At 43.7% G+C, this 72,089-nt stretch overlaps 1 protein-coding gene and 1 long non-coding RNA gene across 3 annotated transcripts; one reads left to right on the top strand and one right to left on the bottom strand.

The window, feature by feature from the left end:
• The first annotated feature begins 40,149 nt into the window (after positions 1 to 40,149).
• On the top strand, positions 40,150 to 71,864 carry NFE2L3 (NFE2 like bZIP transcription factor 3). The gene is made up of 4 exons (XM_061165485.1): positions 40,150 to 41,015; positions 60,963 to 61,130; positions 69,468 to 69,551; positions 70,171 to 71,864. The coding sequence occupies exons 1-4, from the start codon at positions 40,428 to 40,430 to the stop codon at positions 71,395 to 71,397; spliced, it is 2,067 nt and encodes a 688-aa protein (XP_061021468.1). The 5' UTR covers positions 40,150 to 40,427; the 3' UTR covers positions 71,398 to 71,864.
• LOC133072349 (uncharacterized) lies at positions 46,401 to 52,117 on the bottom strand. 2 transcript variants are annotated; one of them, XR_009696695.1, is made up of 3 exons: positions 48,730 to 52,117; positions 48,271 to 48,527; positions 46,401 to 47,503 (listed from the first exon to the last, which is right to left on the bottom strand). It is a non-coding gene; the product is annotated as an uncharacterized LOC133072349 (long non-coding RNA). The 2 variants fall into 2 exon arrangements; XR_009696694.1 differs by having other exon boundaries at positions 46,401 to 47,491.
• Positions 71,865 to 72,089: the final 225 nt, after the last annotated feature.

Here is a 72,089-nt window from a genome sequence, read left to right as displayed (position 1 = left end):
TTCTATTTGCCTTGGGAGACTGACCTAAGAAAACATTGGCTTGTGTCAGAAAATGTTTTACTATGATCTCTTCTGGGAGTTTTATGGTACAAACAGGATTTTTAATTAATGAAATAAAATAGATCAAAACAAGCAGAAAATATTAGAGGACATTGCACACGGCAAGGAAGTATGTGTAAAGCATGTTGCAATTACACATGTATGTCCTTGTGTCCGTGTGCGTGCGTACTGTCTCTGCAGTCGTGTCCACCTCTGTGCGACCCAATGGACTGCAACCCACCAGGCTTCTCTGTCCATGGGACTCTCCAGGCAAGATTACTGGAATGGGTTGCCATGCCATCCTCTAGGGGATCTTCCCAATCCAGGAATAGAACCCACGCCTCTTAAGTCTCCTGCATTGGCAGGCAGGTTCTTTACCACTAACACCACCTGGGAAGCCCATGCCCATGTGTACTGGGTCTCATTGTTAAATTTATTGTTTGGTGTGGGTTTAAGGCAAACATTTAAACCAACAGATTAGATCATCTCCTAGTTTCCTGCTGGCTCTAGAATTTTGCAGTCCTAAAGAAGTCATTTTTGTAAACCATTTTTCTCTTTTATTATTGTAAAAGATCCTAGAATAAAAGTTACTGTTGCCCTACTTATAGCCCCCAGCACAAGGCCTTACAGTTAGTTCAGTCCCATTAAGTGTTTCTTATATTCCAACACACCCTCAAGAACACACTCCAACATTGGCGCCATCATTGGTGCCATCTTTTAGCGCCAACAAAAGCGAAAGTCCCAGATCTGAGTGACGGTCCCAACCAGCAGGAAAACATCCTCTTGAATATCATTGCCTTTCAGCTTGAGGGAATTCCAAGAGCTCAGTAAGTGCCACAATCATGCTGACTGCAGCCTCTCAGATGTAAACATTGACAATGGGATACAGTCCTGGTTTTAGGAACAATCTGATTCGGTTTCTAGAGAGATGAGCACTCTAGTGCTAAAGAGAAAAGAATAGGAGAGGAAAAAGGGAACAGATATATTCCAGAATTAAAACAGGCACACACTAACTACATATCAGCAATGACTTCTAGGAGCGTGAAACATGACAGGTCCTGGGAAACCGCTAAGGAAAAACAGGTATAATGTTATGGATTGTTGCTTTGCAAAAGCAGGATATAGAAAGCATGAAAGTTAGCAATTTTTACGTCAGAAATCACAACCAGGGAACCCTTTTGCCACAATTGTGGAACTCTAATGCACCCCTCTACAAAAAAAAAAAAAAAAAGAAGAAGAAGAAAAAAGCTGTGCCAGAATTTTTATATAATCAAGGCTTCAAGTAAAAATTTTAGCATCCCACAAAATAAATGTCATTTCCTCATAAATCACACTTCTTTCCTCAGATAATTCTGATACTAGCTGATAAGATGGAAACAAAGAAGGTCCAATCTTTCAAAAATTAGGAAGTGATATTTCTTTTCCAAAACATAAGAGTGGATCAGAAATGAAAACAGCATTCACTCTGAAGTCTAAACGTGGGCTACGACTGGTCACAGGACAGGCTCGTCCCCAGATGAGGCACCCGAGACCCTGGGGCCACACCCCACACGGGGGTGAGCAGTAAGGGCAGTGAAGTAAGACTGCTGGGAGCGTGGGAGGGACGTGGAGAGACACGGGCTCAGGGCCGCAGGCAGATGGACTGTGCTAGTCAGGGCTTGCCCTGTCCACAGCAGGTCACACTGACAGGACTCACATGCCCAGGATGGGTTAGGCAGCCAGGTCTCTCAGGAAGGCTGGGATCGCCACAGCCAACTGGCCACTCTTCTTTCTACTGTCTGTTGTTTTTATTATGTTCCTCAACTCTACTTCCCTGGTGGCTCAGGTGGAAAAGCGCCTGCCTACAATGCGGGAGACCTGGATTCAATCCCAGGTCGATTCCCAGACCTGAGTCGGGAAGATCCCCTGGAGAAGGAAAGGGAAACCCACTCCAGTACTCTTGCCTGGAAAATCCCATGGACGGAGGAGTGTGGTAGGCTACTGTCCATGGGGCCACAAAGAGTCAGACATGACTGGACTGAGCGACTCCACTTTCTTTCTTTCAACTCTAGATATAAATTAAACAACTTCAAAATTAATCCCCCAAATTTACAAAACTGGCACCTAATTTCCTCATGGTCTGTGATGACACTAGACTCCAAATTCCCAAGGAAAGAACCAGCTTGTCTCCAAAATATACCTCCAGCCCAACCCGGATGGCTGTCCTTGATTCACTTACCCCATGGGCCGTGGCTGATGAGGGAGGAGCGCCCGGGGACTGGCGTGGCTGCTTAGCCAACAGGACTCAGGGCAGGTAAGCACCACAAACCTGGTGACTCCAGAAGCCTCGGGAAGTTGGATCCCAGGGGAACAAAGAGGCAAATGCCAGCATGGATTCTGACTCAGGGGAACAATACAGGTAGCCAGCGAGTAAAACCAGGGCACCAGAGGGAGGCTTAATTACAGGGAAAAGATAGCAGCTGCCCAGTGTGGGGCATACAGTGAGGGGAGGACAGGGGACACAGTTGTACAATCGCCTCTTGCAGAGAGACCCAGCCCCAGAGCCCTACGCAGTGTAGCAAATCGATAAAGACTGACTCAGCAGCGTATTTAGCTAAAACAGATCTGCCCTCCCACATCAGAATCACGTGGGAGCATGTTTAAAATGCAGATATCAGGCTCCGAAGAACCCAGAAGAAATCCTGAGCTCCAGGGCTGGACCCAGGAATCTGTACCCCGCTGTGGGCTGCAGTGCTGCAGATGTGGGCCATCTGGATCCGCTCAAGAAACTGCTGCATCCTGAATCCTGTTTACCAGGAACTTCAGGTTAAAAGTAATTCTTCTCTGGTTGAACAAAATAGAAGCACTGATGGGCTTCACATAAAGGCGTCTGATGTGACTGGTCCACTGTTCAGGGGGATGTGGTCCAGGGTGGAGGTTCTCTCACTCTACCTGCACCCTGGACCGGTTTTCCCAGACTCTGTCTTACACACAGGCCCCAGCTGCAGGGCGGGCAGTCCTAGTTTCTGCCCTAATCCCAAGAGCAGGATCTCAGCCCCACCCTCTACCCACGGCCACTGATAATTAGGTCATCCTTTCAAGACCTGATGTCGTGGGCCCAGTCAGCCCAGTTCCTAATTGTTCTCAACCCAGAGGGTCAGAAGTGACCCTCTTGGAGACAAGCTGGTTCTTTCCTTGGGAGTCCACAGACCTCTACGTCCCAGCATCTTACCCGCCTCACCATAACGACCCAGACCACAGAAATGGCTATTGCCTTCTGTTCCCTTACTAGTTTCTTTTTCTCATTGAGACCCAAATATTTATTGAGAACCCACTGTATACCAGGCACTGAGTAAGTAACCAAAGGGAAAGAGTTCTAAATTCCCTACAGTCTTCAATTCTCCAAAAGAGTATAGGTTATGATTTGTTCTTTTTTTTTTTTCCTCCAATTTTCTATCTTCATTTTGATGATAATCTTTTTTAAATTGATATTCTCCCATATAATTCAGAGCTCATATTTATATTTGAAAACATAATCTAATCAAGTGAATGCCCAATGATGCCATGTTATGATGAACAATGAAGGATCCAAAATAATTTAAATAATCTAAGTAGTTGGAATGCCAAGTGTTTTGGTGTCCAAACTGAAAGAAACCTTGGAGTAGGCAGAACTACATTCTCATTCTGTTTGCAGAGTCTGTGTTGCACCTGGCAGCTTGTAAAAGTTCATTTATTGTGAACATAGCAGTAAATGAACAATGAAGAACTTTTCTGTTCCTCACTTTTGCACTCATGTTACTAGACGCTCACTTAATGCAGACTTCCAGGATCTGTCAGGGCTAAGCTTACTTACAAATGAACAAGACAGTTCCACAGAGTTATCAAGTGGCATTTCATTAGAACTGGCATTTCAGAAATGCTCAAGGGTAGACTTTTAATTAACTATGAAGTCTAATTATTCTGCACTAGCAAACAAGACCAGGCTAACTGGTATTCTCTCCTTTAGCATTGAACCCCAGGGCCAAAATAAACACAGAACTGAACCTCAGACCACATCTTCCTACGGTTAAACCCAACATGACCAATTAGTTTCGGAACAATAGCATCATCTGTTACATTAAATGACTGTGACTTACTTGAATAATATTGGTTTTGCAGATGTGTTTGTGCTTTACTCATATATGGTTTGTGCTTCACTCTGTTTTAAAGATAATATAATAGCTTGTATGGAGAGCTTACTGCAGCCCAGGCACTGTGCTGCATACTTTACATGGTTTAGCTCATTTAATTCTTATAACAACTCTGAGATAGGTCCTATTACCCTCATGTTACTGGTGAGCTAACTAAGGCACAAAGAGATCAGCTTGCCTAATGTTACATACCAAGTAAATGGTGGCTCTAAAATTTGAATCCAAGTGGCTGTGGCTCCAGAGCCTGGGCTCTTAACCACAGCACTGTACTGTTTTATAATTGTATCACAGTGGGACTGGCATGGCATGGAATATACAACTGCCCCTTGAAGGCATCAACCCCCTACAGAGTCAAAAACCCACTTATAATTTTACAGTCAACCCTCTGCAGATTCAGCCAACCTCTGATTATGTACTGAGGAATACTAGAGTAGATAGTTATTGAAAAATATCTTCATAGTGGACTTGCACAGTTCAAACTCATGTTGTTCAAGGATCACCCACATATATTTCATACATAAATATAAATACGGAATTATGTAAACACTATGGACAAAAATTTACATAGCTTCATATTTTTACATACTTGAGTCAGTTCAGTTCAGTCGCTCAGTCGAGTCCGACCCTTTGCGACCCCATGAATCGCAACACATCAGGCCTCCCCGTCCATCACCAACTCCTGGAGTTTACTCAAACTCATGTGCATCGAGTCGGTGACTCCATCCAGCCATCTCATCCTGTCGTCCCCTCTCCTCCTGCCCCCAATCCCTCCCAGCATCAGGGTCTTTTCAAATGAGTCAGCTCTTCACATGAGGTGGCCAAAGTATTGGAGTTTCAGCTTCAGCATCAGTCCTTCCAATGAACACCCAGGACCGATCTCCTTTAGGATGGACTGGTTGGATCTCCTTGCAGTCCAAGGGACTCTCAAGAGTCTTCTCCAACACCACAGTTCAAAAGCATTGATTTTTTGGCGCTCAGCTTTCTTCACCGTCCAGCTCTCACATCCATCCATGACCCCTGGAAAGTTCCTCATACTTAAGTAGCTGCAGTAAAAGCCATTTGATCCAATACCCAACTGAGCAGTTCTTTTTTTCTTGAGGAATAATTGACATGTAACATTATACTGTTTTCAGGTGTACAACATAATAATTCCTTATTTATATATATTGTGACCACCACAATAAGTCTAGCTAACAGAATTTTTCTTGATTAAAAAAAAATATATATATATCTATAGTCTATCTAAGTGAAAGAAATTCTGGTCTCGTGGTTTCTGCTCAGGGTAACTAGCACCCAGCCTAAATCCCAGTGATGACTTTGCAAGAGGAAGGAGCTCTGATACCCAGCTTAGCTCTGCAAGCCCCCTGTTCCCCACCTCTCCCTCTCCTCACACTCCAGCCCTCGCTCCCCCACCCCCAGGGAGGTCCTGCTATGCAAAGACCCCTGAACTCAGCTACTTCACCAAGTTTCTGAACATTGCAGTGTCTAGACCCCTGTGAAGGAGTCTGCTGTTAGGTCAGACTTCCTGGTGTAGATGGATACTGGAATCACAGCTGAATTTGGAGCCTTTGAACCCAAGGTGTTGCTCAACCCAGCCCAACACCACCTCCACCCCCTTCTACAGGGCAGGTGGGTTCCCCCACTCTCCCCCACAGTTGACGCCTGATTGTGAGTTTTCTACCACAATCAGCTTCCCCACTCTCTTTCTCTCCTCCTTCCTGCCAGACTCACGATGCTGCAGTCCAGGTGCTTCTTCTCTGACTCGGTCAAAGCTCCAACCACTGCACTACTGAAGTCTCCAGTTCACCAGGCTGCTCTATAAAAAGTGAATTACACTATTAAAACTGCATTTCAAGGGAGTCAGAAAGATGCAAGCAATAAGTGCTTCCATTCTGCTGGAGAGTCTGTGAATTACTGTCCTCCTTCTTTGCAATACAGAAGATATGACACATAATTATAAGTTAATGAAACTGATTTTTACATGTGACCAGAGAATTATGAAATTATAGAGCTGAAAGGGTCCTCAAAGTTAGAGCATTCAGTTATAAGTTACTACTTGTTTACAAATGCAAACACTTTTACTGGCAGCCATTGCTTCAAACTTAAAAACGGAAACTCAATGATCTTGATGCCCTTGGATAGAGTCCTGTCCATTGTTTGATCCTCAGCTTCCTGAATGATGAGAAGTGGGCACAGTAATAGCCAAGTGGCTCCCTGGTCCCTGGGTCACAGCTGTGGCGCTGTGTTCCTGAAGTCAGGCGTTCCTGTCGCGGTCCAGTGCTCACCTTCCTGATGGTGGCACACAAGGCCGGTTTGGAACTGTTTTCCCTAAACCATTCCTCCAGCCAAGAGCCTGCTGCTCTAGCCTTTCATTGATTTCTATGTTCCTAATTTCATGCATCAAATTCCCTTTCTGATTCAAATACTCAGAGTGGTTCTTATTTCCTGACAAGAGCTCTGCCTGATACACTTGCACTGATTCATGTAACAACCTTATTGTTACAGGGGGCAGTATCATTATTCCCTGCTTCCAACCTGAGGAAACTGAGGCACAGGAAGCTCATTAGGTTTGAAAGTGGCAGAACTGGGTTTCCAACTCAACCTAGCTCCAAAAACCCTACTCTGAAGGGAACACTGCCTCCTCCATCTGCTACTTTAAGTAGCAGGAATTAATGGTGCATCACTGGGCTTGAATCAATTTCCTAATCTGATGCTATTTCACTTGTGATTCAAATTTGCAGAAGAGTCTAATTGGCCCACTTGGGTCTCAGATCCTGCCTCCCCTACCATCTTTGATTGACAGTTCCACCAAGACTGTGCTTTTCCCGCAAGAGGGAGTCTGGTGGTGAGACAGTTCACTTGTAAGTGATGAATGAGCAGCAGGACCAGTCACTCTGGGGTAAACTATAACCATGGGGGCAACCACTCATTAGGAAGCACCAAAGAGGAATCCGGCCTTTTCATGGCAGAAGCTCAATTTATTTGCTTGAAAGTACCAAAAGAAGGCCTGCCTGACTTGCTGTCTTAAATTTCTTAGCTATGTGTGACCTTGAGCCTGGGCACTTCCCTTCTCTGTATTGGGCCGTAAAGGGAAACAAGAAAATATATTTCCTCTTCTCATATCAAGATTTCAAGAACAATTTATTTTGTTACCTCTTTTTAATCTTTAAATAAAATATTCTAATGTAATGTGAATACTAAAAAGATATTTGGGAAAACCCATCACTATCCGGAGAAGGCAATGGCACCCCACTCCAGTACTCTTGCCTAGAAAATCCCATGGATGGAAGAGCCTGGTAGGCTTCAGTCCTTGGGGTCACTAAGAGTCAGACATGACTGAGAGACTTCACTTTCATGCATTGGAGAAGGAAATGGCAACCCACTCCAGTGTTCTTGCCTGGAGAATCCCAGGGATGGGGGAGCCTGGTGGGCTGCCGTCTATGGGGTCGCACAGAGTTGGACACGACTGAAGTGACTTAGCAGCAGCAGCAGCATCACTTTATCAAATTGCTCTGCCGAAGCTACCTTATCCCTCCTTCAGTTTTGCAAAGTTAAAATCATGGTGGCTGTGTGCACTGTTTGTCTGCTCTCTTTACTTATCACTTATTGCTGCTGTTTAGTCACTCAGTCATGTCCAACTCTTTTGCAACCCCATGGACTGTAGCCCACCAGGCTCCTCTGTTACCCAGGCAAAAATTCTGGAGTGGGTTGCCATTTCCTTCTCCAGGGGATCTTCCCAACCCAAGGGATTGAACCCATGTCTCCTGCTTGGCAGGCAGATTCTTTACCACTGAGCTACCTGGAAAGCCCTTATGTATCATTATGGCAGGGATTTTCCCCGTTTCAAGTGTCATAATCATAATTTTTACAAAAGCATACATCACCATATTGTTGACCCTAACTTAGTAATTCATTTTCCTTTTACTAATTCAGGTTGAAAGAGTCCCTATTAGCACAAAGCCAAAGAAGCTTCCATTTGCTGTTAAGAATGCAATTTGGAATTCTATTTGGAGAACATTAACTATATAAGCTCTACGTGACTCCTCGAAAGTGAGACCAACTCAACCAGAATAAGTACCCAATGCAGAGGGCTTAGGGGCTTGTGGAAAATTCCAGAAGCTGAGGCTCCATGCTAGAATTGGGACTAGGGTAACAGGAGAGAGGTGCCCACCTCATGTGCAAAAAGAACAACAAAAAAACAAAACCAAAAACCTCTACATGACAAATTTGACCCAGAATGAGTTATATTTAATATTGCTTATCTTTCACCTCTTAGTTACCAGCATTTAAACCTTTAACATGAATTAAAGGAAAAAAAAAATTTTTGTGGCCACACTACATGACTAGCTCCCCGACCAGGGATTGAACCCAAGCAACTGCAGTGAAAGCACCAATTCCTAACCACTAGAGTACCAAGGAACTCCCTTTTTTTCCTTTTGAAATAACTTTAATCATTACTTTTTTGTTAGTTTTTTATTTCATTGAAGAAGGAATAATGCATGTGGCTTTCTTTTCATTGAAGCACAGAGCAGATAATCTCTTACCCCCAGACAAGTATCCTTTATCAAGAAGCAGACATTTCTAATAGCGCCTCTGCATCCCTCCAGAAATTTCCTCTGTATATACATGCATACTGATATATGCATGTCCCTTTTTCTTGTTGACACAAATGAGGACACACATTGTACTGTGCTTGCTGTTTTTACTTGACTTCAGATGGCAGATTGATCCATCTTGGCATATCTAATCTACTTCATTATTTTTTAAAGAGCTGAATCGTTTTCCACTATATGAAAGTGTTATAATTTATTTAACCATTTCCCCATTGAGAGGCATTTTCACAGTTTCTAGATTTTTGTCTTTGTTTTGTAGACAAGTAATGTTGTCACCATAATGTTTTTTGATAGATTCAGGGCAACCAGAAGTCTTAGATCTCCTGGGCAATTTTAATTTAATATAAACAATTATTACTTATTTATTTATTTGTCTGCACCAGGTCTTAGTTTTGCATGTGGGATCTAGTTTCCTGATCAGGGATTGAACTCAAGCCCCCTGCATTGGGAGTGCAGAGTCCCAGCCACTGGACTACCAGGGAAGCCCCTAAAAAATTATTTTCAATAAAATTATATAGATTCCAGAAAGGCATTTGATAAAACCTAACATTTTATCTCCAATTTAAAAATTCTCAGTAAATAAAGTTTTTAAAATTTCACATTTAATAAGGAAATAATAGAAATTTTCCTATTAGAGTTACAAAACAAAGATACCCACTCTCCCCACTATGGTTTAGTATTGCTCTAGAATTAGTAGTTACTGCAAAAGTAAGAAATAAGAGGTTTTAAAACTGGAAATAAGGAGGTAAAATTATCCTTATCTATGATGATGAATTCCAGTAAAGTGTCTACCTAAAATGCAGGAGACCCAGGTTCGATCTCTGGGTGGGGAAGATCCTCTGGAGAAGGAAATGGCAACCCACTCCAGTACTCTTGCCTGGAAAATCCCATGGACAGAGGAGCCTGGTAGGCTACAGTCCATGGGGTCGCAAAGAGTCAGACATGACTGAGCAACTTCACACACACACACGTGATGATGAATTATATAACTGGAAAACACAGAAACAGAAAATTAACAGAAAAACTCTTAGAGCGTTCCATAAGAGGACTCTCGTATGTTCTCAGTGACTGGTAAACTGGCACAGCCCCTGGTGGGGACAGAGGGTGAAATCTGGATCATTTCTAATGGATACATTTCTTTTCACAAAATCCTTGATCAAATAGATGGACAGCCTTTGTTCAATAAAGAAAAACCTATTGATTGACAGGAGAGGGAAAGAAACAATACTTTAGGTTTTTTAGTGTTTTAGGTCACTGTTGTGCTTGCTCTTGTTGTGTTTTATTTCTTTAATTGAGACATAATTGAGTGTTTTAAGTCTTGAGAGTTTTGAAATGTTCTGACTGTGTCTCTACTCACCAAGTGACTTTACAGGTCAATATTCTTCAAGTGCTATGTCCAGGTACCAATCCATATCACTGAACATGGTGAATTCCCCTGGCAGATAATCCAAAACTGACATAGCTTTCCCAGGGATCTTTAGGGGTTCAGTCAAGTGGAGTGACACTGGCCCAAAGAGTCTAGTCCAGCAGGAGGGAGACAGAAAAGCCATCATGTGGCTGCTCCACTTGCTCAGGCTGCCTCCTCCACCCACAGTGACCATTCCCAGTGACAACATGGTTCTACTCTGAACCCATTCACCTCCTCTGAAGTTCACTGCTAATACATGAGGGGTGCTTGGGTAATTCGAGTGAATGGTATGTCACAAAGAAATCAGGACATATGCTGTTACCAGCAGAAAATTCTACATTTAACGTCAATAATATTATAGCCTTAAAATTACCCAAGACTAAACTATATTGATTACTTCCCAAACCCTAGACCATCAAGAGGGGACTGGCTACTGCCCCCAAATCACTGGGGAACATCTTTAAATGGAAGAATGTCCCAGCTGCACCTCCAGAGATTTTGCTTCATTGGGTCTAGGGTGAGATCTGGGAACCTGTATTTTTAAGATTTTCCCCAAGATAATTCTAATGAGCAGCCAGACTTAGCAAACACAGGCGTAAATTATTCAGTTACTCCCAGATTATTGTGAACCATGTAGCAGTCTAATAAATTTGGATGTGACCCTTTGGGGGAAAAAAGGCCCAGGAAAAATTGCTATCATAAAAGAATTAAATTAATCCTCAAGAGTGAGTAAATTAATCCCAGTAAACACATTATAGTCACTGCATTAAGTAAAAATTTTGTCTGCCTAATCAATAATGAAATAAGCAGAAAGAGGACATTTTAAAGCCTGCAGGAGACATTATAATTCAAATACTAGCCTAGATATGCTAAATATTTTATAGACAATCAATTTTATTTCACTCTACTTGAGAGATGAATAAGGGCCTATGTTGCTATTTGGCAGCATCAGGTTTTTGAATTGACTTGGAAGCATACAAGGTTGGCTAAACTAAAGCGAATTTCTCCCTCAAGGTGAGTATTAGCAACCTCTTAACTAAGAACACCTGGGCACCTTTTCTCCCCAGGGTAGGCCACTTCACGTGGTCTTCAGACGCTGGCTCCCAAGCGCAGTGCGGATGTGCAAGCCTCTTACAGAGTCATGGTCCGGTGAAATGTCCGGCTTCTCCAAGAAGGCCACTCCTGTAGACCTCAGATGCAGATAGGGCAGGATTCTGGTCCTTCTCAATGTCCTCCTGAAGAGGACCTTGCAAAACCTCTGGTTCTTTTTCATTCATCAGATTATCAAGACCACAACAACTAACCGCAGACTGTAGGTAAGTTTATGGGAACGTATCCACACAGGGTGGATGTTTTCCCATGGGTTTCCTCTCCCATCCTAAATTAAGCTGTTTCCTAAAGGGTAAAATTAAGTCGACCTCGATAAACCTGGGTTTGACAAACTCACGAAGAGACTCTCTCATACAAACAAGGAATCTAGACTGAAATTTAGGCATTTGGGGGTCTCAGATACCGCCAAAAAATTTGGGACAGAGCAGATCAGCTTCACGTAAAAATGTACTAAAGACACTGGAGTTGTTCAGAGAAAGTGACTGTCAGACTTAAGGCCAAGATTTTTTTTCTAAGAGAAACAGCGACTTTAAAACGTTTCCCCGGTTTCCCTGACGCACTTCACCACGGGCTGCTTACGTTATTGCATTTGATGTCAAGGCGGAAGAGAACCTCCGCGGGATTTAACGGGCGTGGCTCAGCCGGCCTCTAGATGGCGCATTGCGTTAATGACCTTGGGCTTCCCGGGAGAAAAGGGAAGGGAGTTGTAAATCAAAGATCAAGCCCCCAGGCCCCAAGTTCCGCTTTGAAAGCTGTTCTTTTGGACACAGTGACTCCAGAAGACAGAAAACTAAGATACAGGAAATCGGAAAGCTGTATGCTGTATTTCAAGACAAAAGAGAAAGACACATGCGCGGGGTGTGTCCTGCTGCTGCCCCCATCCCAGCCCCTTGGAACGGTGATCACCTTGTGCAAACTCTCCGCTGCTGTCTGAGAGAACTGTTGCTTGAAGAGAATGTCGTTCCGTTTTGGGGTGAAAAGAGGGGTCTCTGAGCAGGCTCTGTCTAGCAGAGGAGCCACAGGGCGGCAGTGATACGGAGATGCCACCTGACCTACCCAAGGAACTGTGCTTGAGACCCGAAGCTGCTGGGGGTGGGGGGACGGAGTTGGGGGGTGGGGCGGGAATGGAAAAGAAAGCAATGCTGGAGACTCTTCTAAAGAAGAATTTGCAGTCAGAGACGAAAAAAGATCGGGGGACAGTTGAAGATGCTAAATCTACAAGGTTCTTTCAAAGAGTGTCCTGGAACATCAGAGTCTTGTCTGGAAGTTGTTAAAACCACGGAGCCCAAGACCCTGAGAACACCTACCTCACCTTGGGAACAGCCAAGGTGTCTAAATTATTTTTTACAGCCCCCAAAAGTTTATTAGAAGTGTTTTTATTCCGTTGTGGTATATAGATTGTGTCACAAATGGAGCTAACACTGCTGATCCTCTCTCCTCACAATATCATTGTTGATTTATAATATTGTGTTAGCTTCAGTTGTACAGCAAAGTAATTAAGTAATAACCTATAGTGATGATATACCATGATAGGTTATTACACGATATTGAATATTTCCCTGTGCTATACTGTAAATGCTTGTTGCTTATCTATTTTATATATGGTAGTATATACTTCTAATTTATCTTTCTGCCCCTTCCCTCTCCAAAGGGGTGATCATGTTTGTTTTCTATACCTATGAGTATGTTTGTTTTGTATATAGATTCATTTGTATTTTTTTTTTAGATTCCATATACAAGTGATATATCGTTTGTCCTTCTCTTTCTGACCTACTTTATTAAGTACAATATTCTCTAGGTCCATCCATGTTGCTCAGTTCGGTTCAGTAGTGTCCAGCTCTTTGTGACTCCATGGACTGCAGCACATCAGGCCTCCCTGTCCATCACCAACTCCCGGAGCTTGCTCAAATTCATCTCCATCGAGTGGGTGATGCCATCCAACCATCTCATCCTTTGTCATCCCCTTCTCCTCCTGCCTTCACTCTTTCCCAGAGTCAGGGTCTTTTCAAATGGGTCAGTTCTTCACATCAGGTGGCCAAAGTATTGGAGTTTCAGCAACAGTCCTTCCAATGAATATTCAGGACTGATTTCCTTTAGGATGGACTGGTTGGATCTCTTTGCAGTTCAAGGGACTCTCAAGAGTCTTCTCCAACACCATAGTTCAAAAGCATCAATTCTTCGGTGCTCAGCTTTCCTTGTAGTCCAACTCTAACATCCATACATGACTACTGGAAAAACCATAGCCTTGACCAGACGGACCTTTGTTGGCAAAGTAATGTCTCTGCTTTTTAATATGCTGTCTAGGTTCGTCATAGCTTTTCTTCCAAGGAGTAAGCGTCTTTTAATTTCATGGCCACAGTCACCATCTGCAGTGATTTGAGAGCCCAGGAAAACAAAGTCTCACTGTTTCCATTGTTTCCTTATCTATTTGCCATGAAGTGATGGGACCAGATGCCATGATCTTTGTTTTTTGAATGCTGAGTTTTAAACCAGCTTTTTCCGCTCTCCTCTTTCACTTTCATCAGGAGGCTCTTTAGTTCCTCTTTGCTTTCCGCCATAAGGGTGGTGTCATCTGCATATCTGAGGTTATTTATATTTCTCCCAGCCATCTTGACTCCCTTCTCCAGGGGATCTTTCAGGGGATTGAACCCAGGTCTCCTGCATTGCAGGCAGATTCTTTACTGTCTGAGCCACCAGAGAAGCCCATATATATGTTTATATGTGGGCTTCTATATATATAACACATTTTCTTAAGGCAGTCATCTGTTGATAGATACTGGATTGTTTCCATGTCTTGTCTATTATAAATAGTGCTACTATGAACACTGGGGTGCATTATCTTTTCAAATTAGAGTTTTTACTTTTTCCAGATATATGCTTAGGAGTAGGATCATATATACTGGATCATATGGTAGCAGGTCTATTTTTAGGTTTCTTAAGGAACCTCAATACTGTTTTTCATAGTGGCTGCATCAATTTTTATTCCCACCAATGGTGTATGAGAATTCCCTTTTCTCCATATCCTCTCCAGCATTTATTTTTTGTAGACTTTTTGATGATAGCCTTTCCGACTGGTGTGAAGTAACACCTCATTGTAGTTTTGATTTATATTTCTCTGATGATTATCAGTGTTGATCATCTTTTCATGTGCCTATTGATCATCTGTATGTCTTCTTTGGAAAAATGTCTATTTAAGTTTTTTACCTATTTTTCAATTGTTTTTTTTTTTAATTGAGTTGTATGAGCTATTTGTATATTTTAGACATTAACCCCTTGTTGGTCATATCATTTGCAAATATTTTCTCTCATTCTGTAGGTTGTTGTTTTATTTGGAATTTATTTCCTTTGCTGTGCAAAAGTTTTTAACTTTGATAAGGGGTCATTTGTTTATTTTGCTTTTATTTCTTTTGCCTTGGGAGACTGATCTAAGAAAATTTTGCTATGGTTTATATCATAGAATGTCTTGCCTATGTTCTCTTATAGGAGTTTTATAGTGTCATGTCTTGTATTTAGGTCTTTAAGCCATTCTGAATTTAGTCTTGAGTTTAGTGTGAGGGAATATTCTAATTTTGTTGATTTACATGCAGCTTTCCCTACACCACTTGCTGAAGAGACCATCTTTCACACTGTATATTCTTGCCTCCTTCATTGTAGATTCATTGATCCTAGGTATATGGGTTTATTTTGGGGTCTCTGTTCTGTTCCATTGATGCATGTCTGTTTTTGTGCCAATACCATGCTGTTTTCAGTATTGTATTTTGTGGTATTGTCTGAAGTCTGGAAGAGTTGTACTTTCAGCTTTGTTCTTTTTCCTCAGGATTGCTTTGGCAGTTCTGGGTCTTTTGTGGTCTTCTGTGATTTTTCTTGTTTCCTGAGGAAGGTCTGTATCACGATGAACTTCCATCTTAGAATTCCTTTGCTGCAACTCATAGATTTTGTAAGGTGGTGTTTTCATTTTCATTTGTCTCAGGATATTTTCTCACTTCTTTGATTTCCTTGTTGACCCACTGGTTTCCTTAGTAGCGTGTTGTTTTATCTTCATATGGTCATTCATCTCCTATTTTTCTTTCTGTGGTTGACTTCTGGTTTCATTCCATTGTGGTCAGAAAAGATGTTTGAAATAATTTCTATCCTCTTAAAAGTGTTGAGGCTTATCTCGTGACCTAGCATGTGGTCTAACCTAGAGAATGTGTATTCTGGGTTTTTTGGATGTAGTGTCTCATAGATATCAATTAACTCCAGTTGGATTGTTATTTAGGACCTCTGTTGCCTTGTTGATTTTCTGTATGGATAGTCTGTCTATTGATGTCAGTGGGGTGTCATAGTCTCCTACTGTTATTGTATGATTGTCAATTTCTCCCTTTATGTCTGTAAGTATTTGTTTCATATATTTAGGTGTCCTTATATTGGGTGCATCCTCTTCTAATATTGATCCCTTTATCATTAAATAGTGCCTTCTTTGCCTTTCTCATGGCCTTTGTTTTAAAGTCTATTTTGTATGATGAGTTTTTCTACCCTTGCTTTCTTGCCATTTCTACTTGCATGAAATATATTTTTATCCCCTTATTTTCAGTCTGTTTGTATCTTTTGCCCTGAAGTGAGTCTCTTCTTGGCAACATATTGTAGGCTCTTGTTTGTTTTTTTTTTTTTTATCCAACCTGCCACTCTATGTCTTCTGATCAGATCATTTAGTCCATTGACATTTAAAATAATAATTGATAAGTATATACCTATTGCCACTTTAATCCTTGTTTTTCAATTGTTTTTTAGTTCTTCTTTGTTCTTTTTCCTTTGTTTTTGTTTTTTTGGTTAATTTTCCCAACAAACTTCTGAGGTATTATCTCTGTTGAATAGATAAGGTAGTTGAGGTTCAACCCCGAGAACTGTCAGGGTCACACAGCTAATAAGTGTGGGCACCTGGATTCAATATTAAATTTGTCTACCTCTAGACCTCAGCTCTCAGCTATGACGCCATACACTTGCTATTTGGAATGGTCACTCCTGTTACCCTCTTGGGTACCCCAATACTAGAATTAGTTGTTTCCTTCATTGTGATTCCTCATATCACTTCAGCTATTCCTGTATTACCACACTTACCACATTGCATCATCAAGATCTAAATATGTGTGTTCATATTTAAATATATGAGCTTTATGAGTGCATGCACTTTAATCAACCAGTAGGCCAATTCCAACCACCTCATCCATACCCAGGTGCAGTTACAATACTGGACAATAAAGTACCCAAGTATTCAGCATCAGTCTCCCTCAATACCTCATTGTTATCTCCTAATAAATAAAACAGATGCCAATAATGAAGGTGGACAAATTAACCAAGTGAACAAACAGCTCAGAGGCAGATCAACTATATATGAGAACTTGACATATGAGATAATGGTAATGGGAAGAGGATGGAGTCAGGACATTTGGTTATCATGTTAAATGAACAAAATTAGACCTCTATCATACACCATACAAAAATTAATTCTTAATGGATTAAAGACTTCCATGTGAAAACAAAACTTTCACATATATAAAATGAGTAACTGCAATGGTAATTATGGAAATAAAAATTAAGACCATGATAAAATGATGATTTTAAAACTACTAAATTGGCCAAAGTTAAGAAATCTGGTAATAGTGTTGGGAAGGTTTGGGTCACCAGAAACTCTAAATACATTTCAGATATAGAAATAGATATAGAGATATCTCTATAGCTATACATAGAGATACCTCTATACAAATGTAGATATAATACATGTAGATATATCTATATAGATATAATCTTAGGAAAAAGTTTGGCAATATCTAATAAGTAGTTATACTGTAATATATGCAGTTAAAAAAAAAAAAAGAGTGATCAGGTGTAGTTCCTATGAAAAATAGCATAACAATTCCTCAAAACATGGAATTGACTTTCAGCAATTTGACTTTCAGGTATATATGGCATGGAAATGAAAACAGGGACTTGAGCAAATATTTGTAGAGCCATGTTCATAGCAGCATTATTCACAGGAGCCAAAGCTGAGAGCAATCCAAGCATCTATCAATGGATGAATGGATAACAAAATGTGCTATGTATAAATATACAGTGGAATATTACTAAGCTTTAAAAAGGAGTAAACTTCCAATACATGATAATAACACAGATGAACTTTGAAAACATTATTCTAAGTAAAATAAATCAGTAACAAAAGACAAACACTGTACAATTCCACTTACATGAGGTACTTAGAACAGTCAAATTCATAGAGACAGGAAGCAGAATAGAGTTCGCCAGAGGCTGAGGGAAATGGGACATGGGGAGTTAATGTTTAATGGGTACTGAGTTTCAGTTTGGGAAGATGAAAAATTTCTGCTGACAGTGATGGTTGCATAACAATGTGAATGTACTTAATTCCACAAAACTGTACACTTTAACATAGTTAAAATGGTACATTATATGTTATGTATATTTTACCACAATAATAAAAAAAAATGCACAATGTATCTACTCATCCACCCATCAGTGGACATTTGACATAGTTCCAGTTTTGTTTGTTCATTTGTTTTTGTTGCTACTGTAGACAGTGTTACTATGTACATTCTTTTACATGTCCCCTGTGTATGTGCAAGAGATTCTACAGAGAATATACCTGAAAATGGAATTGTTGGGTCAACTTTACTATACCAAATTGTTTTCCAAAGTGGTTGTACTATTTTACATAATTTACATCATGAAGATGATAATTTGCAAAAGATGTTCAGAAAATGTTATAGTATAGTTAAAAGGAGATAGGTGAGTGTCTCGACATATCCAAACATCCAGTACACTGCCCAGAAAAGGGCACCCTACCAGACCATACCTGCCATATTCCTTTCTTTGCTAGGCATCCCTTTTAAGACCATTGGCTAATGCTGGACCTCAGGATGTTAAAACATCTGGAAACTCTGAGAGGGAGGAAAGGCTGAATGAGATGGATGCTGGTCTAGAAAATGTTCATGGGCTCTTTGGAGAGTCTAGTTTAGAAGCACAGCTAATGTTCTTTGCTTGGCTGCAGCACTGTTTTCTCTCTGGGAAGTTCATTCTCTTTGATTAACTAAGCCACCCCAGAAGGATCTGGATCTACAGAATGATCCCGGAAAAGGAAAAGGCAAGTTAGAAGACACATGAGACCTAACTTCAGCTGTTAGAAAATCTGTCTTATAGAAGTGCATTCATTCTGGGACAGTCAGAGAGCAGGCTGGGTGGTTAAAGGCCACGGGGAAACTATATAAGCTTAGATCTGAACAAGCACCCATGAAGTAGGCTGCCTGTGAAGTCCGGGGCAAGGTCAACCATCTAGCTTGTCAAAGATTCCAGGACTGGAGGCTGGGGAAGCTGGAGACAATAACGGGCAAGGTCCTCTCCCAACCGGTGATGATAGTTCAGATCCACCCAAATGGTTGACACCCCACCCGCCAGTAACAGTGCTCCAGTCCTAGAACCACTCAGTTGACATTTGAGTTGGGTTTTCTCTCATAACCCATTCTGATCTTACCATGAACCACATAAGCCCTTTGAACAAAATCTGTGCTCCCCCAGAGAGTTAAAACTGCTGCCAGGGCTTAGGTTTTACTATCTATTAAGCACGCCATGCACTCCACTAATAAAAAGCCACTTAAAGCAGATGCATACACTTTTTTATATGTTTCAGAAAAGTCATAGTTTGCTAGCTCTTCTATAAATGAGTCTACCATCTTTTCAAGATTTTTCTCCCACTTGCATTTTAAAACACTTCCATATTCTGCCAACAAAGGTTCTGGAAGCTCACAAGATACTGAACTTAAAGATTCAGTAAATGGCCCCAGACAGGGCTGTCCAAGGCACAGCCATGAAGAAGGGGCCACAAATAAGCCAACTAATTACATGTCACTTTAAAACCACTGGGTGGAAACTACAGGCCACTGAAAGGTTTTGATCAATACTGACTCTGACTCGAACACCAGGAAGAATGTGAGGCATGATGCCGATGTCTTTTCCATCTGGCAATTTCTTTTCTCAGAAGTAATTAAATCAGTGAAAACTGAATATAGTCATGGGTGTTGCTCACATTTATTTTAGCAGCACCCATGAAACCCAAACCCCATTGACACTCTAAAAATCTACAACTGGTAAAATTTTAAATGTCAGGTCCTGTGAATTTATTTTGTAAGCCACTCCAGGGAAGCCAAGCAGCAGCCCAAGTCCTCCCTGTGGGCGGGAGGAAGGCTTGTCCACACAGCTGAAGGCAGACTGCATGGGCTCTGTGTCCCTTCCCTGACACCAGGTGGGTGGGATCACTGTGAAATTTTCTGCAGCCACTGCCAGCACTAGCAACCTGTCAAAATCCTAGTTCAATACTTCCAAGTGGGTGCTAAGGCAGAACAGGTGTAGGAATTACCTTCATTGTACCTTCATTTGCATATTGCAGCTCAAGAGCAAGCTGGCTCAGACGCGCTTCCTTCTTTCTTTGGTCATTGGTTTCCGCAGCCCGGGACAGGTTGGCTGCTGGGCACGACCTGGAGGGTTGCTTCATGGCTGATGTTTGATGCATTTCTGACAGCATGTTTGAAGTTGTCCTTTCATTCTTGCGAGGCAACTTCTTTCTGTTGTGGAATCAGTTCTCCCCTCAGAACATACCCGGGGCTGGAGACCCTCGGGAAAGGGGAGCAGTCATGACTTTCGTCTCAGGAGCATCTCACTACTTTTCTCCTCACCCAGAGTGTGAATCTGGGAAAAGAAACACAGGCCACCTTAAGAGACAGGGCTTCCCTTGTGGCTCAGCTGGTAAAGAATCTGCCTGCAGTGTGGGAGACCTGGGTTTGATCCCTGGCTTGGGAAGATCCTCTGGAGAAGGGAAGAGCTACCCGCTCCAGTATTCTGGCCTGGAGAATCCTTGGGGTCACAAAGAGTCAGACGTGACTGAGCAACTTTCTCAGGGACAGGGAAAAGACTCTGATTCTGGGAAAGACTGAAGGCAAGAGGAGAAGAGGGTGGCAGAGGATGAGATGTTTGGATAGCATCACCGACTCAATGGACATGAACCTGAGCAAACTCAGAGAGAGTGAAGGACAGGGAAGTCTGGCGTGCTGCAGTCCATGGGGTTGCAAAGAGTCAGACACGACTGAGCGACTGGACAACAGCAACAGGTGAAGGAGAGGTACACAGCTCAAAACAGCCTGGAGTTAAAACGCCCCTCCAGGTCCTCCCCACCATTCTATGCAAAACAAAGAACGCTTTCACCGAAAGGGAAAAAAATGGACGTTAAGGTTGATTTGCCCAGCTCCCAGCCGCTCCAGCTTCTGGCCGATCTCCAGAATTCCTTGCCCCAGCCATTTAAGAGATAACTACTCCGAACAACCTTGGAGAAGAACAGGCCCCCTTAAGACAGTAGATTTCCACATGTATGCCTATATATACTCACTCTTTTCTTGGGTTGGTGCAGCAGCTCACTAATCTGACTGCTGCCCCCTTCTCGCCTCATTAAAGGTGTTACAGATGTTCCTGTAAAGTGCTGGTCCTGTTCTTTTTCCGAACCTCGCCTTCTCTGACTCCCTTACCCTGCAAGAGGGACAATAAGGAGCTGACTCAGATTCACAAAGAGCTTAGCCTTGAATAGTTCAGACTTAGCATCTCCTGCTTTCTGAATGAGCAGTGCCAATTACGGACCTAACTTTTTATTTAACATTTACTTGGCTGCTCTGGGTCATAGTTCTGGAGTGCAGGATCTTTAGTTGTAGCATGTGGGATCAGTCCCCTGATGGGATCTAGTTCCCTGGACTGGGAATCCAACCTGGGCCCCCTGCATTGACAGCAGCGAGTCTTAGCCACTGGACCACCAGGGAAGTCCCTTGACTTACTTTTTAAAGTTAATGGTGATTATGAATTGGGGGTTGGCTCTCGGTCTGATCCAGGGACTGAGGCTGCTGCTGGTGTGGGAACATGAAAGTAGTGGATGGGAAACCATCAAACAGTGAAGTTTGTCCTAAATATACCAAGCTGCTGTATGATCCCACAACAGAAAAGTGTGAATCCAGGGCTGGGATCCGCCAAATTGGTCCAGAGGTGGTGCTGATAGAGGGCAGAGGGACCCAGAACAGGCAAGAGGTGGGAAGACATAGATGCCCAATATCCAGGATGCTTTCCTACCCAAGCACAGGGCTGAGGACACAGCCTAGAGAGGACAGGGCAAAGGTGAGAAAAAGAGGCAGGAAGGTGCTGGCAGAGTGGAGAGGAAGGCAGTTAGTTGCATTGACATCCTTAAACAATTTTTAAACATAAACCAAATATATATTTTTGGAGCCCAAAGTGGAAAGGACTAAATTCTTCCAAAACAAAAATGGGAGTAGGTAGGCTTAGGAGGCAAAAGGCCTGGTAAAAGCAGTGACTTGGTCTCAGTTCAGTTTGGTTGCTCAGTCGTGTCCGACTCTGCGACCCCATGAATTGCAGCATGCCAGGCCTCCCTGTCCATCACCAACTCCTGGAGTGTACCCAAACCCATGTCCATCGAGTCGTTGATGCCATCCAGCCTTCTCATCCTCTGTCGTCCCCTTGTCCTCCTGCTCCCAATCCCTCCCAGCATCAGGGTCTTTTCCAATGAGTCAACTCTTCGCATGAGGTGGCCAAGGTACTGGTGTTTCAGCTTCAGCATCAGTCCTTCCAATGAACACCCAGGACTTATCTCCTTCAGGATGGACTGTTTGAATCTCCTTGCGGTCCAAGGGACTTTCAAGAGTCTTCTCCAACACCACAGTTCAAAAGCATCAATTCTTCAGTGCTCAGCTTTCTTCACCATCCAACTCTCACATCCATACATGACCACTGGAAAAACCATAGCCTTGACTAGATGGACCTTTCTAGTTTTAGCTAATTATGTAATGAGATGAAACAGGTCCCATGTCACCATGGAGGGATGGAGCTGGAGTCCCACGCTGGGCTGGCTGGTGAGGGGCTGGTTGTGAAAGCTGGGTGACTGAGCACATAGAGGCCCCAGGTGACAGGCCAGGCAGCAGGGGCAGGGGGACACAGAAGCCTCTGGACACTGTGGTGGGCAGACACTGGATTCTACTCACCTGGCCGTATCCAGGCAGTCCCCCACCCCAGCTTCACCGGGCTCTTGCCAAGAGAAAGGAAAGCTGTGGTTAGTAATCCCAGGGAAGGTTTCTCTCTCCTCCTGTGCGCTTAGTCACTCAGTCATGTACGACTCCTCGTGACCCCGTGAGCTGTAGCCCACCAGACTCCTCTGTCCATGGGTTTTTCCAGGTAAAAATACTGAAGTGGGTTGCCATTTCCTTCTCCATTTCTCATGTAGAAAATAAAGAGGAAAACAAGCTGAGTCATCAGGACAAACTTATAACCTGATACTAGAGAGGAGAGACGAGAGATACACAGGAAGCACTGGAGAGAAGGCCAGGAGGAGGCCCCAGGTAACCTAGGATGCGAGCGTGGCCATGACCCCCTCTTTCCTAGGGAAAAAGGGGCGAACTGTGGTCTGGGCCTACTGTAGTGGAAGGGGGCACTGAAGCCTCCCCTGTTCCAGCACCAGGGAAGTCTGCTGAGTCCAGGATCCAGCTCTCCCTTCACCAACTCGCCCGTGAGCAGAGTCTCTTCCCTCCCTCCTTTGCTCACCTGCCCTGGAGCGACCCTGCTCTGCCTCCTTACCCAGTACCCCAGCAGCTCTCAGAGCCAGCAGCCTGAAATCACTGACCTGTCCTCTAGGCCCACAATTTAATCATAATAGGTAACTCTCAGCACCTTCCTATGTGCCAGGCACATAGGTGCTTTTGCATATCTTAACTCCTTTAATCCTCATAAAAGACCCTATGAGATAGGTGTTGCTTTTATCCCCTCCATGGGGTGATCAAGGCACAGAGAGGTGGAGCAACTTGCCCAAGGTCACACAGCTGTTGAGCAGCAGAGATAGGATTTGAACCATGGAAATCTAGCACTGACATCTGTGCTCTCAACCACTCCATTATGCTGCCTCTCAATGCCACCTGTCTGAGGATGCTTGATGCTAGGTCACGTGAGTTAGTTTTTCAGCCCTACTGGTTTAACTAAACAGGATTTTTGACTACACAACTTCCCGGGGGCTTTAGCACATGAGTGGGCAGTGCAGTCTGTAGCAAGGGCATCCATCATATCAGCTTTTCCCACTTTGTGGTCACCAGCCCTTTTCTCCCCCTTGTCTTCCCCTTGGAGGAGTGCATGAGCTTTATTGCCCAGAACAGTGCTGCTTTAATGTTAACTGAGGCTTCCATGTAAAGTAAAGTGGTTAGACCACCTCGACCTCTATGAGAATTGTGCTGTTGGATCCCTACTGGAATAGGCAGTGGTTTTCAGTGGTGGCTGAAATCAATAGATGAAATCAATAGATGAAAGGCCCACAGGGAACATTACCTTATATGGATCAAGCTGAAGCCAACTGAACCCACTGATGAGTCCTAGCACCACAAAAAAAGAGGCATCTCTAGGGACTAAAATAGGCATGCCAGCAAAACGGTACACAAATGTTCACAGCATCATTATTCACAGTGTTATAGCCACGCTTTCCGGGAAACAGACTCACTCAGAAGGACAATGCAGATAGTGGAGTGCAGTTTTTTACACCGGCGGGCCCAAGGCAGAGTCTCCTCTTAGCCAAGGACCCTGTCCAGCATTTGTGAAAATCTTTTATACCCCATGCGTACATGTCCAAACCCACCACCTACCCCATGTGTACGTGTCTAAACCCACCACCTACCCCATGTGTACATGTCCAAACAGTCAATAGTCAATAAGCCCGCAGTTACAGTCCAACCAGTTAATAATCGATAAGCCTGTGATTACATCCTGATAGATACGAAAAAAAGTTTATGACCTGTCCGGAGACAGGGGTGATTACGGTATGCTTCCTCTTAGGCAATGAGTAGCCTGGATGTGATCTTCAAGATTCCCCTGTCTGGAGGGGGTCTTATCCTCTCATTGTCGTCCCCACAGGCACTAAGCAGAGAGCTCAGAGTCCGCTGGAGAGGCAGCCGAGCACGGCCAGCACGGACAGGCCTGAGATGGAGTCCAGGCCCTATGAATTCCTTCTTTAACAGAAGTCAAAAGGTGGGAACAACCTAAACGTCCATCAGTGGAGAAAGGCATAAATAAAATATCCACAAATGGAGCATTATCCAGCCATAAAAAGATACTTGCTATAACTTGCATGAACCTTGAAAACATTATACTAGGTGAAAGAAGCCAGATGCAGAAGGCCATGTGTCTTATGATTCCATTCATATGAAAAATCTAGAGAGACCAAATGCAGATTCATGACTGCCAGGGGCTGGTGGGTGGGAGATGGGACATGACTACTTAATGGGTACAGAATTTCTTTTTGAGGTGACCGAAGAGTTCTGAAATAAGATAGTGGTGATGGTTGTACAACACTGTGAATGTACTAAATACCACTGAATTGTATTCTTTACTGTGGCTAAAATGCTAACTTGATATTATGTATATTACAAATGAAAGAGAAAGAGAAGCAGGGCATATTTCCTGATGGGGTGTAACAGGAAGTTCAAAAACTTCTCATGAGGTCTAGGCAAAAAAAAAAAAAAAACAATTTGGTTACGCCTCTAGAACTAACTACCAGTTTAAAGGTGAAACAAGGGGAAAGAGGAACATATTCACAGTTCTATGGGGGAGGTACTCAGCAAAATCCCAAATGAGGGACATCTAAGGAACCGAAGACCAAGTTTCTTCACAAATAAATGAAGAAGGAAAAAACAACAACAACAACAGGGGGTGAATAGTCAGATCTTAAAAGATTTACAAGACCTAACACCCAAATGCAAAGTGCATGTTTGGATCCCAATTTAAACAAATCAGCTATTTTACATGTTGTTCTGTCCCATTCTATTCTATTCCAACCAGGGACGGAACCCTGCCCCCTGCGTTGGTAGTGCTGGGTCTTAACCACTGGACCACCAGGGAGGTCCCCAAATCAATGACTTTTTTAAAAAGCATTAAGGAGACAACCAGGAAAATTTGATGACTGACTGGATTTTTTTATGCTCTCAAGGAATTATCATTAAATTTGTAGGTGTGATAATGGTAATGTGGTAAAGTAAAAAAAGAAAGATTTTCTTTTCAGAGATATATACTGAGGCATTCACAGATGAAAAGATGTGTCTGAGATTTGTAAAGTAATTCAGTGTGAGGAGGGGAAGGAAAATGGACAATAATACAGGAGAAACAAGATTAGCCATGAATTGATAATTGCTTGAAGCTGGGTGGTTCTAGCTTAATTTTGTTTTAAGCTTGAAAATACCCATAATAAGAAGTTTTTTAGAAAATGAATTGTCGAACAGCAAATGTAAAGAACCCAGTCTTGGATATGGGATAATTTTCTAATCACCAATCCTCTTTGTAGATGGAGGATGTTAAAATTGGACCTAAAGTTGTACGATCAGGATTTTTTTCAATATTAATGAAGTTTTTTTTCTTCCAGTTTTATTGAGATATAATTGACATATAGCACTTACACAGGTAAGTTTACAATACATAGCATAATGATTTGACTTACATCGTGAAGTGATTATCACTTCATGTATTTAAGTATTTAACAAACATCCATTATCTCAGATGGGTACAAAACTGAAGAAATAGAAAAATTTTTTCTTCTTATGATTTTCTTCTTAGGATTTATTCTCTTAACAACTTTCATATATGATGAGCATGCATACTCACTCAGTTGTGTCTGACTCTACAACCCCATGGAATGTAGCCCACCAGGTTCCTCTGTCCATGGGATTTTTCGGGCAAGAGTCCTGGAGTAGGTTGCCATTTCCTCCTCCAGGAGATCTTCCTGACCCAGGGATCAAACCCGTATCTCCTGTGTCTTCTGCACTGGCAGGTGGATTCTTTACCACTGAGCCACCTGGGAAGCCCAGCGGTGTTAACTGTATTTATCATGTGGTACATTACATCCCTAGTGCCTAAGTTGTCTTATAACTGGAAGTTTGTGTCTTTTGACGCCCCCCTCCTCCAAACCCCCTCCCCTCACCCCTTGCCACTGGCAACCACAAATCTGATCTATAAGATCAGGATTTCTATCCTTTCTGCCATATTTTAGAATAAAAATGATCATTCTCATAAAGCAGAATGGAGGTTACCTTTAGAGTCAAGGAAGTAAAAATCTAGAATTTTGAGTACTTACTGTGCACAGTATTTTAAGTGTCTTGCGCACATGCTAAGTCACTTCAGTTGTGTCCGACTCTGCAACCCCATGGACTGTAGTCTGCCAGGCTCCCCTGTCCATGGGATTCTCCAGGCCAGAATACTGGAGTGGGTTGCCATGCCCTCCTCCAGGGGATCTTCCTGACCCAGGGATTGAACCCACATCTCTAGTGTCTCCTGCATTGGCAGGCGAGTCCTTTACCACTAACTCCACCTGGCAAACCTTAAGTGTCTTACATGTATTAATCTCTTGTTATAAGTTTCTATTGGCTTTCCATCCCACTCAGAGCAAAATACAAAACCTTCACGAGGTGTGATATCCAGCGTGAGTTGGTACCTGACACTGCTCTCCCTCATACCACACAGCCCCCCCTTATTCCTTGAACATAGTTGGTGCTCTTCTGCCTCAGAGCCTGGGAACTTACTACTCTGCCTTCCTGAAGTTCTCCTTCCCCCAACTGAACTCCCTCACCTCCTGCAGGTCAGACTTTCCATATCTCCCTCCTTATGTAATGTGTACCTGAACACCCAATTTGCTCCCCGCAGGCCTTCTCCCCGGTTTTACCTATTTATCTTTAGCATATATCAACCCCTGACAAACTATTTGTTTATTGTCTGTCTGCTCCCAATAGATGAAAAGTGAAAGTGCTGGTCATTCAGTTGTGTCTGACTCTTTGTGATCCCATGGACTGTAGCCCACCAGGCTCCTCTCTCTGCCCATGGAATTCTCCAGGCAAGAATACTGGAGTGGGTAGCCATTCCCTTCCCCAGGGGATCTTCCCACCCAGGGGATCAAACCCAGGTCTCCTGCATTGCAGGCAGATTCTTTACCATCTGAGCTACCAGGTACAAACCCCAATAAACCTGAGGTTTTATTCACAGAAACATGTTCTCAGAACAAAGCCTGATGCAGAGTAATATTCATTAAGTATTTATTGAATGAATGCATGCACTTAATCCATGTAAAATCCATTAGATAAACATACCTATGTATCTTTAGGGGATGAAATATATGTTTCTGTAGTGGCCAAGACCCTCCTGGATTAGCTGGATCTAGTGAACCTGGGCCAAGATGCCCAAGATGCAGAGCAATGTGGGAAGATCTGCCCTCCTGGTCCATTCCAGCCTGCAGTAGGGACAGCTAGTGGGGGTGGCCTACAGCCCTCTTGAGGCCAGGATAGCTACTCTTTTCCTGAGAAAAACAAAAATAGATGAAGGTCCTGCCAAGGGCTGGCAGCATCTGCTGGAAATAAACTTGGAAGAAATGCCAGAGCTGAATGGCATGTTTGGGGATCACCAGAATGTTGTGGACTCAGGCTCTACAGATGGTTCAAGATTCCTAAATGAATGTATTCTCTGGGGAGAGCTGGACAACACACAGATGGATTGACATTCTGAGTGGCAAACATCCCACTGAGCACTACTCTGAAGGAGGAGGACCAGGCCCTGAGAGCCATCTAATGTATTTTGAAGGATTTCACTCAGACCCAAGATAATGTCTTTAATTACTCTTCAGGTTTCTGCTCATGGGAATCTGGGTTTTCTCCAAGGGAAGTCAGGTAGCCAGGTTCCCTAAGGAACCTAAGTCAGGCAACTAATGGTATTTCAGAAGCAGGGCTCTGTGTCTTATGCCTCCGCTCTAAAACTGCAACAGAACTGAGCTTCCATATGTCATAGAAGAAAGTAGGAGGCTTATTTGCTTAAGAAACAGCATGGTTGAAATAATCGAACTCTAAGAAGGAAACTGTGTCTCATCTTACCAGCTGCTCATGTCCTGAAAAACTATACAAGAAAATGACATGTTCATGATCTGAATGTTTCCATCAGCTAGGTGATCCTGCTGATTCAAAGATTCCTAAGGGAAATATTTTGGTAAACAACCCTTAGTTTAGAGTTTCAAACATGAACCACATTTCTATACTTTCCGGTTTACCCACAGCAAAGCCTCTCTTTACATCAGCCAGTTTCAGCTCTGAAAGCCACCTTGCGGAATTTCAGTGTCAGTTATGCCAAGTAACCATCTCTTGGCTGTGAAATGGCTTTCTGGCAGGCTTTCAAAGACAAGGACAGATGGCATTCCATGGGGGTACTCCCAGCTCTTTGTTTTAGCAAATATTGACACTTCTGTGGGAAACAAATCCAGATACTGTTTCTTTCTAACTCATCTTGGCAATCCTGAAGGTTTGGAGAGATATAGGGCAGCAGAATTGGGAAAGTGCACTTGCCACTGAATTAAGACATACGTACATCAGGGAGAGTCATGTTCACAGTTAACTGATGCTTGTAAAAGGTACCAAGTAGTAAACAACACACTGATCACAAAGCACTTTCAAACAGAAATAAGACAGGGAAAGAGGAGACAACTGAAGGAAAATGCTCTCCAAAAACATTCCAATTACTATATAAAACTGTTTGTTTTTCTTTAAGATTCTTTCTAATCTAGATGTCAGTAACAGCAAGGCTATGATAGTTTTACTCAGAAAATCAGGGGATATTTGCTGTAATTCAAAATTAGGATACACTGGTAAAAAGCACTGAAGGTCCATCATACACTGTCCTTTCTAGAGGGCAATTGGCAGAATATGTGTAATTCCTCCAAAAGTTTATATTCTTTCACTCAAAAATTTGGGAGAATTTATGCTATGCAAATAATCTGATGCATGCCAAAAATTATATATAAAAGAAGTCTATCATGAAGTAGTTTATAATAGAATATAAAAACAACCTAAGCAACCTATTTATCAGTAGAAATTATTTAAATTAAGATACATCTGTATTCTGAGATAATTTGCACCCTGTAAAGATGACAGTATAGAACTATATTTATTTATATGGAAGATAAATAAGTGGTGTAAGCATTATAAGTCATTTTTATAAAGCAGTTACCAAAAAAATTGTTACCAAAACAAAGTATGTTTATAAAAATTGTTATATAACTTACATATGGTAAGTTATATAAATTATAGAAATTATTTCATAAAAATAATATAAATACAGGTGTGGATATTACATTAAAAAAGTAATTTTATCTTGGGTGGTGAAATTCTAGGTGATTTTAAGTTCCTATTGCCTTTCTGTATTATCTATTGGTGTTGTTTAACAAGGAACATATATCACTTTTATCAGCAGGAGAAAAACTAAAAAGTATTTCAAGTTGTAGAAAGGAAGTCACTGCTAAGTTTTATCCACTTCTCTTACAAAAGCCCAACACTGTTTGGCTGGGACCTCCCAGCAGGTGAGAGGTAGGGGACAGGACAAGGGTCAGTGCAGATGGAACTCCTAAGGTAAGACACGAGGCACAGGGTTCAGGTGTTTTCCCAGACAAGCCCCCCACCTGTCTGCCCTTACCTGAGCAGGCCTCCAGAGTGCTGACATCATTGTTGTCACTCCTGTTTCACAACACGCCTTCCTTTACCTTGGCTCTGAGTTTGCCAGTAACTTGGTAGCACCTAGAGTATCACAGTCTTTACACAGGAAAAAATATCGTTCTTACATAATAACAAGAACAAAACAAAAACAGAAGGAAAATTGAAAAATATCTGTATTACTTTCCTAGAAATGCCCTAACAAGTTACCACACAAAAACTTGGTGGCTTAAAACAACAGAAGGTGTTTCTCTCACAGTTCCAGAGACCAGAAAGTCTGACATCAAAGGGCGGGCAGGGCCATGCTCTCTGCAGGCTCAAGGGGAGAACCCTTCTGAGCTTCCTCCAGCTTCCAGTGGCTCGTCACTCCAATCTCTGTCTCCATATTCACATTGCCTTCTTCTCTGTAGGGCTGTGTGTGTCCTTGTATGTCTTTTGGATTCAGCCCCACCCCTAATCCAGTGTGCCCTACCTCAGTCCTGACCTGCAAAGACCCTATTTCCAAAAAAGGTCACATTTTGAGGTCTGGGTATGGTGACATTGGGCTTCCCTGGTGGCTCAGACGGGAAAGCGTCTGCCTGCAATGCGGGAGACCCGGGTTCAATCCCCGGGTTGGGAAGATCCCGTGGAGAAAGAAATGGCAACCCACTCCAGTACTCTTGCCTGGAAAATTCCATGGACTGAGGAGCCTGGTAGGCTACAGTCCCATGGGGTAGTAAAGAATCGGACACGACTGAGCGACTTCACTGCATGGTGACATCAATTAGGAGGGTCTATTGACAACCCACTCCAGTACTCTTGCCCAGAGAATCCCATGGACAGAAGAGCCTGGTGGACTACAATCCATAGGGTCACAAAGAGTTGGACGCAACTGAAGCAACTTAGCACGCATGCACATTCAACCCACTACAGTTATCATAAACAAGATTTGGTCAGCAAGCAGAAACTATGACTAGTATTTATCTTTTAAAAAGGTGAGTGAAGGGACTTAGCTAGTGGTCCAGTGGTTAAGAATCTGCCTTGCAATGCAGGGAACTTGGGTTCTACCCTTAATCAGGGAACTAACATCCCACATGCCATGGAGGTACCGAACCTGTGTGCCACAAGGAAAGATCCCAAGTGACACAGAAAAGATTCCGTGTGTCCCAACTAAGACCTGATGCAGTCAAATAAATAAATATTAAAATTATTACTTTTTTAAAAAGGTGGGTAAAGGCAGTCAGAGTTTGGCGGGGGTTCAGAAGCAGATCTAGATGGCCCAGGAAGGCCTGCCTTCTGTTCTTGTAGCTTGGCAATCAGAAAGCTGCTGCTGAGTTAAGATCAGATGGAGATTCCAGAATTCAGAAAGATAAAGCTACTAATTAGAAAAACCCAGCAAGGACAAAGAAACAGGCAGGACTTGGTTAATGATGTGAATTAGTAAAGAGAATAGTACAGCTGCAATCAAAAATACAACTATGCTTGAGAGATGATTAAGCAAATGAGAGAATTCAGGTGCTAAACTAAACCTCTGTTAGATAATTTTAAAAATCATCAACCTTATTAAATAACGATCAGGGTCGTTGGCCTCAAAACGAGCTTCTTATTAACAGAGGAGCAGTAAATCGGTCCTCGGCAAACTGCACTTGTATGAATTCTCAGTGGTGGTTGCTTGGGTTTCCTACCTTGTGGATGACCAGTGACTTTCCCTACAATCCACCTTATCTGCTGCTTCCCTCATCAAATAGTGTAAAGTTGGAGAGTGAAGATCAATGTGAATGTTAGACTTTCAAAATGTCATCAGGCAGGGGCATGTGCAAAAAAATAAGGAGGATGAAGCACAAAGATGGAAAGCCGTCAGAGAGGATGCTGTTCAGATTCTTATTCCAGTTGGAGATTATTAAGAATTATTTTCTAAAGCTGTGTGGTGGTGTCATCGGACTGAAAGCCTCATCGTTAAGTAAGAACGTGAATTTGGTTATAATCTAACGTAACTCCTCATTGGTCACCAAGACTTTCAGAGACACGCAAGGCGAGAAACCTGTCCAGTTCAAGTTCTGACTGCGCAGCCAAGAGGCACCAGGTCCAGAGATGTAGGGGCCCTTCCCAAGATGATTTGCTTGGGGCAAGTTAGGATTAAACTGAAGAATCCCAAGCTCTCCCCACATATGTACCATAGGCTATGATCAATCTGATCAGGCAGCTCTTTTTTTCTTATTATTTTTATTTTATTGATGTATAGTCAATTTACAATGTTTTGTTAATTTCTGCTATACAACAAAGTGATTCAGTTATAATATGTACACTCTTTTTTATATTCTTTTCCATTATGGTTTATCCCAGGATATTGAATATAGTTCCCTATGCTGCACAGTAGGATCTTATTGTTTATCCATTCTGTATATAATAGTTTGCATCTGCTAACTCCAAACTCCCGACCCAATGCCAAGTTCCCAATAATTTGATCTACTAATCCCAAACTCCCAATGCCAAGTTCCCCCTTGGCAACTACAAGCCTGTTCTCCATGTCTGTGAGTCTGCTTCTGTTTCATAGATAAAGTAGTCTGTTTCATAGTCTATCTCTATGTCACATTTTAGTGAAAGAGAAGAGAGAAAACGTTGGCTTAAAGCTTAACATTCAGAAAACTAAGATCATGGCATCTGGTCCCATCACCTCATGAGAAATAGATGGGGAGACAGTGGAAACAGTGTCAGACTTCATTTTTTGGGGCTCCAAAATCACTGCAGATGGTGACTGCAGCCATGAAATTAAAAGACGCTTACTCCTTGGAAGGAAAGTTATGACCAACCTAGATAGCATATTAAAAAGCAGAGACATTACTTTGCTAACAAAGGTCCGTCTGGTCAAGGCTATGGTTTTTCCAGTGGTCATGTATGGATGTGAGAGTTGGACTGTGAAGAAAGCTGAACGCGGAAAAATTGATGCTTTTGAACTATGGTGTTGGAGAAGACTCTTGAGAGTCCCTTGGACTGCAAGGAGATCCAACAAGTCCATCCTGAAGGAGATCAGTCCTGGGTGTTCATTGGAAGGACTGATGCTGAAGCTGAAACACCAGTACCTTGGCCACCTCATGTGAAGAGTTGACTCATTGGAAAAGACCCTGATGCTGGGAGGGATTGGGGGCAGGAGGAGAAGGGGGCGACAGAGGATGAGATGGCTGGATGGCATCACCGACTCGATGGGCATGAGTTTGAGTCAGCTCCGGGAGTTGGTGATGGACAGGGAGGCCTGGCATGCTGCGATTCATGGGGTCGCAAAGTGTTGGACATGACTGAGTAACTGAACTGAACTGATGTCACATTTTAGATTCCACATATAAATGATATCATATAATATTTGTCTTTCTCAGTCTGACTTACTTCACTCAGTATGATCATCTCTAGGCCCATCCATATTGTTTCAGGCAGCATTTCCTAAATACTCAGACTGTCAGTGTGAAGTGCTGCTCTACTTTGAACAAACCATTCTGGTTTTACATTTGTATGTTAATTCACTATGAGTGACTAAAATAATATTTTTAGTCAAAAAGAGCTAGATACCCAGTAGTACTGAATAAATGGTTTCTGAATGAGTAGAATACAAAAATCAGACCAAGGGGCAGCAGCTCACCAGATGTGCCAGACAGATATCCACCCTCTCCACCCTGGTCTTGGGAAGACCATTAGCCCCATCTTCCAGCCTCCTCTGCACTTAGGTGAGGCCACAAGGCTGAGTTCTGGACAATGCCATGTGAGCGGAAGTCATGGGGGCCACTTCCAGGATTGGCCCATAAAATCCTCCCAACCGGGCTTGATCTTCACTCTCTCCATCTGCCAGCTGAATGGAGAGAAGGCTGAGGACCTAAAGGAGGATAGAACCAATGAGAAGAGGGCCTGTGTCCTCAAATGACCCCAAAGAGCACAGACTTCCCCTATTGTAAACCCCTTTCTAGACTGTGAAATAAAAAAGCAAACTTTCACTGGGTTAGGTCACTGAGTTTGGGGGTTGTTTATGATAGTGGTTAGCCACCCTGACTAGGTTTGTGTGACTGGTTAGACACAACAGGCAGGCCCACAATAGTTTAGGGACCCACCATTCATAGGCAGGACCAAGGCTGGCTATGGCCATTTTCCACACACACAGCAACTGCAAACTCTGGAAACTTAATCTGACTTTTAAGAATTCCAATTCACATACAGAGACAAGGTGTGTGTTGGGGGCAGGGGGGTGGGTAGCAAAGCTGCTTAGCTTGTTGAGTTTCCCGGCAGAAGCCTGGCCTTACACAAGCATACTTCTCATAGGAGGAGCCTTAGGTGTCCTGATCAGTGGCAGCATTTTGCCCCATTCACATCCTGCTTTCCTAATAGGACTGTAAGCTCTTGTCCTCCCCTACTTTGTATCCCAATGACTGTCACCAATGGGTGCCTACTGTGTCGCTGATAGTAATTGAGGCTGACATGGACGAATAGGAGTCAAAACAGTGTAAGGATCACCAAAGAGCCACACCACACAGGCTGCTGTAAAAACAGGGCTGGTTATTTTTGTGTAAAAGATCAAGAAGGACAGAGCAATGTACTGAGAGACAAAAACAGTACTTCATTTCCCTTGAAACTTTGCAAAGAAGATAAGATGTGAGCAGATACTACACCTTCAAAAGCCGTGGGAAGAATGTAGTGATTGAGAAAGGGCATCCTCTCCTGCAGGAAGAGGAGGATGAGTCAGGGGTAAACAAGGGACAACACGGAGGCGGTGCAGACTGTGGTGGAAAGTGGAGAGACTGAATCCTGACTCTGGCATTGACCAAGGGCATGTCCATGGTCACGACCCTGAAACTCAGGTTCCTTGTCTAGACAATACAAAACAGAGGTAGTACCTACTTCATAGAGTTGCTGTGAGGAGTAAATGAGATCCTGCCTGGAAAAGTCCCAGAAGAGTGGGGTTCAGGACATCGCAGCTCCTCTAATGAAAGCCACGTGTGAACATGGCTCACAGATGGTAATCATCACCATCCCAAAGTCCAAAGCAACTTTCAGAAGATTATAGGCTAATAAGAGAGCAAGAATAAAGTTCCTCTTCATGAAATATCGTTGATTCATCAAGACTGGTAGATATTAGACTGCAAATCAGGTCATTCATGAACGTATTTTGCAGAAGCCTTTGGCAAAAATGTCTCAACAATTGCAGATTCATTTAAATTCCTGTGACTATGCCTGTTACGAAACTAGCTATGCTTAATACGTCCTCCTAGATAATATGATTTATATCTTAATTTATATCTTAGATTTTAAATATGCTATTAATCCTGGAAATTATCTTGCTTAACCGTGGAATTTTTACCACGAATTTATATTTCTTGTGGCTCATATTAGCAGAAATTTTCTAAAAGAAGGATACAAGGTTTTGACCAGTTTTCTTTCCTACTAATTTCAGATAGATAAAGAAATTGCCATGAGAAAAAATACTTGTGTTCGTCTCACACCAGAAATGTTTCAGTGATCTCTTTCATGTCAAGTTACAATCTTACATTTATAGGGGTAAGCCAGATTATTGCATGAAGGGCTCAGAATGTACTATTGTAATGTTACTTCACAGTCATAAATTATTCACGGAATATTTCACTAACCATACTACACAACTGCAGTTGCAGTTTTAGACTTTCCTTCCACTTGTCTGATGTCCTCTTCTGACACAGATTGTGTTAGTTAACGAGGCTGTGTAACAAATTACCCCACAACTTAGTGGCTTGAAACAACATTTATTATCTTAGAGTCATTTCTGAGTTGGAATCTATGTGCAGCTTATCTTTAGACTTGGGGATCTTTCACAAGGCTGTGATCAAGGAGTTTGCTAGGGCTACCATCATCTCAAACCTCAAGCATGGAAGAACCTGCTTTAAGCTTGGTCAAGCGGCTGTGGCAGGCCTCAGATCCTCACTGGCTGTTGGTTGAAGATACCAATGCCTTGCCATATGAGCTTCTTCTTTTTTTTAAATTTCTTAATCGGAGGACAATCGTTTTACAATGTTGTGTTAGTTTCCGCCTCACAACAACACAAATCAATGATAATTATATATATAACCCCTCTGCCTTGAGCCTCCCTAGCCCCTCCCATCATACCCCTCTAGGTCGTCACAGAGCACCAGGCTGGGGTCCCCTGTGTTACACAGCAGCTTCCCACTAGCAGTCAATTTTGCACAGCCACATGAGCTTCTATATAGGGCTACTCTCCAAGAGGGAGAGAGCAACAGATGCACAGAGAAGGTAAGGGCTGTGGTCTGAATGCTTGTGTTCCCCCCAAATCCATGTGTTGATACCTAACCCCTAAGGTGATGGTATTCGAAAGTGGGGCCTTTGGAAGGTGATTAGGCGATGAGGCCCCTTAAGAAAGCTGTTGAGGGGTTTCCTTGGTGGTTCAGTGGTAATGAGTTCTCCTGCTGATGTGGTTAGATCCCTGGTCTGGGAAAATCCCACATGCCACAGGGCAACTAAGCCTGCACACCATAGCTACTGAACCTGCGCTCGAGCCCCAGGGAACCGCAACTAATGAGCCCCTAAGCCACAACTACTGAAGCCCGAGAGCCCTAGGGCCCATGCTCTGCAACAAGAGAAGCCACCGCAATGACAAACGGAAAGGAACCCCCAATCGCCACAACTAGGGAAGAGCCCACGAAGAAAGGAAGACCCAGGAAGACCAAAAATAAATAATTAATTTTTAAAAAGCCACTTAGAAAGCTCCCTTGTCCCTTCCACTCTGTGAGGATACAAGAAGCCAGCTGTTTGCAACCCAGACGAGGGCTCTCACCAGACTAACCATGCCGGCACCCTGACCTTGTTCTTTCAGCTTCCAGGACTGTAAGCAATAAACTTCTGCTGTTTATAAGTTACCCAGTTCTATAGTATTTTGTTATAGCAGCCCAAACAGACTAGGATAGTAAGCTAGACATAAGACACAGTCTTTTTATAACCTAATCTTGGAAATGACATTGCATCACTTTGGCCATACTCTATTTGTTAGAATCAAGTAACCATGATCAGCCCACACCCGAGGAAAGGGGAGGACAGGAAGTCATCTCAGAACATGTCTGCCTCACAAGAATGCATTTAAAGCAGTGCTTCTCAAACTAATCCTGGTGATAGATCAGCTTTCTTTCCCCAGTTATAGGTCAGTACTTTTGTACAATAAAAAAATTCATTTCTAGAAAAATTAAGCAGTATAAAAGCAAACCCATTGATCATGGCTTGGTTGTTACAACAATGTCAAAAGACTGTAAACATTTCTAAACATTCAATTCTATTACTTACCTCATCTGGACCAGAAACAAATAGTAGTTTATGGACTAATCTCAGTTATGGACCATCCTTTGAGTGGCACTGGTTTAAGGATTTGAATAAACACAGATGACTTTTCAGGGCTTTTACAAGTCAGCGATCCGTACTTTTCACTTGGCTATTCCTGGGAATAGGGATTCTAGAAAAAAAATTTTTTTAAACCTCAAACAAACAAAAAACCTATTCTCCACTCTCTCTGACTTCCTAAAAATGGGATCTTTCGTTATGTTGAAGGTCAAAGGTATGTAGGATTGATTATGAGTCCCCTGTTTAATATTTGACCTCAAGGTCCTTTCTGTGCCTCATTCTCACCAGTCTGTAAGCCACAGATTTGAATTGTGCAGTCTGACTCAACATTAAAAAAACTAAGATCATGGCATCTGGTCCCATCACTTTATAGCAAATAGAAGGGGAAAAATTGGAAGCAGTGACAGATTTTATCTTCTTGGGCTCCAAAATCACTGCAGACAGTGACTGCAGCCATGAAATTAAAAGATGCTTGATTCTTGGAAGGAAAGCTATGACAAACCTAGACAGTGTATTAAAAAGTAGAGATATCACTTTGCCAACGAAGGTCCATATAGTCAAAGCTATGGTTTTTCCAATAATCATATATGGATGTGAGAATTGGAATATAAAGAAGGCTAAGTGCTGAAGAATTAATGCTTTTGAACTGTGGTGCTAGAGAAGACTCTTGAATGTCCCTTGGACCGTGAGGAGATCAAACCAGTCAATCGTAAAGGAAATTAACCCCGAATATTCATTGGAAGGACTGAAGCTGAAACTCCAATATTTTAGCCACCTGATTCGACGAGTCAACTCACTAGAAAAGACCCAAATGCTGGGAAAGAAGAGGGCAAAAGGAGAAGGGGTGGCAGAAGAGGATGAGATGGTTAATAGCATCACCGACTCAACGGACACGAATCTGAGCAAACTCTGGAAGAGAGTAAAGAACAGAAGAGCCTGATGTGCTGTAGTCTGTGGGGTCTCAAAGATTCAGATGCAACTTAGTGACCGAACTATAAGCCTGACAGATACTATCATTATCAGCTCACATTTTACAGGTGAGGAGTCAGCCCCTTCCCTAACTATATCAGGAAGTTTGAAGGTCCTTCCTCTTGTTCATCTATTCAGATCCTTCAAAACACATCTCAAGTGTAAAAGATTCAATTCCACTGGAAAACACTGTATTTTGAGTACTGACTGAGTGCAAGTTTCTGAGAGATACTACCCTGAAGAAGGTACCACCTCTGTCCTCATCTGGTTTACGGCACTTAATTTATGGTCATTTACATCTCCAAAATATTTAGGCATTGGAGAACATTCTTTCGCTCCCCAATGAGACCATAAACTTACAGAGCAAATGTACTCCCTTTCCTACCCTTCACAACATCAGGCAGTTCAGTGGGTCCTCAGAAAACACTGAGCTAGATGTCTGAATTCAGCAGATGTTAACCAAGCCCCAGAACCCGAATCCCTGTCCAGGGACTAAGTGTCCCAAACCTCACTAACCTGGCAGAGCATCTCTCTTCCAGCCTCTTCACACCTGATAACCCACTCTCCAGGGCTTAAAGTAGAAGCCGCCTTTTCAGAAGTCTGCTTCTGCTACCCTGGTTCTCATAGAGCAAACTGGCGTCTGGTGTGGAGTTCTCATTAGCCCCAAGACAGAGGAGAAATCCGGGTGGAGGAAGGGGCCTTTAAACACAACTCTTGCTCAGCTTCTTACACAATTGCCAACCCTCAGCTGGGCATGCCCACCCTCTCCCTCCCTGCCCTCTCCCCAGAAAGGGAGTGAGTTAGCAAAACTTACAATGGCAAGGCCCAGTGCTGAGCACTAAGGTAAGCCAAATAGGGTTTTTTTTTTTTTGCCCTCAAGAATGTATAATGGACAAATCAGGTCAATTTCAACTACAATGCAAAGTGAAATGTGCCAAGTGTTGCAATGTTGGCATATGGAGAAATCACTGTGGGAGAACAGATGGGGGAAGAGAATTCCAAATGGTGAAAATTCAAAGGATATATCTTTGGCTTAAGCCTTGGAGGATGGGTAATACAAATGATGGATAACACTCTGAGGCCACTTCCTACCTACCCAGAGCTGTGGTTGGTGGTGTACACACCTCATTTAGGGGTCACAACAGGTGTCCTGAAGGGGTGCTCTCATTAGTCACACTTCACAGTGAGGAAACACGTACTGAGAGTGACCGATTTGTCCAAGGTCCACGCTAGTAAGCAGTAGAGGGGGGATTTGGACGTCTACAGGGTAACGATAGAGCACTGCTCTTAACTCTCACTTAAGGAGCAAAGGAGATGGCGAGGGAGGGCCTAGCCTCTCGCAGGGCAAGCCTGGGAGAGGCGGGAGGGAACAGACAACAGTTCTGTTTGATCCTTATGGCAACTTTGAAATCTATATGTCAAACTGTCGGCTTTACAATACATTGTCTCTGATCTCCCCACATCCTATTGAACAGGTACTTTTATCCCCATTTTACAGATAAGAAAACTGAGGCACAGAGAAGTAACTTTTCAAGGTCACACAACTGGTAGATAGTGGCGCTGGGATATGAACCTACTGTGCCAGCTGAGTGTTCTCACGTGGGTGGAAGCCCTCTGCATGCCGCCCAGTGCCTCGACTTTCCGCCCTCCCCCCCTCCCTCAGTCTATACAGCCTGTCCCTTCCTACCCACCTTTACCCCGGACCCCCTACTTCCACCCCGCGGTTTCAGCCACAACCGCCCAGCCCATGACCACGGGATTGGAGGCCACTTCGCGCCCAGAACTACTTCTGCTCCCAGGAAGCTTTGCGTTCCCCCGGAATAAAGAGCCTTTGAGCGCGGGGGCCCCGCCCCGCGCGGGCCCCTCCCACGGGCGGCCGTGGGCGTGTCCCCGGCGGCGGCGCCCGCGGCCCCGGGCGGAGCCTGGCTGCAGCTTGGGGCTGCGGGGCAGCCCGAGAGGGCGAGCTCTGACCGCAGGTGGCTCCTCCTCCGCCACCCCGCAGCCGCAGGTACCCAGCCGGCTGCGGTGGGGCCGCCTTTGTGCCCTGCTCCGGGGGCCCGCGACGGCCGCTGCGCACCCAGGTCCATTGTTTCGCCGCTCTCTCTTCCGGACAGGTGCCGGCGGCGCGCGGGGCCCCCACGTGCCAGAGCTGCGGCCTGAGCGCTGGGATCAGCGGGCGCCGGCCGGGGCGTCCTCGGACGCGCGGCGGGGGATGAAGTACTTGAAGCCGTGGTGGTCGGACGGCGGCAGCCTTCTTCACTTCACCATCCTGCTGAGCTTGGCGGAGCTCCGCCTGGACCTGGACCTAGACCTAGACCTAGACCTCTACCTGCTGTTTGCGCCGCGCACTCTGCTTGGAGATGAGCTGCTGCTCCGGAACGGCCAGACGAGCCACATCTCCGCGCTCAGTCCTTTCCCGGCCTCGGGAGGGTGGGGGCGCGCGGAACTGCTGCACCCCAAGTGCTGGGAGCGGGACCCAGCGGCGCCGCCAGAAGGCCGGCTGCTCCGGGAGGTGCGCGCGCTGGGGGTCCCCTTTATCCCCAGCACCCGAGTGGACGCGTGGCTGGTGCACAGCGTGGCTGCAGGCGACGCCGACGGGACGCACGCGCTGCTCGGCGCCGCAGCCGCTTCGTCTGCCGGGGGAGTGGGTGCCGGCGTGGACGGCGTTAGCCAGGCTGCTCCGGGTGGCGGCGGGGGTCCGCGAGCGGTTCAGAGTAGCCCGTTGGCCGCCGGGGAGGAGGAGAAGGCACCCGCGGAACCGACGGCTCAAGTGTCGGACGCTGGCGAACACGCGAGCGAGGTAACAGGAGAGCGGGACGCGAGCGGGAGCTGGGGGACCTGGCCCGGAGCCCTGGTTGTGGCGGGTAGAGCGGGGTGGGGGGGGGGGGGCACGCCTGCGCACCTCCACCCTGCGCCCCCGGCGGGGTGGGGTTTGCAGGTTTGCGGACAACTGTGAGCCTCTCCTTTTTGTGAATTCGACCGAAGAAAGCTTAGTGCTGTCGCTGTGGCTCTTAGGCTTTTGGGAACGAAATGGGTGAAGTCATCAGTTACGTTATAAAGAACACCTGTCCTGTGTTTGACGGCGATCAAGGGTAGTAGTTCGGGGGTGGAGAGGGAGGACGGTATGCTGGAAACTTTCTGGCCCACTGTCTTCGTTCAGTGCCTCGTGTAAAGTGACATGTCTTTTTACGGAACCGAAGGCGGCCTTGGGCTACGGGAGGATACACGTTTTTCTTAACCGCGCTCCCCGGCCCAACGCGCTCACCTCCTTCGGATTTTAACCCACTGCAGTTCGTTTTTTGATGCTTCTCTGGATTAAGGGGCTGTGGTCAGTGTCCACTCCGAGGCCCGCAGACAGACCGATCTGCTCTTACCTAACGATTCTCCACACCTAACAATTCACCTCCCCCCAGAACTTGTGTAACCCCTTAGCATAAAGAGCACGGGTACCCTGACAGTCACCTAGTGACTAAGAAGTTTCCTTTGGTTCCTGGTTCAAACCTTTCAGTTTAACTTCCTTTTAAAACAAAGTTCATCAGAATCCGTTGACTGAAGTGTCTGGTGCTCCCAACGGCGAGTTGGTGTCTACAGACACAGCATAGCAATTTCCAAAAAATCGCCTTATACGAAGTTCCTCCAAAGGGACCTCTGTAATGGGCCCAAACCTCAGTGTTAGCAATTGGTATTGATCAGCAAGAGTTCCTTGGACGTTGTTTTTGTGGAGTGCAATCTTATGCAAAAGGGGGCCAGACTGGTTTGTTTGCTGCTCTTCAGAATTGCCCTGTTTGTGTAGGCAGTTGCCAGACGAGCTTCTCCGCCCTCTCCTGGAGGGGTCATTGTGCCCAAGTGCCGGGTGATTCAGTGTTAAACGTATCCGATCCCTGCCTCTTCCTGGGGCCGGAACTAATGGGATGGGGGTGGGGGAGTCTCTGTGGGCTCGAACAAACGGAGGGTAGGAGTGGGTAGGTCCTTTCTGCTCGCTCCTCCAGTCTCCACTCCGGTGGGTGGTCTCACCTGAGTCCCTCCCGCTGCAGGGGTGGAGCGCTCTGTGATGCTCCCCTTCCCGATTGATTCCGTGCCACCCAGGGATGAAACCCAGTGTTGGATGCTGTCCCAGATGGCACCCTTCCCCCATCACTGCTCGGTGCCAGCCGGCCTGCGAGGTGTGCAAGGACCTGGAGGCACAGGAGGCTGCTCTTCAAGGACTTCGCTCCCCTGCCCAGGCTCTCCTGGTTGATATCTCTTTACACCAGCAAGGCTGCCATGGGGGAAAGCTAGGCAGAGCCAGACCTTGGATGCCCTGAGCCCAGATTTCCTAAGGGAGAGGGTGAGGTTCACCCCAGGCCATTCTCCTGGTATCATCTACCCCAGCTGGCATGTGCCGACCTGCGGGACTGTGGTAGCTGCCGGGATGACCTCGTTTTGTTCATTCTGGCGATGATTAGCTGTCGAGCACCTTACAGTTTTCACAGCCAGTTCACCTGTATTGGTAACAGCTTTTACATGCCCCTTGTGAGGTCCACGGACCAGGCATCCTTATATCCAATTTATACTTGGAAAATAGAGATCCAGTGAGGTTGAGGGGCTTGGCTAAACCAGCAGAGTTAGTTAGTACCAGAAGTGGATCTAGACCCTGAGCCCCCCTGACCCCCAGGGTGGCACATTAAGCATCTCCACTGCACTCTGGTTTTCTGTGCAAGCGTGCAGCTGGAATGGGCATGTCCCCCATTCCTGACCCCAGCACCACTGCTCTCCACTGCTGGACTGACTTTAAAAAGCAAATTGTACCATCCACAATGCCGAAGTTACAGTTGGAAACCATGACTGGAGGAAATGGGCTGAAAAAACAAAACAGCTCTGGTTTTCGCAATCAGCAAACCTGGGTGTGGGGGCATCACATAATCATGTGCCCTCATACGGGCTACCTTAACCCCTTCAGGCCTCAGTGTCTCATCTGTTGAGTGGGGGAGTAATGCTTCCCTCGGGTGCTGTGCCCATTAAGTGGGAAAAGCATGTGTGAAGTGCCAGCCTAGTGCCTGGGATGTGATTGTTTTCTTCTTTTGCCCCCATCCTCAACACACCCTCCTTAACCCGCCCCACTCAACATTTAGTCTTGTTTGTCTCTGTGTCTAGCTTGATTGGCTGTCTGTTGAGGAGGTGGGGTGGGTTGGAACCAGACTGCCTGGTTTGGGATCCCAGTTCCACCATGCATTGCTCTGTGACCTTGGGCCATTTCTGAACCTATCTGTGCTTTATTCTCACCTGCACAATAGGAATAATATAGGTTATTATTAACCTGCCTACTGCAGGGGGTTGTTGTGAGAATTAAACAATTCATATCATGGAATAGGCTTAGAACTGTGCCTGTCCCGTCTTAAACGCTCAAGGTTAACTTCAAAGAGAGGGAGTGCTGTGACATAAGAACATCTTAAGTTTGTTACAGACAATTCTGGAGGCTTACATTTGAGTTGTAGGAGATTCTGGTTTTATAGTATAACTTGCCATAATTTTTGTACATGTGCAAAAATATTTTGGAGTAGGGGATTTTCCAAGTTATCAAAGGAAGTACAGCTTTGGTTTCATTTCTTAGTGAGGCTAATCATTAGTTGCAAACAGTATGTGGAATTCCCCAGGGCAGACAAGCTTCCCTTCCTAACCACAACCATTCACTCACAACTTATGAGGCACATGTTCTTCAAAGTCATGCACTGGTTAAACAAAGAAATCAACAGTAGTTGCAGAATTGAATGTGTGAGCATATTTTGCCACTTTAAAACTGAGAGGACTTGTGGTCATCTTGATGTGGTTTCATGCTGTGGGACATGACGTGGGACAGACGGGGACCTTCTGCTGGTTGAGGGGTCCAGCAGGACCTCTGACCTTTGGAATTGGTTTCTTCAGGTCACAGGAAGAATCTAATACAGTCAATATTTGCTTCTAAGAGTACATAAAGGGAAGAGAAAGTAGGTCCTTGATTGTTAAAGTTGGTTTTTGTTTCAAAATCAAAGATAGTCCCTGATGCCTGGGCAGTTGGAGATAGATGAAATTTCAAACACTTAACTGTTTTCAACTTACAGCCATGATACAGAAATAGTCTTTTGTGTAATGATATGCATTGCAGTACAGTGTTTCACTGCAGACTTTTTACTTACTAAAATATGCAGTGAAGATGCACCTCTGATCTTATGGGGAAGAATAGCATGGGTCACTGTATTAGTGTTGTTGCTGCTCAGTTGCTCAGTCGTGTCCGACTCTTTGCTGCCCTATGGACTGTAGCCCGCCAGGCTGCTATGTCCATGGGATTTCCTAGAATACTGGAGTGGGTTGCCATTTCCTTCTTCAGGGGATCTTCCTGACCCAGGGATCGAGCCCGTGTCTCCTGCATTGGCAGAGGGATTCTTTGCCACTGAGCCTCCCGGGAAGCCCATTAGTGTCTTAGGGCTGCTGCGACAAAGTAGCATGAACCAGGAGACTTAACAGAAGTTTCCTGTCTCACAGTTCTGGAGGGGAAAAGGTGGAGATAGGGTCTCAGCAGTTCTGAGGTTCCAGGCTGTGATGATGAGGGTGAGGTTCCAGGCCTCACTCCTGGTTTCTGGTCATTTGCTGGCAGTCTTCGGCAGCCCTTGCTTTTTACTGCATCAGCCCAGTCTCTGCCTTCTTCACATGGCCTTGTCCCTGTAAGCATGCCTGTAGCCAGATTTCCCTCTTTATAGGACACCAGTCATATAGGATTAGGGGCCCACCTTCTCATCCTAACCAATTACATCAGCAACGGCCCAGTTTCCAAATAAGGTCACATTCTGCGGTACTGAGGGTTCTGACTTGGAACACATCAATTTTGAGGGACTCAGTTCAATCCATTATGCTGTCACCATCTCCCCTTTCTGGGAACTCTCGGGGGTGTTCCACTTGCTTACCAACTAGGTACCAGTTGTTGCAAGTCCGAGGTGTCTAGAAGCAGCTGGACTACGCGTGGGACCATTTGCAGAAGGACTTGGTGTAAGTTCTTGAGCAAAGCTGGTTTTTGGCTGGCTTGTTGTGCCACAACCCCAAGGAACCCCAGACTTCTTCCAGTCAGCCCTTGACCTGACGTGGTAGGTTACAGAGACATCATCTCTACACTGTATGAGTCTCCCCTTTGCTCGCCCTACTTCTCAGCTCCACTCAGAGTCGGAGCACGGGGCCCAGGCCTGCCCCTCTGGTCAGTGTGCTGGCCCCGGAGCTTCACTGCTGCCTGCTTCTATGATCCGGAGCACACTTGTTAGCCTCCCTGTGCCTTGGCTCCCTTATCTGTGAAATGGGTTGGTAAGAGTTCCTTCAGGAGGATTAAAGAGATCACACATGTTCTTTGGGGTTGGCACTTGGTAAGCCCTCCATGTTAGCAGCTGCTGTTAAGTCAAGCGGGGGCTGGAGGCACGCCAGTGCCCCTTCCTAACTTACTTCTCTGTGCTTTGTCTCCAGAGCATGCCTTGTTCTTTCCCGTTTTCATCTGGGAAGCCCCCCCGGGGCTCCTCATTGGCTACCAGTTTGCTGTTTTGTTGTTCAAGGCTCCCCATCTGATGCAGCTCCCCGTTCTGAGTTCATCTCTCCAGCTGGCCCACACCTGGAGCCTACTTTGCTACTTTGACTTTCTCCCTTCCTCTTCCCCAAATAGCCGGTTCTTTCCTGCTTTTGACCCAGAATGCATCCCTTCATTTTTTTCAAGTCATTTGCTGTTAAGTTCTAACTCCTCTCCACTGTTACCTCAAGCATTTCCTGTTCTTTCCTTTGTGCCCTACTGCATTTTGTGACATTTCTTCTATGGGACTTGTGTTCTCTACTTTGAACTGCAGTGCCTTAAGTGTGAAAACTGGGTCTTCACTCTAATGTGCAAGTGGCACCCAGGGACAGGATTAGGAGCAGAAGCCCATTTAATCAGCTCCTCATTCATCCTCCACGTTGACTCTGCAGAGCTTCTCGGGTGCTGAGAGCTCACATGTCTTGAGACCTTCCAGGCCAGAGTCCCAACTAGAAATATACAAAATATACAAAATCCTGATGGGCTGTCTGACCACTTAATGCCAATTTGAGTGGATGGGGCAGTGGAAAGCAGACTTTCAGGTTGGCATATAATTAACCAGGTGGTGAAACTCAGGATTGCCTAAAGTATGATCTTGCCCAGAATAGACAGGTTACTGTTCTTAAGTTCTGAGGTAGACTATGCCACCCCTGCCCGCGCCACCCACTAAAAAATTGAAACATAAAAGCAAGTTCCTCACATTTGTGGTAGCCTTTCAATCTGAATAATTTATTCTCAAAATCTAATTAAAGGTGTATAGTAATATTCAAATACACTTCTGGGCAGCTGAAGCAGGCTGAGGCTCCGGCACACACATGGGTGGTTTTTGGTTGAGTTGCAGCTGGTGCAGATCATGGTCAGTGTTGTAGAGGCAAGGAAGGCATGGCCCTTTGCGATTGGGTGCAACTGGGTTCCCTGGCTTAGCCAGGGTTCTCCAGGGAACAGAGTCAGAATGTGTGTGTGTGTGTGTGTATGCGTGTATGCTAAGTAGCTTCAGTCGTGACCAACTCTTTGTGACCCCATGGACTGTAACCCACCAGGCTCCTCTGTCTATGGGATCTCCCAGGCAAGAATACTCGAGTCGGTTACCATGTCCTCCTCCAGACGATCTTCCCAACCAAGGGATCAAACCCATGTCTCCTGATGCAGGTTTGAGGCAAAATTTCTTCCCCAGGGAGACCTTAGTTTTGTTCCATTTTGCCCTGAAAGACTTTCAGTTGATTGGATGAGGCCCACTTGGATTATCAAAGACACTCTGTCTTACTCAGTCACCTGGTTGGGTGCCACTGTTACCCACATCTGCACAGTACCTCTGCACAGTACCTCAGTACCTTCACAGCAACACTAGGTTAGCATCTGATGGCATTCTGGGTCCTGTCGCCTGGCCACACTGACATGTAAAACCAGTCATCACCCCATCCCAGCTCCATCTCCTCCTGGGCAAACTCCATGAGTCTTGGTGTCCAAATGGTAAAAGGTGAATATTAACTTCTTTCTGGGAAAGTTCTTTGAGCATTAAATCATACTGTATGTTAAAGGGCTAGCGCCAGTTTTGGCATAGTAATAGATATCCAGCAAGTGATTTGCTCTCAGTGCTCCAGAGCTGGGAAATGTCAAACTCCCAGGAAGCCCCTGACATCTGGAAGAGATGGCAGATGACTGTGAGGTCTTGCAGGAGGCCTTGGGCTTGTTGAGGAGGCAGAACCCTTAAGGCTCATCTGAAAGAAGAGCTGCTTAGCTTTACTTTAGAGCTGGGTTTCTCATCCCAGTGACTGTGTCAATTACCTGGTTGCTTGATACAATGTAAATTTCAGGGCCCACCTCAGACTGGCTGAATCAGAGCCTCTCAGATGGGGCTTGGGATGGGTCTACAGTTTCTCAGACGTCCACATGATTCTTCTGCCACCCCATCTTGATCTCAGCCATGGTGTTACTGCCTTAGGGCTTTTTGATGCCCAGCAAAGTAGGAATGGAGGGCGGAGGGGTGTGGGCAGGGGACAGTGCCTGGTTGAAAACTATCCTTCTGAGTTTAAAGCCCAAAAGAGCTCATAGACTGACTGAGCCAAAGTACCTGCTTGGGCAGCAGGACCTGGGCTAGAGCCCTGGTTTGCCAGGTGTTGTTTTAAAGTTAAAGCCTGACCTGTGTAGTTCCTTGCTGGGAATGAGGAACTAACTTGCAAAATTAACTAATAATGAATGCAGAACTAACTTGCAAATAAATGCAGTTCAAAACTAACTCATGCTTAAGTTCTAGAATAGGTGAAGCTAGGGTACAAATATGAGAACTTTCTGGGAGTGTCTGAGAACTTTAAATGTTCTCTCTCACAGTTGAGGTGCAAGTTAAATGGGTGCCTGCCTTTGTCAGAATTGTGCAGTTAAGGTTTATACAGTTCTGGCCAGGTATACCCTACCTAAAAACTATGAGAGAATAATTGAGTAGTGGGGAGGGGAGGGGTGGTGGGATTAGTGATATAAGAACAACAGATAAGGGACTTACCTGTTGTTGGACTAACCACTGGTGGCCCAGTGGTTAAGACTGCGCTTCCAATGCAGGGGGCTTGGGTTCGATCCCCAGTCTCTTCCTGGTCTCAATCCCTGGTTGGGGATTAAGATCCCATACCTCAGGGCGCAGCCAAAAAACAAAACCAAGAAAGAATGGCAGGAAATTGTTGATAATTTTTGAAACTGGATGATGGGTTCATGGAGGGCTTGCTATATTATTTTCTGTTTATTTTATGTGTTTGAAATTTTCCACTGTGAAGAAAACAGAAAAACATCATGCATGTTGAAGGCCGCTTGGCCTGCCCTGCCTGCTGGAGTAATGTAGCATTGCATGAATCTCTCCTGCTCCCCCCTCCCCACCTCCCCTGGGCTCTGCCCTGCCCTCTCCTGGTCCCTCTGCTCCCCCTCCCCCACTCCCCTCTGCCCTCCCCTCTCCAAGGCCCTCAGCCTGCACCTGGGGATTACTTGTGGGAGAAGCAGCTCCTTTTAAAATCAAAGCCTGCAGGTTGGAGTTCATGCCCTTGTGTCCCAGGTGTTGAGTCTCCTGTTTGGAAACACTGGTTGTTTTCATACCCGGCTTCTCCTGGTGGGCAGTCACATTGAATGGCTTAGTTTCAGCCTTGTGGAGGATGCTTGCCAATTTTTTTAGCTGCTTCCTTTAGGAGCCTTCAGAAATGAGTTTAGTCTGTAGCACATGTTAGGGTGAGCAGTTTCCAGCACATAATAGCAAATGGAGAGAATGGAGATTGGATAATGGAGTTCCTTCCCTCTTCCCTGTCACCAGCTTAACAATCACCAGTGCAGGGCCAGTCTTGGCTCATCTGTCACTCCCCTTGTCCCTCCCCCCATTAGTTTGAAACAAATTCCAGACATCATTTCTTGTGATTCTTGTGCCAGCTCTTTGCAGGGACTTAGTCAAGAGGAAAAAAAAGCCTGGATTTGTTCCTTTCCTGTTCTTCCCACTACCTTTATCAACTCAGAAAATCTTCTATAAATATTTTAGGGTATATCCCTAAAGGACCCTTCTAAACATCAACACGCTGCCAAGACCACACCTAAAAAAAATCAGCAAAAATTTATTATCACTGAATGCCCAGTTTGTATTCAACCCCAGTTATCTTATGATAAATTTTTTCACAGTTGGTTTGTTGGACTCGCAATCCAAGTAAGATCAGTACCATGCACTGTAGCCAGCTGTTCTGCCTGATATTCAGAGAGGGACTTGCTTTATTTATACAGAGCGAACTCTTCCCATGTCTGCAGTTCTTATCTGTGTGATGCAAGTGGGAGCCATTGCGGGTCGTGGTGCAGTTGGCTTTCCTGTAGGAAGAAGGAACCCTTCTTCCTACAGAAGAGGAAATGAGTCTTCGGTGAATGACTTCTCACAGCAGCAAACAGGGGTGTTGGGACACCCAGCAACTACCAGTGAAAGGCGGAGCCCTGGGTAGGGGGAGAAATGTTCAGGCCTCTCCTGTTTCCCCCAATCACCCCCTCCAGCCTCCTACTATACCCTCCCACCAATGAATCCTGCTGGGCGCCCCAGAGTGTACAGGGCTCAGCTTCTGGGGGACACATGGGGAGCGTGGGGCGGGGGGTGGCAAACAAGAACCAGGACAGTGTCCATGAGCAGGCTGTCAAGTAAAAATACCTGCAGCCACACTCTTTTAAGTCACTTACCAGGTCTGTGACTTAACAGCAAGTTGCTTAACCACTCTGTGCCTCAGTTTCCCCCTTCGTAACAGCAGAAAAGAGCAGTACCTGGGATGCCAGGCAACTTCAGTGAGATCATGATTGTGGTGCCTGGCCCAGAGTGAGTGCTCAATCAGTGTGAGCTATAATTATTATAAACTGCTGCAGCAAACCACCCAGGCCAGACAGGACACAGTCTCTCTTTATCTGGCTTCTTGTTTCTCTCCAGACCTGATGACTCCAGCTTACTTCCAGCCTAGAGCCAGGGCCTCAGAATTCTTTGGCCGTCATCCCTCTCGCTCTGATGCCATCCTTCTTGTAGGCTCCACACTGTTCTTTGTCTTTGAAGGTCCTTCCAACCCTAAAGGTCACAGCAGGTCTCAGTCCCGCCCCCCTCAGATGACTAAATGAAAGGCCCAGCCAGCGAAGCCAGCCAGAACTGTTCAGAGAGTGTTTTCAGGGTCAAACTCTCCATCTTCCTCTTCGGTCCCAACACAGGATAGAAAGTACCAAGTTAGAAATCATGCTGCCAGATCCCAGAACTTCCAAGACTCAGCAAAGAGAAGAGTCTGGCTTTGCTACTTTCTCCCTCTCCACTATCCTTCATTGTCTCTGAAAACCTTCCTTTGAGGCTCAGCTCTGCTCCCTAACTCACCTGTGGTGGCACAGATGAGTTAACAGCCAGAGGACCGGTGTCAGAAGGGTACAGCCCTCATTACCAGCAGGGAAGGATGTGGGAGAGGGGTAGTTAGGAAGTTTGGGATTGATACGTTCACACTGCTGCAGTTGAAATAGATAACCAACAAGGACCTACTGTATATAGCACAAGGATGTTTAGTTGCTCGATATTCTGTAATAACCTAAATGAGAGAAGAATCTGAGAATGAATAGATACATGTATGTAAAAAGTGAAAGTGTTAGTTGCTCAGTCATGTCTGACTCTTTGCGACCCTCCAGACTGTGTAGCCCTCCAGGCTTTCTGTCCATTGGATTCTCGAGGCAAGAATACTGGAGTGGGTTGTCATGCCCTTCTCCAGGGAATCTTCCCGACCCAGGGAGATACATGTATATGTCTCACTGCCACCTGAAACTGAGACAACATTGTTAATCAACTAAACTCCAGTATAAAATAAAAATTTGAAAATTATTTACAGCCCAGTAGGAAAGAAAAGACCCAAATAATTGTAATTTTACATAGAATAGAAGGCATGTCATAGGAGAAACCCTATAGGCCATGGGATTTTTGAGACAGAAGAACCCAGTTTTAACTAAGGGACCCAAACTGAGAAGGTTTAGATCCATGCAGAGGTTGGGGTGGCTAGGCTCCCAGCAGTCAGGGCTGTGGTGGGAGGGCCTGCCTTTTCACCAGCTGCCAGTTCAGTGCAAGTCCCTGGGTGGTGTTGAGCACGCCAGCTCACAAGTTTACGATGGCTTCCTGTGGTGAGCATGGAAACTTCTTTTTTTAAAAAATTGAGTCCCAGCCTGAGAGTAAAAATCACCTACCTACACACAAATAAAAAGTAACTTAATGATGGGTTTTGCTTACCCATTCTTTAAGAGCATGGACCATAAATCTCCACTATATACAACAGTGCTTGTAAAACACTTGTACTGTCTTTTTCAGCTCCTTGTCATTGAGTTGAGGAAAACAGGAAAAGAAGAAAGCAAAGAGATAGTAATTACTGGCTACTAGGGGCTGGGGTCGCTTTCTCTTGGGGTTCTGATTGATTTGTCAGCAGTTAGTCATTAATTACAACTCTTCAGAATCAAAAAGCAGTAGAAAGTACTGATTAATGTATGCATAGTATCTTAAAATGTATAAAGCGCTTTTCCTCAACCAATTCCTTAGAATATGAATTAGAACTCTTCCCCTTCATGTCACAGACAAGGAGATGGAGAGTCGGAGGGGCCCAAGGTCAGAGCTGGTAGGATTAGGAGTGGCCTCTTTTACGCAGCTGTTTTTGGACATGAGCCTTCCTAGCCAGGGGGCTTTTGTGGGACCTTGTGGACTGTGCAGAGTATACAAGTACAATAGCCCTTTTTCACTTTCTAAACAGAAATAATGGACCTTCCTCTCCTCCTTGTCTTGCGTTCCTGGTGTCTCCCCGCCCCCCCCCCCCCCCCCGCCCCGCCCCTTAACTGTCACAAATCGGTCCCTGGGAAAAGGACTCTCTCTGAGCCCAAGTTTAGTGGGCAGGATGTTTCTAAGGGAGCACCTTTTTGAATTTGCAGCTGTGGAAAGGAATACAAGAAAGCAAGTTTGGACGGAAGCAGGAGTCAAGCTGTGGAGCAGGTAGGCAGTTCCAGGAGCTCTGGGGCTTACGTGGCCCTTCACAGTGGTCCCATGATGGGTGAGGTGGCCAGGCCTTTTTGCTCGCTCTGCCCAGTCCTGGGATGTAGGTGCCCCAGGAAGGGTGTGACCTTAGGTGAGGGGGCCCTAGGTAGGCGAGGCATTCTGTAAAGGCCCAGCTGGAGGCTCTTTGCTCCCAGGTCAAGGAGAATTCTTTCAAACTTTCCAGTGAGGAGTTCTGATGTTCCATAAAGCTTCCCAATTCTTTTTTCTTCGAAACCACCATGACAATGATACCAAAAAAGAAAAAGAAAGAATCCAGGAATTACTCTTATGCATATTCCTGCAAAACATTAGATAAAATGTTAGCAAGTTACACAGAAATATAGGTGCATAAAGCATTTTTTTAAATGGATGTATTAATTATCCATTGCTGCAGAGCACATTGTTCCAAAACTTAATGACTTAATACCATATTTATTATCCCATTTATTATGTGAGTCAGAAATTCGGGAGTGGCTTAGCTGGGTGGTTCTCCTTCCTGGTTTCCAGAGGCTGTAGTGAAGATGGTGATTGGAGTGCATTTATCCGAAGGCTGAACTGGGGCTGAAAGATCCAGTTCCGAGGTGGACCTCTGACAATTGTGGTCAGGAGGCCGCAACTCTATGCCAAGTAGAGTTGGAGAGGCCGAGGCCTCTCCATAGAAAGCTTGAATGTCCTTGCAACATGAGTGCTGGCTTTCACTGGGACAAGTGATCAGAGGAGAGCAAAGAGGAAGCCACAGGGCTGAACCATTACACCCACCTAATAATACTCCTTTTGTCACAAACTACTCATTAGGTCTGGCCCCAACTCAGGAGGGGGATTCATCTTTACTTCTTGAAGAAGAAGAAAAGAGTGTTATATATAAGTTGTGGATATTTTTGAAACACCTTAATATTCAGTATCCATTTCTACTTTTAAAAATGCCCTTCAGAAATAAGGATAGAGCTTCATACTACCAAAACCTCAGATACAGTCTTGTATCCACTTTCTACTCCTTATCCTGAAATGAAGACTTTATTTTTCTTTCTTTCAAACTCAGTCCTGCCATTTGTCCTTTGGAATCTTTATCTACAGCTTTCTGAAAGTTATCCTTTCTTCCCTGTCATTGCCTTACAAACATATTCTAGCATCTCATCTTTAAAATATTGCTCTGACCCACTTCCCAACTCACTTCATAGCCAAAATTCTTGAAAGAATGGTCTGTATACTGTTTCCAATTTGTATTCTCCCATTTACTTTTCAACACAGTATCATTGGGCTTCTACCCTAAATTTTTCTCGAAGGCCACCCACTGCTTTCTTATTGCCAAATCCATGGGATACTTTTCTGTCCTTACTATGTGCAACCTCCAAGCAGCACTCAACACAATCAACCACTCCATTCTTATTGAAACAGTTTTGGATTCTGAGACACTGCTATTCTGTTCTGTCTTCCCCTGCAACTCAATTCTTGTCTTCTTCAGTCTTTTCTCACCAGCTTTTCTGCTTGACCTCTGAATGTTTCAGTCCCGCACAACCCTGTCGTGAGCCCCTTCTTGCTTTGTGCTCACTTGTTGGAATCTCACTAGTCCCTGTGTGTGTGTTTATGTTGATGTGTTCCCAGTTTTTACTTCCAGTTCAAACCTTTGCTCTAAATTCCAGATTCTCATCTCAGTAGTGTAATAGATATTTCGGCTTGACTTTTTACGTCTCAAATTTGACATTTCAAAAATGGAAGACCTCTCAGTTTCCCTTTTTAATGGTTCTGTTTGTAACTATCCACCATCTTTATTCAAGCCGGAAATCTAGGAGTCATTCTGAATTTTCTTCCCTTTCCTTGATCTCCCGTTTCCAGCCCATCAGCAAGCCCTCTCTCATTTTCCACGGTGTATCGTGGATTCTTCTGCTTCTCTGTCACCACCCCCTTTTTCCAGACTGCTATTTCTGTGTGTGTCTGCTAAAGTCACTTCAGTCATGTCCGGCTCTCTGCAACCCCATGGACTATAGCCCGCCAGGCTCCTCTGACCATGGGATTCTCCAGATAAGAAGATTGGAGTGGGTTGCCATACCTTTCTCCAGGGAATCTTCCCAACCCAGGGATCCAACCCGGGTCTCTTATGTCTCCTGCATTGGCCAGCAGATTCTTTACCACTAGGCCATCTGGGAAGACTGTTACCTACTGTCAATTAATTATTGTAGTAATCTCCTAACTGGTCTCCCCACTTCCACTCTTGGATTTTCTCTGTGGTTGCAGACGAAGAAGAAATAACTGTAGCTCAGATTCCTACTCTAACTGTGACTTTTCCTGCCTTGGCCCTTTTGCTCCACATGCCTCTGTCCTTAGGGGAATTCAGGCTTTCTCTCATGTCTCGAGTCTCCCCGACTCCTGTCTAGGACTCTTCCCCTACTGTCTTCATAGTCGCCACTTGTTTCATACATACACTGATCGGAGACTGAATGGGAGAAGGTAAGTAAAAATGCCACTACTATTCAGTAGTAGACCCCAGTAGAAAAGACCCCAGAAGAAAAATGGACAGACCACAAAGAGTTCACAGAAAAGGAAATACAAATGCTTTTAAACTTGTGAAAGCTGTTCAACCTCACTCATAAGAAGAGAAATAGAAATTAAAACTACAGCAAGATGCCAGTTTTCATCTATCACATTGGCACGTTTACTGGTAGGAGTCTAAGTTAATTACCACAAACATTTTCAGAGAGCCATTGGTTAGAATCCATCAAATAAAAAAATGCATGTATCTGTTGACCTAGCATACATTCTAGGAATTTATTTTACTTAACACATGTGTGCAAAGAAGTATGCATAAAGACATTTTCATTCTTTTTAAGAAATGATTGGAGACAAATATCCATCATTAAGAACCTGATCAAATCCATTGTGGTAACAGGAATGTATTGGTTTCTCTCCTCTGTACACCACTCTTTCTCTTTTTAGATCTCAGCTAAAATATCACTCCCTTGAGAGGTCTTCCCTAACCAGTCTTTCTAAAGGTGCCCCCCCCCCTTTTTTTCTTTCACTTGCCATAACTTGCAGTAATTTTCTTAGTTCACTTGTATTTTGGGCTTCCTCTCCCTTCAAATGTAAGCTCTGAAGAGACAATCTAGACTTTTTTCCCACTGTTGTATCCCCAGCATCCAGTATACTATTGGGCATTTAATATGTATTGATTGAATGAGTGAATGAATAAGGAAAGCTGTGTGATATCTTTATTGATGAAACATGAATAAAAAATAAGAATGGCAGGTGTGATAATGTGATGTGATACGTATTTAGTCCTCATCTGCCCCCACCCCCCGACCCCTATGTGGCAGAGTTCCCAAAGACCTTGGAATTTCCTAAACATGAGAGCAACGGGAGCATCTTTTGTTATAATATTTGGTCTCTCAGTCCTCAGTTCCTGAAATAGTTCTTGAGCCCTGAAGGTGAAAGGAAGCTTTTCCCATTTATAACATGCCCCTTCTAACCACACCTGACTTATGGGTTGTTTTTTGTTTTTTTAATATTTATTTATTTGGCTGTGCCAGGTCTTTTTTTTTAGTATATGTGCTGCCGAAGCGAGCACTGTGCCAGTCTTAATTGCAGCATATGGGATCTAGTTCCCTGACCATAGATTGAACCTGAGCCCCTTGCATTGGGATTGTGGAGTGTTAGCCACTGGACCCCCAGGGAAGTCTCTTCATTCTGTTGATGAGGTAGCTTTGGGAGAGCCCCCTAAAGATGGGGGCTGGTTGCCAGAGGAACCAACCACATGATGAGAGGATTAGAACTTTAACCCACCCCCTCCCCCCACCAGACCTCTGGGGAAGGGAGAGCAGCTGTAGATTGCGTTTTGTCACTAACAGCCAGTGATCGATCAACCATGCTTGTGTAGTGATGCCTCCATAAAAAGCCAGAGGGAGGGCCTTGGAGGTCTTCCAGTGTGGTGACCCCATGGTGGTGCTGGGAGAGTGGCGCAGGCGTGCCAGTTTGTGACCTTCCCACAGTCCTTGCCTTCAGGCATGTTTCTTTCTGAGTTGTGTCCTTTTGTAATAAAATGGTAATCTAGTGAGTTAAATGTTTTCCTGAGATCTGTGAGCCACTCTAGCAAACTAATCACACCAGAGGAGGAGGAGGGTTATGGGGGGGGGACCTTTAATTTATAGGCACTTGGTGGGACGCACAGGTGACCACCTGGACTTGGAACTGACCTCTGGAGGGAGAGGTAGCAGTTTTGAGACTGAGCCTCTGACATGTGGGATCTGATGCTACCTCTAGGTAGATAGTGTCAGAACTGAATTAAGTTATAGAACACGCAGGTGGTGTCACAGAACTGCCAGGTGTGTGAAAAGCCCACACGTCTGGTGCCAGAAGTGAAGTAGCAGACCATTGAGAGTGGAGGGACGACACTGTTTTCCTTTCCATCAGATATCATCATCATTATTGAGCACTATTCTGAAAGCATGAGCAAAGCAATTAGAAAGGAAAATGAAATAAATTTAAATCATGAGAAGGAAGAGGTGAAAAAGAATTAGTAAAGCAGTCAACATGACTGTATATACTTTGGGGGGGAAAATACAGATTAACAGGAATTATAATGGAAGAATAGTTTTTCTGAGACTACCTCCTGTGGTTGCCTTGGACAAAATGATTTTGCCATGTAGGAATTTTAGGGGATAACTTTAGTTAGATATAATTTCAAACTTTAAAAAAAGTGTGAGAGTAGTATATATCCTTTACTCAGATTTGCATGTTGTTTACATTTGGCCCCATTTGAGTTACCTGTTTATAATTACATCTATATACACATACAGTTCTTTCATTTTGAAACATCTAAGAATGAATTGCAGCCATTACGTATAGTACTTCCTAGTATGATCTATAACCAGTTAACCAGAATCAGGAAAATTTAACATGAATGTAAGACTATAATCTATTATCCATACTCAAATTTTATCTATTGCCCCAGTAATATCCTGTGTAACTACTTTTTCTCCTGGGTCTGTGTCTAACCCAGGAGCACACGTTGCATTTACTTGTCAAATCTCTTAAATCACCTTTAATATGGAAAAGTTCTTTCAGTTCTTGACCTTTAGATTTTGGAAGAATATCAACCAGTTTTTTGTAAAGTGGCTCCCAATTTTGATTTGTCTGATGTTTCCTCATTACATTGAGATTATGAACACCACAGAAATGGTATTGTATTATCCTTCATACTGTGTCAGGAGGCATCTTGGTTTATCGCCATATGGTGATGATAGATTTGACCACTGGTTTATTTTTTTTTTGAACTTATTTTGTGTTGGGGTGCAGCCAATTAACAATGTTGTGATAGTTTCAGATAAACAGCACAGGGACTCAGCCATACACATACATTCTTCCCCCAAATGCCCCGTGCCCCCATCCAGGCTGCTGCATAACATTTGACCACTTGATTTAGATGGTGTTTGCCAGGTTTCTCCTGAAGGGTTATTATTTTTCTCTTTGTAATTAAAAAGTAATCTGGGGTGATACTTTGAGGCTACTTAAGTATTTTTATTTTTCATCAAGTTTTTACTCCCTAGTTTCAGCATTCTTTCATGATTTTCTAACTCCATCATTCTCCTTCTATATTTATTAGTTGCATTCTACTGTAAGGGAGATATTTCCCTTTCTCCTCATTTACTTGTTTATACTGAAATGAACTCGTTGGTCCTTTAACACATTTATTGAGTTATGATCCATTGTTATATGATATAATAGGATTTTTAACCTATTTTCTTGTCATGTGATTTGTGGTCATACAGAATTTCTCTATCTTCCATTCTTCTCCCAAGTTTTAAGGCAGGCCATCTTACAGACTTTTGTTACCAAACTCATACACTCTGAAAGTTTCCTTATGGGCTTGATCTGGTTAGGTATTAGCCACTGGTTTCCTCTTATTGTTTATTTATGTATTGTTATAGATAACATTCTCATGTTTGCAAGTTTATGTGTCTCTCTACATGTGTTGTATTTATTCTGATATTACAGACTAAGGGGACCTTGCTTCATAGTTCTAAAACAGATCTTGTGATTTAGAGGTTAGAAGCTCCTATGCCCACCAGCAGCAAATTTATTTGTAAACAAAGTTAACTGCCTCAGGAATCTAGAATTTTGAATTAGATTCTCTTAATGCTTAACAAAAGAAACCTTCTCTTGGCAAAAGATTGAGGTTAAAAGAGTGTTGACCAGTCTTATCTTTTCCCTTCTTCCCTGAATTTAGATGGGAATCAGTGTTTCAGTTGCAGAAAAGAGCAAGACTATGGAATCTCATCAGAAATCACATACAAACTCTTAGGATGTTGTATCTAGGAGTTCATCTGTTCAGCAACTATTATTAAGGGTCTGCTGTGTGCCAGGCTGTGGTGTAGGCAGAGGGCATACAGCAGGAATTGAGCAGAGTCCCTGCCCTCGGGAAACTTGCATTCTAGTGGGACAGATTAGACAACAAATAAATACAATAACATCTTCAATTCAGTCGCTTAGTCATGTCCAACTCTTTGCAAGCCCATGGACTGCAGCACGCCAGGCCTCCCAGCCCATTGCCAACTCCCAGAGTTTACTCAAACTCATGTCCATTGAGTCAGTGATGCCATCCAACCATCTCATCCTCTGTCGTCCCCTTCTCCTTCCACCTTCAGTCTTCCCAGCATCAGGGTCTTTTCAAATGAGTCAGTACTAAGCATCAGGTGGCCAAAGTATTGGGAGTTTCAGTTTCAGCATCAGTCCCTCCAATGAATATTCAGGACTGATTTCCTTTAGGATGGACTGGTTGGATCTCCTTGCAGTCCAAGGGACTCTCAAGAGTCTTCTCCAACACCACAGTTCAAAAGTATCAATTCTTCGATGTTCAGCTTTCTTTATAGTCCAACTCTCACATCTGTACATGAGTACTGGAAAAACCAATAGCTTTAACTAGATGGACCTTTGTTGGCAAAGTAATGTCTCTGCTTTTTAATATGCTGTCTAGGTTGGTCGTAACTTTCCATCCAAGGAGCAAGTGTCTTTTAATTTCATGGCTGCTGTCACCATCTGCAGTGATTCTGGAGCCCAAGAAAATAAAGTCTGTCACTGTTTCCACTGTTTCTTCATCTATTTGCCATGAAGTGATGGGACCGGATGCCATTATATTAGTTTTCTATGTTGAGCTTTAAGCCAACTTTTTCACTCTCCTCTTTCACTTTCATCAAGAGGCTCTTTAGTTCTTCTTCACTTTCTGCCATAAGGGTGGTGTCATCTGTGTATCTGAGGTTATTGATATTTCTCCTGACAATCTTGATTCCAGCTTGTGTTTCATCCAGCCTGGCATTTCTCATGATGTACTCTGCATATAAGTTAAATAAGCAGGGTGACAATATATAGCCTTGATGTACTCCTTTCTCTATTTGGAACCAGTCTGCTGTTCCATGTCCCTTTCTAACTATTGCTTCCTGACCTGCATACAGATTTCTCAAGAGGCAGGTCAGGTGGTCTGGTATTCCCATCTCTTTCAGAATTTTCCAGAGTTTGTTCTGATCCCCACAGTCAAAGGCTTTGGCACAGTCAATAAAGCAGATGTTTTTCTGAAACTCTTGCTTTTTCGATGATCCAGCGGATGTAGGTCTTAGATACTGTGTGTTGGAAGGCTGGCGGGAATTATCCAATAGACAAGGAAGTATTGTTGATGCAGACAAGAGGATAGGGTAGCAGAAGCAATGTTTTCAAGCACATGAGCTGCTTGTGATGGAGGACGTGAATAAGAGATCATTGAGGTAGGAAGACCAACATCCACAGTGTCAAGAATTTGGTACAGTGAACAGAGAAGCAAGTAAAACCAAGAGGGCCATCAGCACATTAGCCTCCTTTTTCTTCTGCTCTTGCTTTGTTTGATTTCTCTCCTTGTTTTAGCATCTGTGTATTTACATTTCTTTGACTTTTATTTTCTTTTTAAAGATAAACATTCCTATGATTTAAAGTAGGGGGCAGTAATGCTGTCCTTGAGTTATTCCAGTGTGTTTTGTTGCTGGAAGACCAAAATTAAAAACAGATCCTTGGGAATAATTTAAGAGGCCTTGATGTTATGTTAGTGGGGAAACAGTATACAGAGAAGTTTTAATATAATTGGAAGTATCAGAATATATATTATATGCTAAATGGCAACTGTCTGAATGTTCAGAAGAATTCTCTAGCCTTTTAATTATCTGTCTCCTAAGATAAAGGTGAAGGACTCATCTGTATAAATAAGCATAGTTGAAAATATCAATGGAGATGTTAGTTTAAGCTTTATCATTAACTTTTTTTCAAAATAAATATTTATTTACCTTTTTCTTGATTGTAAAAGAAATACATGTTTGTGGTAAAACATTCAAACAGTATAGAACTGTATAAAATGAAATCAACTCTCTTTAACCTCCCTGAAGTCAGGGGGTTTATAAATGCAAATAATTTACATTATCCAGATTAGAACAGCCTGTCTCACTGAGTTTTTGAAAAGGACAGGACACAAAACTGACCTTTGTTTCAGAATTAAAATGTTTCTTTGATACCAAAATAATGAAATGTCAGTCTTAGCTTTCGACTTGGGTTTTCCTGATCACTGAGCAGTAAGTATAAAACAGTTTTAAAGATTTTACTTATTTGATGAAATGTGGATTGTACTTAGCACATTTTGGGGTCGGTCCTTTTTATAGGAGAATGAGGTATTAAAAGGTGTGGGTCACAGTCCCCAGCATGAAGAAAATGAGCAAAGATCATCAACCCAAATGGAAAAATCACTACAGGAGAAGAATGAAGATGAAAGTAAAGTAGCAGATAAGCCTGCCTGGGAGGCAGAAAAAACCACTGAATCTAGAAGTGAGGTAAGCATGTCGGAATATTCCAACCATACTATTTTGGCTTTAAGGTAGATTTTATGACTTGACAATTTGTGTTGAGAATGGATTTTATATATGTGTGCCTTACTAGAAGTAAATGTGATATATGAAAATACCTATTTTTTAAAATTATGGATGTGGTTATTTGGTTTACAAACGAATCAGCCATAAACCATTATATCTGGTTAAACTCACACACACCCATCCAGAAACTCGCCAGCAGGTTTTGTTGTGTTTGCAAAGGATGTAGAGATGGCTGGCATCCTGAACCCAGGAATCCTCAATCAAAACCAGCCACTTTCAGAAGTAGTAGACAGGTTGGCTAGTTCTGGGAAAGTGAGGAGAGGACCCTACAGGGACATCACCCTCAATCCGGTTGGAACTTGGGCTCACATTCTCGCTCAGTCTCCTGGTGCATCATGCTCACTGGGCATCCATGAGCCCATTTTGCATCTTTGGCCTAGCTGGAGTCTGATAGCATCATTGACTCCTTGCAACTAATAACCACACTCGTGAGTAGTGGAGAGAGTTGGAGAAAGGTGAACTCCAGGAGCCAGGCTGAACTCCTTCTTCTTTAGCATGGGACCTAATCTGGGTTCTACTCAGCAGTGGTCCAGACAGGTCTGTAATTCCACAGGCCTTTAATCACTTGGTACTTCCCCTGAAGGTGGCACCCTTGCAGGTCTTGCCCTGAAGGGGCTCCCAGCCCTGCATTGCCCCAGGTGGAATTTGGGGCTGTGCCTTGAACACCCATGGAGGGTAGAGAGTACTATGCCTTGGCCCTTCTCAGGCAGCCCATCATCACTGTAACCTTGACTTTCTAACATCACCCTGAACATAACATGATTGACAGAATGAAGTCTGAAAACAGTTCTGCTCCCTCTGCCCACTCACCACTCCCCCGCCCCTCCAGCCTGTTCTAACCTGTTTTGGGGAACTAGTTCTTCCCTGCATGCTGGGTGAAATCTAGGACAGGCCCTATGCTAGATAATCAGACCAAAAACCTCTCTGCTCATCCCAGTGCAGCAGCTGGTAGACCAAACCAGTGTAAATTCTCAACAAGTCTGTAGTTTCTCCATTCCTATCCCTGCTGCAGCCTCAAAGCCTGGCGGGGTGGAAAAGGGTGTGTGTGGCCAGCTTCTTGGGTTTCTCCAGTTCTTCTTCCCTTGTTTGTTCAGCCATCTTCTCTGAAGCTGAGGGTGTGATGGGTGCTAAGAGCTCAGAAAAGATGTTCCTTGACTGTTGCCAGTCTGAAACTGGTTTCCCTGGACTGTAGAATGTATTTAAAACCACTGCTCTGTTGGTTAGGCACTTTCATTTTGCAGGTTCTTTGGAGACCCCTACAGGAGTCCCCTGCAGCCGGGAGTCTCTCACTGTCCTTCTCAAGGACACGTGCACCTCCACCTCCAAGTGGCCTCTCAAGCACCTGCTGGTCCTGGAAACCTGCACCTCACCTCCTTTGTCAATCATTTCTCTAGCTGCAGCCCATGCTTGGCCTCTTGCCCATATTTTTCAGGCAAGCTCTGGATGCTCATCTGTTGTGTTCCCTAAACAAACCATGTTTCTAAGAGGTCTCTTTGAGTCCTTTTTTGCTAGTCTTTAGAAGATGTGGTTCACCCCAAGGAACCCCTTCCCATTTTCACTTTACCTCAGGCTACTCAACCCTTTTATGAGCTAGTTAAAAGAGATCCCACTGCAGCCTGGCATTTCACTGTGACATGCAGACGTATGCCCAGCTGCCTCCGCTTTTACCCACTGGTATTCTCCCCAGGCCTTGTGTTCCTTTGTAATTCATGTACCTTGCTATGGCTTTACCACCTCCTTATGCACACACACACACAAATGCCAGAGAACTGTCACATCAGTGCCAGTGAGTGCTGAAATAATCATGTCTGTTTTGAAGGAGACATTTCAGGTCACTTCACTGAGTGCCTCACAAGCCATCTTTTTTGAGGCAAAAAATGTTCTTAAACCAGTCTTACTGCCACTTCATTGTGTATAGATTTATGCTGTTGATTCATTTTTTTCCTGGGTATGTCTTTGCAATTATACCCCTTCACAAAGCTTCCCAGAAAAGTAGGACCTTATTTTCTACTTTTTTTGAACTGCCTATAGTAACTCACTCACTGCTAGGTAACAGGCACTCATTGAAGTGATAGATGAATTAGGGAGCTTCCTTGGAGAATTTAAAATATTTCACTGCAGACAGACATCAGTTTGGACAAAACTGTCTAGAAACACAATCACTTAAGAGTGTGGCATTTGTGCCTTGGTTCTTAATTATCAGACTCAGCTCTTTTGTAGGTCCATGTTTCTGTTTTACGCCAGTGTTTAAATTACACTTCTTAAAAAAATAAATAAATTACACTTCTTGTAGGAGCTTCTAACGATAAAGCAGAAAGGAGTTATCCATGACCACAGTGAATCACTGGCATTTGAGAATATTTAGGATGACCAACATAATTTACTCATTCATTAACAGTGACTTCCTTCTAGCTCCACTGCAAGCCTAGACTGCTATTAATAAAAACTAAATACACAAATATATACAGGTTAACTGGTTTGAAAATACGTTCTTCTCTCTAAAGACAAGTTGAATTTATGTATTGTTGCACGTTTTTAAAGGTAGAAAATGAAACATTCCTAGTGATCTCTGTTCAAAATGCAGTGAATTCTTGGCCAAAAATGGAACTGATTAGGAAGGAGGAATTTTATGTGAAGATTTAGGACTACAGTCATGTAGTCCAGAGTTTAGGCCCTCAAGTAAAAGGTACAAGCCGATGGGATTCTGAAGAGAACTGATGGGATTTTCTTTGTAATGGAAATAAGGGCAGGCTTAAGGGCAATACCAAGAAATAGGGAGACCCCGTAGACAAGCAACTACCTGAACCCAAAACCACCCTCAGAGCATAAAGGAGCCTGGGGAAAAACACAGCTCAGTGAGAGTGGACATAAGAGGTGGTAATGTGGTTATAAGAGTGAGGTAACAGGTGTCTAAGGGACCCTGTCACTTCTTCCTTCCATCTCCCCATCTCTTGCGGAGTCAACCAGAATGCTGGTTGTAAGCAGTTAGCTCCTCAGCCTCCATCGACAGGGGCACTGAAGAGGAAGAAACAGGTAAAAAAGATCTAATGAGACATATCTTTGAAAGGCCTGAAGGATCAGTCCATAATTCATTTTAAAGAGAATGATCTTCATACCCGTATTTCCATGTTTTAAATGTTAAGGCTTTCTTTTCTGCAAAGTGTTATTTACCCATAATTAAGGGCTGTTTTTGCGGGAATGAATATAGATTTGTGCTGTTACCCATTCTCACACACTTGTGACCATCAGGCAAATTTTGGTCAATGGTTGGCCAGGACGAATGAATCAAGTTTCTGAAACGTCTTAGGATCTTTCTTGGTATCATTTAGAATATAATTTAAAATCTTCACCAACTGGTGAAGTTTACTACCCACTAAGGATGCATAATTTCCAGTTAAAGAACAAGAAATACTATACACCAGCTTATCTTAAATGTCTCATAACATCCAAAGAAATAGACACAGAAAGCCTTGAGAACATGGCAAACCCCAAGTATTTGTACCACATACACAAAATCAAAAGACGCTTGCTCCTTGGAAGAAAAGCTATGACAAACCTAGACCACGTATTAAAAAGTAGAGACATTACTTTGCCAGCAAAGGGCTGTCTAGTCAAAACTATGGTTTTTCCAGTAGTCATGTATGGATGTGAGAGTTGGACCATGAAGAAGGCTGAGTACCAAAAAACTTATGCTTTTGAACTGTGGTGTTGGAGAAGACTCTTGTGAGTCCCGTGGACTGCAAGGAGATCCAACCAGTCCATCCTAAAGGAGATCAGTCCTGAATATTCATTGGAAGGACTGATGCTGAAGCTCCAACACTTTGGCCACCTGATGCAAAGAACTGACTCACTGGAAAAGACCCTGATGCTGGGAAAGAGTGAAGGCAGGAGGAGAAGGAGACAAGAGAGGATGAATTAGTTGGATGACATCATTGATTCAATAGACATGAGTTCGAGTAAACTCTGGGAGTTGGCAATGGGCCGGGAGGCCTGGCGTGCTGCAGTCCATGGGGTCACAAAGAGTCAAGACATGACCGAGTGAGTGACCACCACCACCACAAAATCAGTCCAGCTGATCTGAATCTTAAAAAAAGAAAACCCTAGAGTAAAAAGTTATGGGTGGGAGTTACACACAGCACAAGTCACAATGTGAATTTACTAACATGTAAAGACACCCCTTTGACACACCAGATAGAAATCCTGGATGAGGCACAAAAGCTGAAGATATCCAGATGCCATGACAGAGGCTGAGGTTGAGTAGATCTCCAGTCCATGCCTGTGGGTACCTGAGTTCCCTATTTTAAAGCTCAATGTTTAAAGGCTCTTCTAGTTTAGGAAATGACAGCTAGGACACTTCTAGCCATGAGCTAGGAGACAGAGCAAGGAAGCTGTCGATCCAACTTTTAGAAATCAGAACACCAAGTGGTGTGGATTCAGACTACCATCACTGTCAGGAATCCTGAGTCAAGAAAAGGTGTAGAAAATGATAGAAAAACTGGTCCTTGAAGAGAAAAATATAAAACTGAGTTGGTAAACACTTGGTACAATGTGGCATTCCTATAGAAAACAGCTCTCAAAGATGAGCTTTTGCATTAAAAAGAAGAGACAATGATAGAAAAAGAAAATCTAAATTACTCCTAATAGGAGTCCTAGGAGAGACTGGGAAGTATGAAGAAGCAATATTCAAAGTTTATGTCAAAATATTTCCAAAATGATCTTATGACTCAAGATTAAAGGGACACACAGAATCCCAAGCAGAGTAAATAAAAGATTAAGTTCCAGACCTAACACAGTGAAATGACAGGGCAACAAAAACTAAGAAAATAAAACTACCCAAGGGGGGAAATGGGTGAATTTAACTCAACTGACCATTATATCTACTACTGTGGGCAAGAATCATTAGAAGAAATGGAGTAGCCATCATAGTCAACAAGAGTCTGAAATGTAGTACATGGATGCAATCTCAAAAACGACCTCAAAACGATCTCCGTTCATTTCCAAGACAAACCATTCAATATCACAGTGATCCAAGTCTGTGCTCCAACCAGTAATGCTAAAGCAGCTGAACGGTTCTATAAAGACCTGCAAGACCTTCTAGAACTAATCCCCCTCCCTCCCAAAAAAAGATGTCCTTTTCATTATAGGGGACAGGAATTCAAAAGTAGGAAGTCAAGAAATACCTGGAGTAACAAGCAAATTTGGCCATGGAGTACAGAATGAAGCAGGGCAAAGGCTAATAGAGTTCTGCCAAGAGAATGCACTGGTCATAGCAAACACCCTCTTCCAACATGAGAAGACTCTACACATGGACATCACCAGATGGTCAACACCGAAATCAGACGGATTATATTCTTTGCAGCCAAAGATGGAGAAGCTCTATACAGTCCGCAAAAACAACACTGGGAGCTGACTGTGGCTCAGATCATGAACTCCTTATTGCCAAATTCAGACTGAAATTGAAGAAAGTAGGGAAAACCACTAGACCATTCAGGTATGACCTAAATCAAACCCCTTATGATTGTACAGTGGAAATGACAAATAGATTCAAGGGATTAGATCTGATAAGACTGCCTGAAGAACTATGGATGGAGGTTCATGACACTGTGTAGGTCTTGCAGTGAGCAAGACCATCCCCAAGAAAAGTAAAAAGTTTGTCTGAGGAGGCCTTACAAATAGCTGAGAAAAGAGACACGAAAGGCAAAGGATAAAAGAAAGGATTATACCCATTTGAATGCAGAGTTCCAAAGAATAGCAAGGAGAGATAAGAAAGCCTTCCTCAGAGATCAATGCAAATAGAGGGAAACAATAGAATGGGAAAGACTAGAGATCTTTTCAAGAAAATCAGAGATACCAAGGGAGCATTTCATGCAAAGATGGGCTCAATAAAGGACAAAAATGGTATGGACCCAACAGCAACAGACGATATTAAGATGAGATGGCAAGAATACACAGAAAAAGTGAGGTCACTCAGTCTTGTCCGACTCTTTGTGACCCCATGGACTGTAGCCTACCAGGTTCCTCAGTCCATGGGATTTTCCAGGCATGATTACTGGAGTGGGTTGCCATTTCTTTCTCCAGGGGATCTTCCCAACCCAGGGATCAAACCCGGGTCTCCCGCATTGTAGGCAGATGCTTTACCGTCTGAGCTAGACGACCAATCATGACTTAGATAACCACAATCGTGTTATCACTCATCTAAAGCCAGACATCCTGGAGTATGAAGTCAAGCAGATCTTAGGACGCATCACTGTGAACAAAGCTAGATGGAATTTGAGCTGAGATATTTCAAATCCTAAACGATGATGCTGTGAAAGTGCTGCACTCAACATGCCAGCAAATTTGGAAAACTCAGCAGTGGCCACAGGACTGGAAAAGGTCAGTTTTCATTCAAACCCCAAAGGGCAATGCCGAAGAATGCGCAAACTACCGCACAATTGTACTCATCTCACACGCTAGGAAAGTAATGCACAAAATTCTCCAAGCCAGGCTTCAACAGTATGTGAACCATGAACTTCCAGATGTTCAAGCTGGGATTAGAAAAGGCAGAGGAACCAGAGATCAAATTGCCAACATTCGTTAGATCATCAAAAAAGCAAGAGAATTCCAGAAAAACATCTACTTCTGCTTTATTGATTGCATCAAAGCCTTTAACTGTGTGGATCACAACTGTGGAAAATTCTGAGAGATGGGAATACGAGACCACCTGACCTGCTTCTTGAGAAACCTGTATGCAGGTCAGGAAGCCACTGTTAGAACTGGACATGGAACAACAGACTGGTTCCAAATAGGAAAAGGAGTACATCGAGGCTGTATATTGTTACCCTGCTTATTTAACTTATATGCAGAGTACATCAGGAGAAACACTGGGCTGGAAGAAGCACAAGCTGGAATCAAGATTGCAGGGAGAAATATCAATAACCTCAGATATGCAGATGATACCACCCTTATGGCAGAAAGTGAAGAACTAAAGAGCCTCTTGAAAGAGAGAACAAAAAAGCTGGCTTAAACCTCAACATTCAGAAAACTAAGATCATGGCATCTGGTCCCATCACTTCATGGCAAATAGGGAAACAGTGGAAACAGTGACAGACTTTTGGGGGCTCCAAAATCACTGCAGATGGTGACTGCAGCCATGAAATTAAAAGACGCCTGCTCCTTGGAAAAAGTTATGACCAACCTAGACAGCATATTAAAAAGCAGAGACATTACTTTGTCAACAAAGTATCCATCTAGTCAAAGCTATGATTTTTCCAGTAGTCATGTATGGATGTGAGAGTTGGACTATGAGGAAGGCTGATCGCCAAAGAATTGATGCTTTTGAACTGTGGTGTTGTAGAAGACTCTTGCGAGTCCCTTGGATTCCAAGGAGACCCAACCAGTCCATCCTAAAGGAGATCAGTCCTGGGTGTTCATTGGAAGGACTGATGTTGAAGCTGAAACTCCAGTACTTTGGCCACCTGATGCGAAGAACTGACTCATTGGAAAAGACCCTGATGCTGGGAAAGACTGAACGCGGGAGGAGAAGAGGACGACAGAGGATGAGATGGTTGGATGGCATCACCGACTCAATGGACATGAGTCTAAGTAAACTCTGGGAGTTGGTGATGGACAGGGAGGCCTGGCGTGCTGCAGTCCACTGGCTTGCGAGGAGACAGACACAATTGAACAGTTGAACTGAACTGAAGGGGGAGGGGGGAGGTTAGTTATGTGTACTATAGGTCTGTCATTTTATAACTAAATGCCACAAGACAGTGCTGAGGGAAAACATTAAGCCTGACCTAAGCATGAAAGCAAAATAATTCCAAATTGCAAAGACTAAGGAGTTCATGAAGCCAATCTAAAAAACTATCAAATTATTTCAACAAGAAACTTAAACCCTTTAGGAAGACAGGAGATGAAGCAATAGTGAATAAAGAGGTTGATAAAACTTTGGTAACTTTAAATATGTATTTGAAAATTCCAATATCCTCTAATCACTCTGGAAGGTTGGCTGGGGAGGGACAAGATCATGTGGAACTAAGAATACAAGCCAAAAAAATCGATGGAAAATGATTAGGGCAGGAATGGAGGAGTTGTTGAGTTAAATGTTCTTGTTGAATACTGAGTACTAAAGAAAGAATATAAAAAGTCCAAAATAAAGATAAAAATTCAGCTTGGATATGACTTGGTTATCCTTTCTAGATTAAGTCTAAAAGTCCCAGGCAAGCACTTTAACCTTTTAAATGACTTTTTCTACAGAGATATCAAAATGGAACCGATGCATTTTTCTCTCTGGAAGACTTATTTCAATTGCTTTCATCGCAGCCTGAAAATCTACTGGAGGTAATTGGCTTTTATCCTTGCAGGAAAATATCTGCACTGACCTCTTTGTGAGTATATGTAACATTTTAACCTGGGATATACAGCTTTAGTACTTAATAGTTCCTAGTGCATTATAACCCCATCGACTGTAGCTCACCAGGCTCCTCTGTACACATTGTTCCCCCTTCCAAATAATCACAAAGGTATAATCAAATTCATAAAATCCATGTTGAATCAGTGACAGTACATACTTGACAAAATAAGGCACACCTTAGTCTTTCTGGTAGCACTGTAGTTCCATGACAGTCCACAGGGTGGATTTAGCTTAGCTTATCAACAGCTAGGATAAGTAATAAATAACAGGAAGATAGTATCAGATATAAGACCAGCTTTTATATTGACAACTTAAAAATTTACTGTGATGTTTAAAGACCTAATCTTTCCCCCATTATACCATAGTCTCATTTGAGTTCACACTGTGTAGTCAGTTGCCTGCATTTAAGGGAAGTTATTCATAGCCAACAGCATATCCTTATTTGTATAGAGGAGGTAACAAAGAGAACTAGAAATACTGCTTTGTGTATTAGAACTGGTGTTGAAATAGTTCATGTATTTACAGCATTTTCCTTTCGTTTTTCAGGGAGTCTCACTGGGAGATATTGCCTCTCTCCCGGGAAGTATCAATGATGGCATGAATTCCCCCACACATTATAATGTAAATTTTAGCCAAGCTGTAAGTCATGATGTAAGTCTCCACGAGGCCATGTTGCTATGTTCTGACAATACATTTAGAAGGGATCCAGTAGCAAGGACTTCACAGCCACAAGAACAAATTCTACAGTTATGTTCTCCTACTACCCATACTGAACAGACCTCTCCTGGAACTAATTTGACAGGATTTCTTCCGTTTGTTGACAATCAGATGAGGAATCTAAGCCAAGACCATCTGTATGACCTTGACATAAACATATTTGATGAGATAAACTTAATGTCTTTGGCCACAGAAGGTTTTGATCCAATGGAAGTTTCTTGGCTGCTTGAAGAACCAGGTTATGATTCTGGGCTTTCCTTCTCAAGTAACAATAGCACCTCTGTTATGAAGTCTAATTCTTCTCACTCTATATGTGAAGGTGCTACAGGTTCTAGCAGTGACCTTTCCCACCATGACCTAGAAGGGGCTGTAGGAGGATACTGTCCAGAGCCCAGTAAGCTTTGTCACATGAATGACAGGAGTGATTGTCATTTTCATGGGGACCTTGCATTTCAATACGTATCACATAACCACACTTACCACTTACAGCCAAGTGCACTAGAATCCACTTCAGAATCTTTGTCATGGCCTGGGAAGTCACAGAAAATAAGTAGATACTTGAATGACACAGACAGAAACTTAAGCCGTGATGAACGACGTGCTAAAGCTTTGCATATCCCTTTTTCTGTGGATGAAATTATCTGCATGCCTGTAGATTCTTTCAACAGCATGTTAAGCAGGCACTATCTAACAGATTTACAACTATCGCTCATCCGTGACATTAGACGAAGAGGGAAAAATAAAGTTGCTGCTCAGAACTGCCGAAAGCGTAAACTGGATGTAATTTTGAATCTCGAAGATGATGTATGTAGCTTGCAAGCAAAGAAGGAAACCCTTAAAAGAGAGCAATCCCAGTGTCACAAAGCTATAAACATAATGAAACAGAAACTGCACCACCTCTATCGTGATGTTTTTAGTAGGTTAAGAGATGATCAAGGTAGACCAATCAGTCCAAACCAGTATGCTCTTCAGTGTACCCATGATGGAAGTGTTTTGATTGTACCCAAAGAATTAATGATCCCAGGCCAGAAAAAGGAAAACCAAAAGGGAAAATGAAAAAACGAGAGAAAAAATTGAAGATGGATTCCACCAATACACATAAGCAGTTAGAAACTGTTAAAGGATCACAAATCTGCTTCCAGGTTTAGCTCGTGTTAACTTTTAAGTACTACAACTTGAATCACTCAGTATGTTTTCAAGCTTATGTGGACAAGTTTAGGTATCAGTATCAGACCTGGGGCAGAAGCCACCACCTCATGAAGTCCTAACAGTATGTACAAACAATGTGACATGAAACAGCCTGCTTTGGTAGCCCTTTCTTAAAGATGGTCTTTTTAAAAGAACACTGGATGTAGTTATTTTGAAACATGTGTTTTTTTGACTTAAAATACAATTTAACCTTAAGGTTTTTTCAGTTAGCACTGAAGTTTAGTGACTTTTCAAGAGCCTTTTCGCTTAATTTTTATGAATACTTAACTTATACAGCTTTCTGTGGAAATAAACTTTATATTTGATTTTATAAAGTGCCTACTTTTGCCTTTTATAGATTCTAAGCAAATTTATAGTTCTCCAAAATACCCACATTCAAAAATCCAGGCTGAGTATCCAGCAAATAGGACAGCAATAGTATTAAATTACAAATTGATCAGACTCTACCAAAGTGGTCAGTATGCTGAACTGACAATATTAGCCTCCCAAGCTAACATAGAGCATGACACGAAATAGACCAGGTTCTACTCTGGGATGCA

The sequence above is a fragment of the Dama dama genome, chromosome 18, assembly GCF_033118175.1.
Source record: "Dama dama isolate Ldn47 chromosome 18, ASM3311817v1, whole genome shotgun sequence".
Taxonomy (NCBI): Eukaryota; Metazoa; Chordata; class Mammalia; order Artiodactyla; family Cervidae; genus Dama; species Dama dama.
The sequence above is the reverse complement of the archived record's forward strand: the minus strand, read 5'-3'. Positions and strand labels throughout refer to the sequence as shown.

Excerpts from the sequence above, each read along its gene's own strand:
- NFE2L3 (XM_061165485.1), top strand. The coding sequence starts at position 40,428 with ATGAAGTACTTGAAGCCGTGGTGGTCGGACGGCGGCAGCCTTCTTCAC. Across the intron at positions 41,016-60,962 it reads CTGGCGAACACGCGAGCGAG|GAGAATGAGGTATTAAAAGG; the intron begins GTAACAGGAGAG and ends TCCTTTTTATAG. Across the intron at positions 61,131-69,467 it reads CCACTGAATCTAGAAGTGAG|AGATATCAAAATGGAACCGA; the intron begins GTAAGCATGTCG and ends CTTTTTCTACAG.